At 36.9% G+C, this 72,089-nt stretch overlaps 1 protein-coding gene across 3 annotated transcripts; it reads right to left on the bottom strand.

Moving 5' to 3' along the window:
• Nucleotides 1-26,763: 26,763 nt before the first annotated feature.
• Nucleotides 26,764-47,974, bottom strand: LOC110916156 (agmatine deiminase). Of its 3 annotated transcripts, none has more exons than XM_035986029.1 (10): nucleotides 47,776-47,974; nucleotides 47,589-47,702; nucleotides 36,612-36,710; nucleotides 29,826-29,913; nucleotides 28,773-28,828; nucleotides 28,583-28,661; nucleotides 28,347-28,481; nucleotides 27,346-27,578; nucleotides 27,112-27,270; nucleotides 26,764-26,990 (listed from the first exon to the last, which is right to left on the bottom strand). In XM_035986029.1, exons 1-10 carry the CDS (start codon nucleotides 47,863-47,865, stop codon nucleotides 26,871-26,873), a joined length of 1,173 nt encoding a protein of 390 aa, XP_035841922.1. In that variant the 5' UTR covers nucleotides 47,866-47,974; the 3' UTR covers nucleotides 26,764-26,870. The 3 variants fall into 3 exon arrangements, with proteins under 3 accessions (XP_035841922.1, XP_022016601.1, XP_022016602.1); XM_022160909.2 differs by having other exon boundaries at nucleotides 36,612-36,701; nucleotides 47,776-47,973; XM_022160910.2 differs by lacking the exon at nucleotides 36,612-36,710 and having other exon boundaries at nucleotides 47,776-47,969.
• Between the last annotated feature and the right edge of the window lie 24,115 nt (nucleotides 47,975-72,089).

Genomic DNA, 72,089 nt, shown 5'->3' with positions numbered 1-72,089 from the left:
TATAGTAGTAGTTTAGCCACTTGGTTAGGTTTGTTAGTTTATTTTGTTTTAGTTTTCTTTTTTGCTTTGTTTTCTGCTTTCTTTTGTTTCGCCTTAGTACTTTTAGTGCGTTAGACTTGACTTAGGAATGGTGGCACAACAAACCATTTCGGAGCATGTATGTCCCTTTACAGATGCTATTAGGAACAACATCGTTAGACCAAGGGTCGAAGCAAATAACTTCACTATCCTGACTCAAGTCATCTCGATGATTCAACACTCAAGTCAATATCATGGACTTGTAGATGAAGATCCTAACAATCATATCAATATTTTTCTCAAACTCTACAATACCTTCAAAATCGAAGAGGCATCTGATGACGCAGTGAGACTCTATTTATTTCCCTTCTCACTGGTAGGAAAAGCCCATTCATGGCTTAGTTTTTTAGCACCTGGTTTTGTCACTACCTAGGCAAACATAGCTGAAAAATTCTGGCACAAATTCTGTTCTCCCTCTAAAACCAATCGTTTACGAAGTAGGATTTATGACTTCGAGTAAGAAGAAGATAAAAGGTTCTTAGACGCATGGGATTGATACAAGGAACTGCAAAGAAATTTCTCTCATCACGGTATGGAGCCTAGGATGGTTATGAATACCTTTTATGACGGTCTATGTACTCCATCTAAGCAAAACCTAGATACAGTTGCGGGAGGAGGTTTTTGTTATTTAATCCCTACTACTGCTCGCTCTCTTATTGAAAAGATCTCTACAAATGAATATCCATCTAGAAGAGATTCTAGATCTTTGAGAAAGGCTGATGTTCGAAGTGTTGATTCAAATGCAAAGTTGACAACCCAAGTTGAAGCACATACTGCACAAATTGAAAAGCTTATGACTAAACAAGAGATGTGTAGTACGTGTGGAGGTTCTCATGATACTGAAAATTGTCTTATAGCTATGCAATCAGAGGAGGTTCATTTCATGCTACTGAAAATTGTCCTATAGCTATGCAATCAGAGGTCGTTCATTTCGTAGGTGACCAGTTTAGGTATCCATTTGGTACTGATAAAGGAAAGCCTAGGTTAGCTGGAGAGATAACAGGGATTTTTTTCTAGACGGTTACTCGCAAATTGGTGGATTCCAGCAAGGGCTGGCAATTCTGCCACGAACACGATAACACAACTTGAACCTACACGAAGTTAACAGGTTTCGTGTTTATAACAGATCGACACGATAAGACCTGTTTAATTATATGTCGTGTTTGTGTTTACGTATTTCGTGTTCGTGTCTTATCGTGTTCGTGTCTTAACAGGTCGTGTCAGACATGATATGACCTATTAAGACTTAAGACCATTATACAATACATGTTAAGACCTATTAATAGCTAAATATTAGATGTGTAGTAACAGGTCGTGTTCGTGTCTTAACGGGTTGTATGATACATTACGTGTTTGAAAAGCTGACATGATAAGATTTCGTGTCGTGTTCGCGTTTACTAGTTTTGGGTTCGTGTCTTATCGTGTTCGGGATTTAACAGGTCGGGTTGACACGATATGCCAACCTTAATTCCAGCCAAGAGAGAAGGGACTGATGTATTGCAAAATACATACATTTATCGTGTAATTGTATAGTTTTCGTTTCGTTTTCGTTAGTTCTTATTTAGAATTAGCTACTTTTGATAGTTTAATAAAATACAGGTCTCGATTGCTGAAAGTTAGAAAAAACGCTTGAACTATGCTAAAAAGGAGTTGGCAACGAGAGTCGGGGCGTGACGCAGCTGAACGAGAACAGAAAACGAGGAAATCTGGAAAAAAGACCCTGTGGCGTCACGCCACCAAATCCTGTAATTCTCTTCACGTAGCGCCAAGATATTTAATAATGAAATTCAATTATATAGCGTCGCGCTATGCGACCAAAGTGGCATATCCCCTTCGCGTGACACGAAGGGGTTGATTTCGTCGACCAGTTTATGCTGATGCTGGATTCTTGCAATAATACCATATATAAACATTATTAGTCTTAAGTCCAAACCTAATTACGATTTTGCATTAATTTGGGCGAAAAGTTGGAGCTTTTTGGAGCGTTTTTGAGAGCTTGAAGTAGCCGGTTGAAAAGTTTGAAGCAAAGGAAAGCATCTGGGTCGTGTTTTACCATCCGGATTTCTTAATTCTCCGTTTCTTGTTTTTGATCATGTTTCTTGTTCATAAAAATACTCTTGTTTTGATTGTTTCAATGATTATGATTGGCTCAACTTATTTTCTGCCTAGACTGAGATGCTTGGATTGTTTGCAAAAGTAACCGATTTGGCTAATTGGTTCGATGTTCATGCATGCTTAGAGTTGTTTGATTATTACTTATTGCTTCGTATGAGTCTTGGTGAATGTCTTTCACGAAAGAGGTTCGTGCTAGATTATAACTGATTTTGTAATCGTTTTGGTTAATTAGCCGATATACCTTAGAAGCGATATTTGGTAGTTAAGTGAGTCTTAGTGTTCTACTAATCTTAATAGTTGTGAGGTGCAAGATTATTGTTAGGTCTAAGTCATTAAATTGCTAGGTAGGGTCTTCGTGAGAAGTCTGAACTAGTTTCCCTAGTGACCGTTGTCTAACAATCAAATTAAGATTCTAAATCTATCCTAGATTTATAGCATGTGGGGGAGTAGGTTGTATTAGGATACTTTTGTAAACCCCTTAGATAACCCGTGAGGGAGTCTAGATTAACCGGTGTCCATAACAGCCTTTAGAGCTCCATAAGTGTCTTCTCGAGAAGGGTCGAGGGTCTTGTAAGGTGTCTCGATAGGTTTAGAATATAAAGATCCCTGTTCCATAATAATTAATAGATGTAATAAATCATTACTATTACAAACCCGGAATCCAGTCTAGGTAGTTGTTTTCACCATCTGAGTAAAACCCGAGTTAGTTCGTGATTAGTTAATTTTGTTAATTAATTTAATTTGATATTTAGAACCCCCCCCCCCAATATAAAAACAGTTAGTGTCATGTCCGTGTTAGTGTCGGTCTAGATAAGTTAGTTAACGTAGTTAAACTGAGTCATGTGGGTTCGATATCCGGACTTACTTAGCTTTACTAGAGTCGATCGACTCACTTGCCGGTTAGTAGTTTAGTCGAGTTTAGAGAGTCTAGAGTATTACTTTGTGTCTAGATTAGGTTAATTTAGTTTGTTTTTATTAAACTACTTTTAGCACATCAGGGACCTAGTTTACAGGAAGTCCTCATGGAGTTTATCCAAGAGATCGGGGAAAGGATGAGCAAACTAGACCAAGAGCTAGCAGGACACAGAACTACAATTCAAAACATTGAGAAAGTCCTTACACAGCTAGCCACTAAAGAATAGGAGAAAGAGAAGGCCCAAGTGAAAGAAATTACATTGAGAAGTGGTAATGACCCGCACACCTGCTATAGATGTTACTCAAGAAGACGAGGTTAAACTTCCAATATCTACTAATAAAAAGTGTTGACAATAAGCCAAATGAGCGAATTGAGGAAAACGAAAGATACGGTGGAAGAGCATAAACCTGTTCTTCCATATCCTAAGCACCAATTCAAGGAGAAGCTCGAGAAGCAATACGATAAGTTCCTAGCAATGTTTACTGAGTTGCATATTAACCTTCCATTCATGGAAGCTTTGATGGCCTAAATATGCAAAAATTTTGAAGGACTTACTTTCCAACGAGAATAAGTTAGAAGATCTATCTACTGTGACATTGAACAAAGAATGTTAGTCTTGCAGAATAAGTTACCAAAAAAAGTAGTAGATCCTGGCAGTTTCACTATCCTATTTTAATAGGAGATCTTTTTGTCTACGATGCTTTGGTAGATTTAGGTGTACTGAGGCCATATTTAGTGTTTGCTAAACTTGGCCTAGGGGAACCTTCTCCTACTCGTATGAGTATCCAGCTAGTTAACCATTCTATCAAAGATCCAAGGGGAGATCGTGGAAAACATGCTTGTAAAAGTGGACAAGTTTGTTTTCCCAGTCGACTTCGTCATCTTAGATATCAACGAAGATGAACATGTACCCCTTATATTGGAACGACCATTTTGGGCTACCACCAGAGCTTTGGTCGATGTGGTTGATGGAAGACTAACTTTAAGGGTCAAAAATGAAAAAGTAGTATTCGAGCCGATGGAAGAAAAATCCACGATCGTCACTTAGTTGGTAACAAAGACTTTAAGTGTGGGGATCATGTTTTTCTATATAACTTGAGATTGAGGCTATTTCTTGGTAAGCTGAAATCAAGATGGACTAGACCGTTAGTAGTGGAAGAAGTATATCCTTATGGAGCGGTCGACTTATTGAATGCGTAAGGTGAAACACAAGGTTAATGGGAATAGACTGAAAAGGTATATAGAAGGCTAATTAACACAACCGAGGTGGAAGAGTTAGATCTCCATCTTGTGCTTGAAGAGTAATGAAGGTAAGTTTACATCTGGCTGAAGACGCTTAAACTTAGCGCTTCCGGGAGGCAACCCCAGGGTCCAAATTTCAACCTTCTTAGCCGAAAAGTGATCCGATCATCATACATATCGTACTCAAGCGGCCAGAGCCCACCTCGAAATATGGGCCAGCTAATGGTGAAAGACAAAAGAGGCAAGGACAAAGGGGCTAAAAATCAAGTTGGTGATATTGAAAATGTTCCCCCACACCCGTTAAGATCTTACCTTTGACATGGGGCCACACCTCAAAAAATGGTAGATGGGCTGGTGTTTAAGGTGTGGAACCACACCACCCCCACCCATGTTTGTTTGATTTAAATTAAAGGATGAAATTGTTACACATTTATAATAGATGATAATAAAAATTTCACACTTGGTTTAGCTAGATTGCACCCTATGATATCTATATTGATTCTTTAACCATAACTTGAGGCCAACAACAAGTTACTTATTTTAATCAACAATTGCCGCCAGTCTATGCATTTAAGGTTTTTATCATTTTCACTTGACCAAGTTTAAAATAAGACTTGGGACGTTATTTAACAGGCCATTCATATTTTGCATCATTATGTGCATTTAAGTCTTTTTTATAAGTATCACGTTACCCAGTTCGAAATAGATCGTGTACGGGGTTCCAGTTTCTTCGTGTACTTAAAAGAGAAAAAAAAACAAAAAAAGATAAGCATTAAGTGTAGAGTTTCAACCCACGTCCTTTAATTAAGGGGTGACGGTGACACTCTAACCATGTATCATCATTTAATTTTATCACCCAAATTATTATTCTATATAACAATTCAAATAGGATCTTAGCTACAGTAATTAGTTTACCCTTCATTTGTTACTTAACTACAAAACTACCACTTCTTTCCTTATATGATTTGAAACTTAATTGAATTGAATATGATACTTCTTTCTTTACTTTTACAGAGATGGGTAGTGAAGTTTCATGGCTATTTATCACTTTTAAATATTAAATAATTTTTTATATTTATAAAAAGTAATATTAGTTAGTTAAATAATTGGTATTTGTCTCTTTTAAAACTATATCTTCGATCCAACAATATAATCCATCGTGCTGGTATACATTTAATTTGTTTACATTTTACGACGGGTCGTGGTATAAGTTTGTGTTTGTCTTTACTTGTGTTTTACGTCATGTGATAACATAAATTAACATTGTTGCTTTACATTTTTTTGTCGATTTTAATCACCGTTTGCTTACAACCTTGCACGGTTTTACGAATCATGCCCCGCAACGCGGGGGGGGGGGGGGGGTAAACTTTAACAAAAGAAATATCTTGCGTCATTAAAAGCTCCTTAGATATATATATATCTATACATGTAAATGAAATAAATAATATCGTAGGTAATTAGCATGATCAACAAAAACAAAAAGTAATAGCATCAATAATGTGAAGTCTCACTTTTATGTAAATTTATCATGTTGACCAATTTAGTGAGACAAAGTGATGTCATTATAAGTATATTTTGTTTGTCCATTTGGAAGGATGTGATAAAAAGTGTCCTAAATTTCCCGGGGATTTTTAACAATGTGAAGAGACAAACAACCCTTTGCAAGCTGTAAAGATCTACAATCTTAATGCTTTTCTTTCCCTTTTAAATTAAATAACATATTCTTCTCTTTTTTGACTGCACAAGCCTAATAAATGTGTTCAACAATGTACGAAAATGAGAGTCAATAAATTGTAAAGATGATTAAAGTTAGAAAAATCTATCTATATAATATGGGTTGAATCTGGAAAACAATTAAAATTATATTATATAATAATGATCCAACCCCTTTTTAGTTAAATAACTTAAAATATAATGCATCCAACAATTTTGAGCTACTCTCAATTCCACTAACAAGCTTCTTTTGTTTTTACACGTTCAAAATTAATGGTACACGATGATGGTCGACTATGGAAACAATGGTTTTGATGGTTAGAGCATCCACACCAGTAGCGGACATAGAGTGTTAATAGGGGTAGCACGGGCTGTAAGATTAAATATATTACGTATTAATATTTAATCTATAGCCATCATAATCATTTGCATTATATAGATCAAAATATATTAGAACCTATTAAATAATTAGTTGGTAATTGTTGATGGACCATATTGCCCTTAGTAACTAATTAGGTTTCCTCCTGAGTGCTTATATAAGGAGAGTTATGTGGAGGTTTAGGGGTTACTCAGTTACACAATTACACCACCCCATTAGCCATAACATCATCACAAAACCTCCTCTCCTAACCGATACCCTTTTCGGTTTCTAAGTCCCCATCATCAGTTAGCACCCTAAGGAGGAACCAAATCACCTTGACAAAGATGTCGAACTCCATGTCGTCTTCTCTCACTGGATTCTCCTCTGCACTGTCTGCGGTGACAGGTATGCTTATATTGTTTTCCTTCATGCACAAACAGAACTGAACCAACATGTGGTATCAGAGCATATGTTGATTAGTCAGTTCTGTTTTCGTATCCATAATTCTGGGATTGAAACTTGGAAAACGGAATTTTTGAAACCTTATGAACTTAACAGCCGTTTCGAGTCATGAACATCGACTCGAGATCTTTGTTTTCGGGAAAAAGAATTAATTGTATGTTCACCGATTTTAACTGGGTTTATGTTTTACAACCGAAATCTGTTCAGAAGTCTTAAAAGTTTCAGGTTTCGGGTTCCAGAATTTTATTTTTTTATGATTAGGGTTCATCATGTTCATGTGAAAATTCGAAAATTCTGTTATATTTTGGAATATGATTCGGATTATTAAGTGTTTTTTCTTGTTTTGATCTGATTTTGTCTTCTAAAATTTCCGAAAACTGTTAAAAGATAAACAGATTATGATTTACGAAATACTTGACAAAATTAGATCATTTTAAAACAGGAAATAATATCACAAAATCCCTTTTCGAATTTTCGGTTATGATATCACAATTAACAGCTGTAACAGGAAGTTTCGAGATCATCAGGTTGCGACTCGAGACCGTGGTTGCGACTCGCAACCATAACGTCATTACTCGAGACCGTAGTTGCGACTCGCAACCATAACGTCATTACTCGAGACCGTAGTTGCGACTCGCAACCATAACGTCATTACTCGAGACCGTGGTTGCGACTCGCAACCATAACGTCATTACTCGAGACCGTAGTTGCGACTCGCAACCATAACGTCATTACTCGAGACCGTGGTTGCGACTCGAAACCTCATTATTTTAGGCTGTTCGATCCGCGCTAACGGGTGGTTTGCTATTAAATAAATGGTTTTGTAATTTACTTAGTTAACAAATCAGAATCAGATAATGTTTTTGCAAAACCAGAATAGCTTAACTTGAATGATCTTTTGATATATCATTTCTGGCCAAAGCTGACTTGATACATCTACTTATCATTCAAGTATTACGAAAGCTATGCTAAGTGTGCATCATAAGCATGAATGTTTTAATATCTGGCCAAAGCTGATTTAATTCTTTCATAGATGGCATACTTAGCAAGTGTATAACTAAAGTGATTGTTTCAATTTCTGGCCAAAGCTGATTTGTTACAACCACTTTGCACATATGCTTAAATGATTACACTTCTGGCCAAAGCTGTTTTGTCTTCGTTTAAGTAGAATTTTTAGTTAAGTCTATTATTTTGATGTTAGTAATAGACATTATCACAGCTTCATTATGTAAAATGGTCATTATTTTGCCTGCCTTAGTTTAACGTGCCCTTAGATCACATTAGGATTTCTTCCTTAGTATCATAACTTGCTCATCTTATTTCCACTAACAGCACCCAACTGCGGGATTCCACCTTTGACTGGTGATAACTTTGCTACTTGGAAGGATGCTCTCATGCTTACTCTCGGATTGCTTGATTTTGATTATGCTCTAAGAGAGAAAAAGCCAGCGGACCTTACCACTCAAAGTACTGCTGCTGAGCAGTTAACTCATGAAAAGTGGACTAGGTGTAACCGCATGTCTCTCATGTTTATGAAGCAATCCATAAGCAATGCAATCAGGGGAGCTATTCCTGATTCTGAAGATGCTAAAACCTACTTGGAACATGTGGAGGCGCAGTTCAAAGGGACGTCTAAGGCGCACGCTAGTACTCTTATTCTCAAGCTGGTGACAACTAAGTATGATGGGAGGAGCGGCATTCGCGAGCACATCATGATGATGAATGACATGGCCAATAAGCTGAAGGGGCTGGAAATGGAAATCAGTGATGGTTTCCTTGTTCATTTCATCATTACTTCGCTTCCTTCATCCTTTGAAGCATTTAAGATCAACTACAACACTCAGAAGGAAAAATGGACGATGAGTGAGCTGGTCGCCATGTGCGTACAGGAGGAAGAGCGCATGAGGATGGATCGCACTACTGATGTTGCCAACTTCACCACCTCCAACTCTAAGAAAAGGAAGAACAATTATCATAGGAAGGATGCTTCAAAAGTCCAAAGGCCTAATCCTAACTCTAATACAAGTGCACCTTCCAGCTCTAAGAACTCCTTAGGCAGTATCCGCTGCAAGTTCTGTAAAAAGACAGGACATATGCAGAAGGAATGCCCTGACTTTAAGGAGTGGCTGGCTAAGAAAGGTAACGATTATTTTATGATACTTGAGTCCTATAATTTAAGTGTTCCTGCTAATTCTTGGTGGTTTGATTCTGGTTCTATGGTTCATGTTACCAATTCTACTCAGGGATTCCTTTCAATCCGGAAGCTGGAAAGAAACCAAAGAACGCTTAAGGTTGGGGATGATCGAGAATTAGAAGTGAAGGCCATTGGAACATTACAATTAGTTATGAAAACTGGTTTATGTATTAAACTTTATGATACCTTATATGTTCCTGAGGTAACTCGGAACCTTGTATCAGGACCAAAGTTAGACATGGACGGTTTTATTGTTTCCCATGGTCATCACAAACTCTCTATCCATTATGATTCTGTTCTTTATGGTACTGGTGTTCTGGATGGAGGTCTCTATAGATGAGAACTAGATGATGGCTTTTCCAAATCTTTGTTGTCATATAACATTAATGAATCACTCAAAAAGATGGACGAGAAACGAGACTTAGAGACTTCATCCATGTTGTGGCATCAGCGTTTAGGCCACATTTCAAAAGAGCGATTAAATCGTCTCGTAAAGGATGAAGTCTTACCTCCTCTCGATTTCTCTGACTTTGGAACATGTGTCAAATGTCTTAAAGGTAAAATGACATTAGCGAATAAGAAAGGTGCCACTAGGAGCTCTAATTTATTAGAACTCATTCACACTGACATTAGTGGTCCCTACCAAATCGCTGGCATAACAGGACATACTTCATTTATCACTTTTATTGATGATTATTCTCGTTACATGTACTTGTATCTTATTAAGGAGAAATCTGAATCTCTAACAACTTTTAAAGATTATAAGGCTGAAGTTGAAAAGCAATTAGATCGTCAGATTAAAGTTGTGAGATCAGATAGAGGCGGTGAGTATTATGGAAGACATACTGATGTGGGTCAAACTCCTCGTCCATTTTATGAGTTTTGTAAGGGCCAGGGGATTGTGAACCAATACACCATGCCTGGTACACCTCAGCAGAACGGTGTCGCTGAAAGAAGAAACCGTACCCTTATGAACATGGTGCGCAGTATGTTAGCCAACACTAACTTACCATTATTCCTCTGGACTGAAGCGTTGAAAGCAGCTGTTCATATACTCAATAGAGTTCCTTCTAAGTCTGTCCCTAAAACTCCTTATGAACTTTGGACAGGAAGGAAACCGAGTCTTAAATATATGAAAGTATGGGGCTGCATTGCTGAAGCAAAACTTTACAATCCTTTCCTAAGGAAACTTGACCCTAAGACAGTTACCTGTTTCTTTATCGGGTATCCTGAGAACTCTAAGGGTTATCGTTTCTATTGTCCTTCCCATGTCACTCGTATTGTTGAAACCAAGCGTGCCGCGTTCCTGGAGGATTTCAAGGTCAGTGGGAGCAGTACCAACCCTTACGAAGAATTGCAAGAAGTACAAGACGCGGGGGGGGGGGGGGGGGGGGGAGAGACTCGTCGCTTACCATTACTCCGATTACTCCTCTTGTACCCAATGCAATTATTGTTCCTGAAGCTACTGCACCAACTCCAAATTCACCTCTACAATCAGAACCCATTATACCTCATGACGAAGGCACATCAAACGCAAACCAAGACAACGCTGAACCCGATAATCCACTCAGGAGGTCATCCAGGCAAAGAAGGCCTCCTAACTGGGATGATTATGTTACCTACCTGACTGAAATGGATCCCGGAAAGCTCAATGATCCTATCTCTTACAATGAAGCCATTAGCAGTGATCAGTCTTCTGAATGGAATAAAGCAATGATTGATGAGCTTGAATCCATGAAGAAAAATGACGTTTGGGATTTGGTAGAATTACCCAACGGAGTCAAACCCGTAGGATGCAAATGGGTGTTCAAAACAAAACTGGATCCGAATGGGAACGTTGAACGCTACAAAGCGAGATTGGTTGCAAAGGGCTACACTCAGAAAGAGGGAATTGATTATCAAGAGACGTTTTCACCTGTCTCTCGTAAAGATTCATTAAGAATCGTCATGGCCCTAGTAGCTCATTTCGACTTAGAGCTGCATCAGATGGACGTTAAAACCGCTTTCCTTAACGGAGACTTGGACGAAGATGTTTACATAAAGCAACCTGAAGGCTTTGAGCCTGAAGGTCAGGAGCATCTAGTCTGTAAGCTGAAGAAATCCATTTACGGGTTAAAACAAGCATCACGTCAGTGGTACCTCAAGTTTGATGAAGTCATGAAGAAGCAAGGTTTTATGAAGAATCAAGTGGATCAATGCACCTACCTCAAGATGAGTGGGAGTGACTTTACTATATTTGTCCTTTACGTAGATGATATTCTATTGGCAAGTAATAGTTTAGACATGTTGCATGAGTCGAAGCGTTTACTCTCGCATAACTTCGACATGAAGGATCTCGGAGATGCATCTTACGTCATTGGCATCGAAATTCACCGAGATAGAAACAAAGGGATCTTAGGATTGTCCCAAAGGGCCTACATAGATCGTGTCCTTACACGATACAACATGCAACACTGCAAACCCTCCGTCGCTCCAGTAGTTAAGGGAGATGTTTTCGGTTCATTCCAGTGTCCGACAACAGAGGTTGAGAAGGAGCAAATGAGCCAGATACCTTACGCGTCAGTAGTTGGGAGCTTGATGTATGCTCAAGTCTGTACTCGTCCAGATATCGCTTATATTGCTGGAATGCTAGGCCGTTATCAGACTAATCCTGGCTTAGATCATTGGAAAGCAGCTAAGAAGGTACTTCGATATCTGCAAGGGACGAAAGACTATAAGCTGACTTATAGAAGAAGTGATCATTTAGAAGTGGTGGGCTATTCTGATTCTGACTTTGCCAAATGCAAAGATGACAAGAAATCCACTTCGGGCTATATCTTTATGTTAGCAGGCGGCCCTATCTCTTGGAAGAGTCATAAACAACAGTTGACCACAACTTCCACAATGATGGCAGAATACATTGCTGTCTATAACGCAACCTGTCATGGAATGTTGATTAGAAACCTGGTCACTGGACTCAAAATCGTTAATTCCATTTCTAGACCATTGAAGCTTTACTGTGATAATTCAGCTGCCGTTAGTTTCTCGAACAGTAACAGTTCGACTGGAGCTGGTTTATATCTCGATACGAAATATCTATTTGTACGTGAACGAGTTGAGGAAAATAATCTTTGTATCGAGTATATTAGTACTAAGGATATGCTTGCGGATCCGATGACTAAAGGTCTCCCTCCTAAGGTTTATGAAGAACATGTTCGGAATATGGGATTATGTAAAGACCTTATTTGAGCATATTGTACTAGCTTATGTTTTATGATTAATGAAATTTCCTCAAGTTTGATTTTGTATGTCTGTTAGAATATGTTCAACCGGTATAATGGCATATAGACAAATAAAAGTTACAAATCAAACAAAGGGCTTACGCGTATTTTGATCATGACGACTAGGTTTTAAATTAAGGCTATAGTATGATTAATGGGGGTCCTGAGTCGCATAATGATTCAACGGCTGTATTTTTCTGCTATAGTACTTGTTTAAGGCTAAAATGAGTGTTAACTCCTGATCAGGCTTATCTAATACTCATAGTAAATGATTACTCGGCTAAGTGGGAGAATGTAAGATTAAATATATTACGTATTAATATTTAATCTATAGCCATCATAATCATTTGCATTATAGAGATCAAAATATATTAGAACCTATTAAATAATTAGTTGGTAATTGTTGATGGACCATATTGCCCTTAGTAACTAATTAGGTTTCCTCCTGAGTGCTTATATAAGGAGAGTTATGTGGAGGTTTAGGGGTTACTCAGTTACACAATTACACCACCCCATTAGCCATAACATCATCACAAAACCTCCTCTCCTAACCGATACCCTTTTCGGTTTCTAAGTCCCCATCATCAGTTAGCACCCTAAGGAGGAACCAAATCACCTTGACAAAGATGTCGAACTCCATGTCGTCTTCTCTCACTGGATTCTCCTCTGCACTGTCTGCGGTGACAGGTATGCTTATATTGTTTTCCTTCATGCACAAACAGAACTGAACCAACACGGGCTACCCCTCAACCCCGTTTCCGTAGTGTAAAAATACCCCTTAACTCCATTTTCGTAGTGTAAAAATACCCCTCAACTCCGTTTCTGTTATATAAAGGATACCCCTGGTCCTAAAAAAAATTAGGATACCCCTAACTTTTTAGGCTAATTCCGCCACTAATCCACACTAGTCGGTTTTTGAGTGAACATGAAGGAGAGATGGAGGATAAACGCATTTGTGGAAGTACGCTTTCAAACGGCCTATGTGAGAGGCAGTGGCGAAGCTTGAAATTTTTTACGGGGGACGAAAACGTATATACCCAAAAATTTCTATAGAACCGGGGGGTCGAAAACATATATACCAAAAATTTCTATACGAAAACTACATATATAACACTACTGGCCGAAAAGTTTGGGGGGTCGGGCGCCCTCCCGGCCCCTTCAAAGCATCGCCCCTGGTGAGAGGGGGAGGAGGTGAAAGGAAGAGTGTCTCGTCGTGATTTTGGAGTTGGTTTTAACTGTGATAGTGGCAAAGCCCAGACGAGGACAAAGATAACGTGAATCAAGTTTTGAAGCCATCTATTTTAGATACTCTTGTCTTATATTAAGATTTAAAAATAGTTTAAAGAGCACGAAAAATATTTTTTTTATGAATACTAAAGACCGAAAAAAAATCATGAACTAAGAGAACCGATACTTTGTAAAAACTAATGGTGATTAAACATAATAATTGTTAAAGTGTTAAAAGTTAAAAATATTTATTTGTTAAAACAATATTTTTTGGTAACAAAAAACTAAGAACTATTATCTATGGGGGAGATCAATGCTTATTTCATCAGTTTTGAAAGCTCGATCTAGGGATTTATTATATGCCAGTCTCCAATATGCCATTGCAAGTAAGTAAATTCCATAAATCTAAGAGGCGTAATCGAATCGAATAAATACGAACAAGGTTATATTCATGTTTGTTCATTAAGGAATGAGCCTGTTTACGAACGTTTACCGAACGAGATTTCTTGTTTGTGTTCGTTTATTAAAGAAATGAACATGTTTATGAACTGTTCACGTACACTTATCAAACGCAAATGAACTTAAACAAATGTTCATGAACATAAATGAACACAAACAACATTTATGTATACACACGAATATATATTCATTTTAGAATAAAATCAACATTTTGTTATTACAAAGATTACGAAGAATCCATATATAAACAATAATAAATAAGCACTTAACATAATTATTTTTAACACGATTGACATAATTACCAGAAACATGATTAACACAAAATTAATAAGTTTGTCAAATTTTAATACAAACTAAAATTGAAATGGTTAACTGAGGGATATTGGGGAAGACATGTAGTATAACTAGGGTTTCAAATTTTTAAAAACTAAAAACAATAATACAAACATACAACATGTAGAAACCTTTGAATGAATGAACATAAATGAGCGAACATAAATGAAAATATTATTGAACGTTCACGAATATACACGAACGAACGCAACCTTTGTTCATGTTCGTTCATTTATTAGCGAATGAACAAAAACGAACTTCCCGCATGATGATTCACGAACTGTTCGCTGGATGTTCGGTTTGTTTACAACCCTACCTGAATCTATTAGTTCTAATTTTTAGGAGGTTTGGACAAAAACATAGGGATGAACATTTGGTACTGGGTACAGTATCAAACTGGTACCGACACCGAATTCCCCGTACCAAATTATATTTTGTACTGATTCGGTACCCACTTTTGACGTTTTCGATATCGGTATTTTCGGTTCGGTACGATACCGGTATTTTACCTTAAAATACCAGTCTCATACCAAACCGAGCATTTTTTGTACCCGTAGCCAATTGTGACGATTTCCGGTACGAATACTTTCGATACCGATACCAATACCGAGCTCATCAATAGGAAAACATGAAGATTGCTTGGGTTAAATAGGACTTGATTTTAGCATTAAAAGAGGGTTTGGGAATCGGTAGTTTGAATGCTTTTAAAAAAAACCTTATTACCAAAATGGAGATTGGGGTTATTAAATAATCCTTGTGATCTGAGGGTTAAGATCATTAAATACATTCATGAGGAGGAGGTTAGTTTACATAGTGGGTCTCTAAGGGTGTAAGGGGTGCTCACCTCTTAGGTGAGTCCTCTCTCTTACACATAACCAACCAGAAAGTGCCACGTCAACTCCCCTCTAACACTCCCCTAATACCCCTTTTTGATGGCGGCACTCCCCTCTTAGGTGAGTTCGAATTTTTTTTTTTTTGTAAAATTATGGATGTTTATAAATTAAATAAAAGACATTTCATTAAATTTAAAAAAAATACATTCAAATAGAAAATAAAAAACACATTCAAAGTAGAAAATAAAAATTACATTAAAACTAGAAAATTAAAATTTTAGAAATCGCATGGCCACCCGTACTTGTTAGCGATTTCTCGCTTTCGGGCGAGGATGAACGGCAACATACTTGGCGGAACATCGTCGTGCGGCTTAAGGAATGTTTTCATATCTCGATCGTAATTGTAGTTTTTCATCGTCTCGCGTTGTTCCGATATGAGCTCGCGAGCCTCCGACTCTCTTTTTTTCCTCAATTCGATCGCCTCCAATTCTACCGTTTGCTTCGCTTCTTTCATGGCGGTGTACACTTTGAATTGTGTCAAGCGACATCGTCCGAGGGAAGCTCGGCCGAGTTGGCGGCACAATTCAAAGTGTACACCGCCATGAAAGAAGCGAAGCAAGCGGTAGAATTGAAGGCGATCGAATTGAGGAAAAAAAGAGAGTCGGAGGCTCGCGAGCTCATATCGGAACAACGCGAGACGATGAAAAACTACAATTACGATCGAGATATGAAAACATTCCTTAAGCCGCACGACGATGTTCCGCCAAGTATGTTGCCGTTCATCCTCGCCCGAAAGCGAGAAATCGCTAACAAGTACGGGTGGCCATGCGATTTCTAAAATTTTAATTTTCTAGTTTTAATGTAATTTTTATTTTCTACTTTGAATGTGTTTTTTATTTTCTATTTGAATGTATTTTTTTTTAAATTTAATGAAATGTCTTTTATTTAATTTATAAACATCCATAATTTTACAAAAAAAAAAAAAAAAAAAAAATCGAACTCACCTAAGAGGGGAGTGCCGCCATCAAAAAGGGGTATTAGGGGAGTGTTAGAGGGGAGTTGACGTGGCACTTTCTGGTTGGTTATGTGTAAGAGGGGGGACTCACCTAAGAGGTGAGCACCCCTTACACCCTAACGGGAGGAGGGGTGGTCACTAGTGATAGATTTCTATCACTCCCACTATCCAATCAAATCATGCCATGTCATCAACCAAAATTTTATCACTAGTGATAGAAATGTAGGGGGTGGTATCACTAGTGATAGAATTCTATCACTCCCAAATTTTTTTAATTTTCATTTTAAAATTAAATTTCACTATTTTTTTAATTTTTTTAATTTTCATATTAAAATTAAATTTCACTATTTTTTTTTAATTTTTTATTTTAAATTAGAAATTAACAATAAAACACTAAAATTAAAAAATTCATTAAATGTAAAACATACTACTTCAATTTGACATACTACAAACATACAATTTAAAAAAAAAAACCTACTCCTCGTTCGAATCATGAAACTCCAAACCTAGAGAACATACTAGTTCGATCAAATCGTATCTCAACCGAAAGTGAGTTTCTTCGTTACGCAATTGTAGATGGATATCTTGTGGAACTTGAACTTGTGTAGGAGGATCCGGCACCCAATCCGGGGATATTGCACGTCCGTCTTCTTTGATCAGCATATTGTGCAATATGATACATGCATACACTATGCTATGTATTGATTTCTTTGTCGTCGCACGATCTGGTCGGTGTAGTATATCCCATCTACCCTTTAAAACACCAAATGCCCTCTCAACATCTTTTCTTGCCGATTCTTGCAATTTTTTGAACACGATTTCTTTATGCTCGACAGGAAATGAGGGAGCTTTCACAAAAACAGACCAAGACGGGTAGATACCATCCACAAGATAAAAGCCTCGTCTGTAATGTCGACCGTTGACATAGAAAGGAGAGGAAGGTGCGGTACCATCCGTTACGCTTTGGAACAACGGCGACGTGTGTGATGTGTGTTGGTGTATATATAATTTAGATGTATAATTAAGTCCTTTTTACACTTTTAGCCAAGTTTTAAATTTATAAAAACACGATATTCACTAACACTAAACACACATATGGGCAAGTGCACCCATCGTGGACGTAGTATAGTGTTGGTAAGATACCGAGGTCGTCCAAGGCCACAAGAGCTTTTAATACCGGTTTATCCTCAACGTCTAATCAAATCAAAAAGTGAGAAAAATGTTTTTAAACTAAGAAAATAAAAACTAACTAAATGCTGAAAAACAAAATAAAAATAAAAACAGATAGACAAGATGAATCACTTGGATCCGACTCGTGTAGTAGTATAACCTTTGATTATTTTCGCACTTTTGCACTTGTTTAAGAGATTATCTTAGTTATTGTAGTAGGCCCCTCTTTTGAAGGCGACGTTACCCTCAACCCAGTAGTTTGAGTCAGCAAGGATACAATCCTAAAGGGTCGGATTATTGGAAGATAATGAATTAAGTTATTAATGCAAATTATGGTAGGCCCCGCTTTTGGCAGTGACGTTACCCTCGACTAAGTAGTCTGAGTCAGCAGGGATACAGTCCTAAATAGCCGGGTTATAGTATTAATAGTAGTTAACTTATGAGGGGGTCAAAGAGTTTGGATCCCCGCCATCCAATACCTATGGGCATTGAAGGAGATCCTACTAAATTTGACCCAGGTCCCTTGCAGGACCTCTAAACGCTGAACAAGGGCAAGACCTTTACCAAACCGTTCCCTTAACCCCCGACCAGGTAGCCAACATACCTCCATATAGACCGTGGAGATATGAATAGTGAAAATCTTTTATTTTATATAGACAGTAAAATAATGCCAAGACACCACGGACAAACGATAAGGAAAGATCACCTTTAACATAAGCAACTAGTTATTAAAGTCATTAATACAAAACCAAATAAAAAGTGCAAAAGATTAAAAATAAAAAGTATTATACTAAACACTTGTCTTCACCAAGTGATGTAAGAGACTTAGGCAAACATGGCCTTGATTGCCAAGAACTCTTACGATCAATCTTGGATCCCGAGACGACTCACACACTCTACGATGGACAATGGATGATGGTGGTGGATGATGGTGTTATGGTGGTGGTGGGTGGTGGATGAAGTGTCAGAGAGGTGGTGTGCCAAGGGATGAGATGGAATGAAACCAAGCACCCCTATTTATAGGCTGAACAGAAGGCTGGGCATGGCCCCGTGTCCGCTGGACACGCCCCCGTGCCCGTCTGACACTCTCTCACCTCATTAATTGTAATTCGCAATTACAATTAATGCGCCTGCTGTACTTTCACCACGCCCCCGTGCTCGCTGGACACGGCCCCGTGGTGGGCAATGGAAGCTTCTACCAGTTTGTCTTTTATGCTGCTTCTTGGGCACGGCCCCGTGCTGGCTGAGCACGGGGCGTGTTCAGGCTTCTGTTTTCTCTTCTTTGCTTTGGAGGATGCCGTTGAGGGTCCGGGTAGTCTTCTTTTATTCCTTTCCTTGTATTTATGCTAGAATTAGTTGTCTTTTTTGCTTCTTTTGTGAATTTGAGCTCATTTCATCCTGAAAATACAAAAGGAAGACAAAAACACTCTTTTTCCAACATTAGTACTTAAAAAGGGTTAGTTTTATGCCTTAATTGATGTGATTTATATGTTGCATTTTACACACATCATGTGCAATACATTGATGTCGTTGTTTGAACCTGGAACACCGAAATACGAATGCCAAATCCATAAATCATTCGACGCCACCGCTTCTAGTATGATGGTCGGTCTTTTGATGTCTCCCATAACATACGCCCCTCGCAACTCTCTTGGACAATTTTTCCACTCGATATGTGTACAATCGATGCTACCGAGCATCCCGGGAAAATGCCATCTAGCCTCGTGTGCGGCGTAAATACGTGAGATGTCGTGGCTCATTTCATCCTGAAAATACAAAAGGAAGACAAAAACACTCTTTTTCCAACACTAGTACTTAAAAAGGGTTAGTTTTATGCCTTAATTGATGTGATTTATATGTTGCATTTTACACACATCAAATACCCCCACACTTGAATTTTTGCTTGTCCTCAAGCAAAACTCTTTAAAATGTGGCTTACACTCCCAAATGGAATAGGTAGAAGAGAAAGTTTTTGGCTTGTCATAGAGTGTCGGGAATCAAAGATCTTTTTAGGTTTTATTTTTATTTATTCACAATTTTATTCGTTATGATTTATTGAGAACGTCTCATAGGATAAATTACTTATTTGGGCATAACATGCCTTTTTTAAAATTCTATTTATATACAAGTTCACATACCTCACGGGATAAATCACTCAACACTCGGCCGTAGGTGTATTTTTAGTGAATCACTCGAGAGCAGCATGGAACTCACATCTTCCATAGGCTTGCCAAGCAATCAATCCTCCTCCTTTTTAACTTTTTACCTTTGTAAATATCAAGAGGACTTTTTGGGTGAAGGGTTAGGCTTGGGCTAAAGGTGGGTGGTTGGGTTAGTGGTTAGTAAAAGGGCGAAAAGCGTAAAAAGCGTCGTTTTTCGAAAAAAAAAAATTTTTTTATTTTTTTTAGTGACTTTTTTATTTTGAAGTATTCCTCTAAACAAGCTTTTGTTTGTATAACTTTGTTTGTTTTTAACTTCATCATCACACACACACACACACACACACACATATATATATATATATATATATATATATATATATATATATATATATATATATATATATATATATTTAGTCATATAAAAGAACGAGCTTGCGAAAAACCGAGCTTTGTTACTAAAATAAGGGGTGAAAAATAAAAAGGTTTTTGGTGGGTGAAAAGGGATTTAGGGTAATGAAAGGTTTAGGCTCAAAGGGGTTAACTAGGGGGATTTTGGGTAGGTGGTAAAAAAAATTGAAAAATAATGGTGTAGAAAGAAAAATGGTTAGTCCTAATGCCTCCATCATTTACTTACTTGGGTTTAAGTTGGTAAGGACCGGGAATGAATCGTCGTGGCAAGTTCTAGAGTTGTAAAAACCAAGCGGCTATTCACACAAGAAACGAAAAATGAGCATTTAGTCTAAAGATGTAAATTTGTATGCTCAATAAAGGCTCAAAACTCACTTTTGTGGGAATGGGTTTTTAATGTGATCAAGTATATATAATTAAATTTTAACTAGACTTGTTATGGCGTTTCGTAATTTTCTTATGTTGGTTCTTGTATCACGACTCTTTCGGTTGTAAATTTTATAAAAATATAACCTTATTGATCTTGTGATTCCTAACTTAAACTTTAGACAAGTAAAAATGAAAGGATTTTTGAAAAAAATTTGGGTGTTTAGCAGTTCCAATAGAGTTTTGTGTAAGGCTTGTTGTTAGGACTTGCAAAATTTCAAAGTGTTAGCTTCCCCCCCACACTTAAATTACACATTGTCCTCAATGTGTCCCAAAAATAAATTTTTAGGTTGATTGGATGTGTGGTGTGGTGTTAAAAAGCAAAGATTTATGTTACTGGCAGTCTGGACACGGCCCCGTGTCCACTGGACACGACCCCGTGGCGAACTGCCAGTATTGAAAACTTACAGAAGATGAACACGGGGGCGTGTCGGCTGGACACGGCCCCGTGTCTGGCAAATAATTGTAGGTCAGTAACCAAACAGCAGGTCTGGGAGATGAACACGGGGGCGTGTTGGCTGGGCACGTCCCCGTGTGGACAGTCTGTGAGCCTGAAAAACAGGTTTCGTCTCCCGGTTTCTCCATTTTGGGCCTGTAAGTGCTAAAGTTTAGCATTCTAACCCTTGCATTGTACCTGTTTCATCACTTAATACCACACCAAGCAAACATAAAACATTCTACATTACCATAGTTAATTGTCTCCAAACATAAAATAGAAAAATAAAACGGAAATAAAAAGTAGTCAAGGAAAGTAAACTGTTCAACAAGTGGCACGCAGGCCATAAATTGTTCGGTAGAAAAGGGTACTTAAACCTGTGGGCTCACCATCAACCCGCCCCTTATCTCTTCAAACGTCCATGTCTTCACCGCTATCATCACCTCCATCCCCATGCCCTGCCATGTACTCCCGGATGCTACCGATATCATCTTGTATATCGTTGATGTTGCGCTCAATAGCTCCAACCCGGTGGTATGTGTTGTTGGCGAGGTTGTAGGTGTTCCTGGTACACATGAGGTTTTCCTGCAAAAGATCATGTAAGCTTTGAAAGTTAGGAAAACTGCCTCCTTGTGAGGAGGATTGACCCGGATCACCATGGGGTTGGTACTGGTAGTGGGGAGGTGGTGCGTGGAGAACTAGGGCCTCTTGTGGGTTCCATGCATAGCCTTGTGTCCTTTGGAAGCTCACCGTCCCGTCTTCCGCCTCATAAAGTAAGTTCATGGCTCGGCAAATGTGGTAGTCAACTCGTCCCGACCATGGACTCCTTTCAAAGGACCTTGGAATTCTCGTGAAATGCTTGAAAAGACGGTACACCCATCCCCCGAAGAAGATAGGCGTTAGAGCGTGAGAAAGGCGATTGAGGTGCATGTTTCGTAACAAGAGATATGGAACATCGAGAGGCTTCTGGTTGTGGATGCAGTGAAGGACAACCAAATCTTTCAACCCTACAACGCCACTACTGTCGTGACGCTGGTTTAGCGAGTAGGTGAGGAGCCTGTGAATGTAGCGGTAAAGCGGGTCCCTCAGTTTGGTACTCTTGGTGCTACTAGGGTTGTAGATTCCTTCACCGATCTGAGCCCATGCGGCTTGACGTTCATTTACATCCAAGTCTCGTAATCCCCCGGTATTATCCTCATTCCCCGATTCCTCTTCCCCGTACAGTCCTATTATAGCTCCAAACTGTGCCATGGAGATCGAATACCTTGTCCCGCCACACCGAAATGCAACCCCTTCATTGTCAAACGGGTCGCACCTCGAGGTGAAATTGAAAGTACTGTAGAACTCCATGGTGCATTGATGCACCGACCGAAGCCTAGTGTTCAATGCAACTGCTAGTGGTCCTGTCACGATGTTGTTGAATCGGTCTAGCTGGTTCACCATGGTTAACAGGTCCGTGCATGCTCGCCTAGGATACTCCTCGGGTCTTTTTTGGAACGTTCTTGAAACCATTCCTAGCTTGGTTTGCCCCTCGCATCGTAACGTTCTTGAAACCATTCCTAGCTTGCTTCGATATCTCCAACAATCTTTAAAAATAATTCTTTGGGTAAACGAAACCGATCTCTAAACGTTTCGGCATTGTAGAGGGGATTTTCCACAAAATAATCGTTCATCAAAACTTCGTTGGCACGTATACGATCACGGTCGACCATCTTCTTCTTTGGGCGGGACGACTCGGCATCAAGCTCATTATACACCGACACAAAATATTTTAGCGTCTCATTGTCGGAAGACGACTCGGTATCGCTATTGCTAGAAATCAGAAACGTCGAATCCGTAGGAAAATCAATTTGAGAAAGATGTAGATTGTGTGAAATGGGTTTATGTTTTTGATGTGTGTAAAATGGTTTAAAATGGTGATATATATAAAAGTTTAAAGGTTTTTTTTAATCTTCAACGGTCAAATTCTTTAATATTCAACGGTCGAAAATTGCACCCCAACGTTCAAATTCTTTAATCCTCAACGCGTGATAACTTCAACGCGTGATCTTTGGTATCGGCGGCGGTGTTCCACGCATTTTTTTTGCTCATCACGGTGCTATAATGCACCACCCCTCCTCCCCTAATAGGTAGGGGAAAGGGAGTTTGGGATCATTCCATTATGAATTTGAATGATAAGGGGGGCATTCCTTTACCGGTCATGAGAAAGAAAAAATGGGTAATGTCATGAATACTTCATTTTGGTTTGATTGTTGGTTAGGAAATGATCCTTTTTATATTAGATTTCCGTGACTTTATTGTTTAGAGATGGAAAAAATGCCTTAAAATGATAGAAGAGTCAACAATTCGATGAATTGTATCAAATTCTAATTGGATAGATGAGGCAGATAGATGGTTGTAGTATTTGAATAGTGATATTGAGTTTACGGTGGAAGAGACTCGAAGACATTGACTTGTGCCTTCTATCTAAAAGTAGTCATCCTACTAGATGGAACCGTTTTGTCCCAAGGAAAGTAAATATTTTGGCGTGGCGGATTCTAGAAAATCGTATTCCAACTAGGGTAAATTTTGGTTGACAAAGGTGTGGATATTCGTTCTCATTTATGTGGGGAATCGATGAAACATGTTTTTATGGATATACTCTAGCTATGAACACTTGGCGATGGAAGGAACATATTTTTATGTTCTCATATATGATCTTTAACTAGCTACCCCGTACTTGGTCCGAGGAGGACAAACATAGTAAAAATAATCTAAGTAAAAAACTGCAGTGAGAAAAACGCATAAAAACAACAATAAAAAAACTAGAATGATAGAAAATTTTCTAAGTTGAAAATGTGTAAAGATATGAAATTTGAAAGTTTGTGTAACATAAGGGTGAAGTGGTCTTATTTCAAATTGTTTTTAATGTAATGAGTACATGAATTATTATATATATTATTGAAAAAGTTGTTAGTTATAGTAAAAATTATATTGATATGTAGGTGACTAACAAACACATTCATATTCAATCATGTGAAACGTGATGTCATCTTATAAATTCGTACATATTTTACAAGGAAAATCTAAATTAATATTGTTGTAATTTTGATGAGTTCTATATTTTTTTAATTAATTTCATTTTTTGAGTTAACATCCTTATTTTGTAATTAATATTAAATTAAAATGAATAATAAATAGAGTTAACTTTTATGAAATCATATGGGTTTAGTATTTGTGTCGTGTTATTTACTAAAAGTATAATTAATTGAAAAGTTAGACTTGAAACGGTCCATAAGATTCTACTACGATTAATAAAAACAAAATTACGGTAAAATGTGGGTTCAACTGCATTAACACACCATGAGAGTCGACTACAATACAATTGATTTCTCAAACAATTTTTGAAGTATCAAAAGGGTTGGAAATGTAATCGCTCATTATCTTCTCTTAAAAGGCAATTGCTAAAAAAATCAGTATGCTCAAATCACATTAAAAAACGGGCTCCGCAACGCGGGGAATCAATTCTAGTTTTTTTTAATTCGTTTATAACGATGATATATTAAAATTTGGTTGAGTATATACGATATTTATGAAGTTTGTAAGGTTTATATGAAATTCACCCTTATAAACATGTGAAAAATAAATTATGTATTTAATAAACAGTAAATGAAAAATGAGACGAGCTCAAACTTGATTTCTTAAGCTAAATGAGTAGAAATCGAACTTAGCTTAGGTAATTGTTAATTCTATCACTTAGGTCATCCGTAGTCATAAAGCCTCATGTGGGGCGTTATGCGACACGTGTCGTGCCACGTCACACGAGGGCTTTATGGGGCGTTATATCACTAGAGCTCGTAGTCATAAAGCCCATACTCATCATTACCTAATTTTTAATTTTCAATTTTATTAATTAATTATAAAAACCTTGCTTGTTTGTGATTGGTCCAATATTTGAAAACCTCCCCTATACCGCCGCTATATATCTCGCGTCACCCCCCCCCCCCAAATTGCATTCATACCGCCCCTCGTGACGGTGTTACCCGGCGTTATCAAGTGCTATGTGGGGGCATAGCCCCCCACTACGTTTGATCTTAGACCAAGTTGTAGTTGGATAGTCAGTCCTAATGATGTGGTATCAAATGCAACAGGACATGTGTCTTGTCGAGTATAGCTTGAGGCATCACCAGTTAACTCAAAATTCGTTGCTATGGGCACATCTCATGTCCAATCTCAAGTAACTTCAAATTGTTGGGAATTCATACATATTTTTCATTACCTTAAAATTAAATATATAGTTTTTGGATAAATCTTAGCACTATAAAATGTGCAACTCTAGGAGTAATGTGCTGTTAAAATTCATTATATAAGTATTTTGTTTCTTCTTTCACATTACGATCTTCATTGTACATTTGTTTATGTTTGATATAATTTTATTAGAGAGACGAGACGAGACAAGACAAATGACCCACAAAATTTGTTGCCAATGTTCTTCGTTTATTGTCCTAGCAGGTAATATTTGTTACGATCCATTTTCGCCACATCTCCCATCTCAAATAGGTCACACTCTAAATCCTTTTCTAATGATATGTTCTTTCATGTTTCCCTTTTACTTGATATTAGGGGTGTAAACAAGCCAAAATAAAAAAATAACAAATGATCGTGAACGTGAGTCGGCTTTTGCATGCAAAACCAATTATATATTTATTCAATAATAATTATTATATAAACCTATGATAAAACTATCTAAATAATATAATATATATTAAAATATATGTACAAATAATTATAAATGTATATGAATTTGTTAATAAATAATAAACGAGTCAAGCTAGAGCCGAGCTCGAGCTTGAAAAATTACTTACGAGCCAAGCCGAGCTCAAGCTCGAAAAACTACTCATAAGCGAAACCGAGCTCAAGCTTTAAAATTAGAGCTCAAAACGAGCCAAGGTTGAGGCTAGTCAAGCATGGTATCGGGCTATTTTACACCCGTACTTGATATTAAGTTTTCCATTTTCTCTTGAAGACAAAAAATGACTAGTAAGTTGTCCAATTTCTCAACACAAAAAATAACACCCTACTATGGTGAGATGTAATATAGACTAAATTATTACACGTCACTTAAACAAAACTTGGATATTAAACTATCTCCAATGCATATTTAACACCCTTGTTCTTAGAAGTCCTTACATGTCCTTACCATTGGAGCAATGGTGCCATTTGAATCCTTGAACAATGAAGTCCTTAATTATGGATGCATGTTTTGGTGATAAGGTGGACCCATACTAAAAAAATAAAAAACTTTTATTTAAGGATTGTGTGTAGTGAGTAGGTGATGAGGTGGAAATTTAGAAGAGTAAGGATATTTGTAGGGTTGGAGATGAAATGAAGGTTTTTAAGGATTTGTAAGGATATGATGTGGCAGATGATGTGGCAGCTAAGGATGCTTAAGGACACCCGTAGCGTTGGAGATAGTCTTAGTGTGTGCTATTCCATGCGCCAACAATGTTGGGTGTAGATATTGACTCTTTGTCAAAGCTTCACTATACTAAGGGGATTCAATACGATGATAAGTTTAGTCTCATTGTCAAATCGGACGAGTGACTTAGCCCCCTAGTCTCATGTGCCAACATTGTTGGGTGTGTGTTATTTCATTCGTTTTGTCAAATGCCTTGTCACGTCGATGGAATATAACAATCTCTTTTTACACCGTGATTTGATATATACGATATATGTGACTTAGCCCCTAGCTTCATCACATCATGTATTCTCGCTAAGAAAGTTTTGGTAGTCTTAACTCTTAAGCAAACACTCAAGCTTGGTTCGGTCCGGTTCTGAACCGTTGCACAGCCCAAAATGCATGTCAAAGTTAGAGCACAACTGCACATGCAGTCAATGCACGATTGAGGTTTGATACTTGTGTGTATGTTGAAATAAAGATGAATGGATATATGATGGGTAAAGACTAAAGAAGTTAAAAGAGCTTTGTTCATCAACTTAATATTAGTTTGAGATTCTTAACTTGCATTTTATCATAATAATTGCCGATTATTCTAAAGTCTGCAGCATAAACATCCAAAGCTAAACACCATTGCCATTTTGAAGTGGCATAAACATAGGATCGGCAGGCTGCTGCTGTGTTATACAATGAATGTTACCTCCTCCAAGTACGATCTCCCTCGCACCTTCAATTGTTACCACCTTAATAAAAACCAAAACACAAAACTTGACGTTAAAGAACTGCACAACACGGGTCAAACTTTTCTTCATGTGGACCATAAAGACATAATATAACAATAACAGAGTGAAAAGTTATGCTTACATTACGGTCAGGGAAAGCCCGAGACAAGACCCGCACTGCTTCTTCATCCCTCTTCGGGTCTCCAAACTGTGGTGCAATAATACCTCCATTGCAAATGTAAAAGTTAACATAGGTAGCAGCAAGCCTTGTATTAGGAAGTCTTGGTTTAGCATCACCCCCCTGTGATCCATAAGTAAGATATCGTGTTATCAGTCAAAGAATTACATAAAAAAACGCTTAAGAATCTATGCTTACCGGAACAAATCCAGCAGCTTCTTCATCTGTCATATACAGAGGTCCTGGCACATGAAGTTTAATAACTTCAAATTTTCGGCCATTAGCATCGGTAGAATTTGAGAGAACAGTAAGAGCTTCTACAGCTCGCCCATGCTGAGGGTCTGATTCATCATCTATCCACGACAACAAGACCACACCAGGCTTCACAAAACAGCACATATTGTCGATATGTCCATTAGTATCATCGTCACCTGTACATGAGTTCAGGTAAAGATCCCGATAAAATAAAGGGATATTGGATTTAAATAACCTCAACTTTCGCCAATTGGCCGATAGCACTCCCAACTTTCGATTTGTACCACAACGCTCCCAAGTTTCAACTTATTTTCCTCTGTCATTCCCAAAGTAACTAAACCCTAACCCAGTTAGCTGACATCATATGCCATCAAGGCCGGCTCTGGGCCCGGCAAACCCGTGCCAACGACCGAGGCCCAAAATTTCAAAGGGCCCAAAAAGTCTTTATAAGCTTATATATATTTATTAAATTATATATTTAGTATATTTATCCGTTTATTATGCAAATAAGTATTGGTGGTGTAGTGATAAAAACCATATCAAAATAATGTAAAGGTCTCAACTTCGAGTCTTTGCTCCATCATTATGTTTTTATTTTTGTAATTCATTTACCCTTAACCATAATTTTGGGCCCAATTCTTTTCGTCGCCCGAGGTCTAAATTTTTTCAAGAGTTTTCAGAGACCGCTATGTATGCCATGTCAGCAAAAACACCATGTCATCAAAAAGTGCCATGTCAGATGCCACATCAACAAAAAAACTAACTAGGTTAGGGTTTAGTTAGTTTGGAAATGTCAGAAGAAAATAAGTAGGGAGTGGCGTGGCACAATTCGTGAGTTGGGAATGTTATCGCCCAAATGGTGACTCTTGAAGTTATTTAAATCCAATATACTGACTTGGGAAGTTAAGTATGCATGTCAACTTAATTGTTTTGGAAATAATTACTATATAGTCCGTATGGCAACCAAATAATCTTCGTGACTCCAAGATATGCTTTGAGCACATCTTCTATTTGTTCTTTGGTCAGATTTGGATTCCTGTTTTTGTTCAACAAGCATTCTTCAGTAGTAAGGCAGGTCCCTGTGAGAAGATTAACGCTCAGGATATATCGGTTGTTACAATTTTACCTAAGAGATTATATTTGGCACTATAGTAGTAACAATATGAAATAAAAATGTTACCTTCACCATCTACGTGTATGCTTCCACCCTCGAGAATTATAGATTTTGGAAAACGAGGAACCCTCTCCATTGAAAGAATCTAACCGAAAATCATAAGAGACAGTTGTAAGCAACATCTCTGAGGATGGATACTTTGATGTTATTTCTAAAAACGTAAAGGAAATCATTTGATGTTGCAAAGTTATGTAACCTTTCGTGCAACTAGAAGATCAAGACTCCAGTCTATGTAGCAACCATCATCAATACCTACAAGCACAAAACATTAAAATGTTTTATGTAATCAAGGATTCAAAGTCCACAAAAAATTAAATATCCGAGGTAGTCAAAGTTGCAAGGCAAACTCAAGGCCGAGACAAAAAATTGCGTATTTCCCTTAAAAAGATGTTTAATTGCGTATTCACCCAACTTAAAATTAAAATTGCATATATCCCCTTCCTTAACTATTAAAATTGCATATATCCCCTTCCTTAACTAATATAATTGCATATTTACCCATTTTGATTTATATTATGAAAAACAAGTTATATAATGACCTTTTTACCCTTATTTTTACTAAAACTTAAAAAATACAAATTTATTCATTTTTACTAGTCTTTGTGGATTTTTCACAATTCTTTTAAAAAAATACATATTTATTCATTTTTACTATTTTTACTAAAACTTAAACACTGTAATAAACCGCTAAACTAGTAAAAATCTACAAAAACTAGTAAAAATAAGTAAATATGTATTTTGTAAAGTTTTAGTAAAAATAAGGGTAAAAAGTCATTTTAACTTATTTTAATGAAATAAATCAAAATGGGTAAATTTGCAATTTTATTAGTTAAGGAAGGACATATATGCAATTTTGATAGTTAAGGAAGGAGATATATGCAATTTAGTTTTAAGTTGGGTAAATACGCAATTAAGCAGTTTTTTAAGGAGAAATACGCAATTAAGCAGTTTTTTAAGGGGAAATATAATAGACAAAAAAATTAAGGCGCAGTGATAGTAAAATAAAAATTATATATAATAAACACAAAAAAAAATAAATTAAAAAAAAACAAATGAATCTCGTCTCGCAAGCGTCTGGTCAAAGGCACACGCTTCAGTTGCAAGTTTGAAAGTTTCTTGAGGCGCAGACACCTTGCCTACGCGCTCGGTGCACTTTAGAATATCTAACAACTGCAACACATTGATGCAAATCCATTGTGCATAACTATTATAACATTCACAAAGAATTGTATTGTCTGTGAAAGCTTACCACCCCAACTGTTGAAATTCCAATCAATACCCGCGACGTTCTGCTCTATTGTCCCTGGACCTGATTTCCCCTCCTCACGTACAACAAACTATATAGTAAAAGAAAAAAAAATCAATCAAACAAGAAGCGATACACGGACTTCATGTTGGAAATTTAATAATTAATACTATATTATGAGTTAATATAATTAATTATTAATATTTAAGCCAAGATGAATGAGAGATCTTGTGCATTAAGTTTGTGTGTTGGAACCATAAACATGTGGGAAATTGAGCTTGTCCCACATAGGTGGAGAGATAAATTTTTTGTGAATTTATAATTAGAATTCTCCACACGAATGTATTCTTGCATGACAACTCACACCCAGTGGTAGCCAGGAGGGTGCGAAGCACCCGACCCGCGCCCGCGCCCGGGCACGGGACCGGGACCGGGACGAGGGCGATGGGCGTAATGTGGCGCTTTGATAGTTAAGTATCAGAATTAATTTTTATTGAATTTTGTATTCAATATAGACTGTTTAAATTCATAACTGAAAAAATGATTAAGTCTTATTGAATTGTGTATTCAATAGAAACTAATCAATTCGAATTCTGGTTGGTTGTTATATACAAAGCTTGGTGCTTTGTTTTAGACACACGAAAATACAGAAATTCGTATGGTTCATAGCACACACAGAGAATTTCCAAACTTCGAATCCCTAAGAACTCTTGTTTCAGGTATCTTTTCAGGTGCTAGGCTAATCCCGACAGTACAATCTGCTTAGGCTGTTGTACCCTGGGAAACAGACGGGTTCACCTGGGTGGCCCGAAATCTGTTTTAAGGGAAGCGTGATCTTCACGTGCCTCAGTCACCTTTGATTTTGTTTTCCTGATTTTCCTTGTAACTGTTCTTACTTTAATTTAAATTTCTTGTATTGTAATTTCTTTCAGTTTAGTTATGTTCTTCTTTATGTATTGTATTCATAATGTTTATTAATAAAATTGTCATTTTATTTATTTTGTGAACGGTCTCCTACAAGCTTAAAACAGATTTTAAAACCCGTTCACTATTTTGGTTTTTAAAAAAATTTTATAAACAGTTTGTTTGTTCATTAGCAAACTTTTGTAGTTTGTATTGGTTTTCTGTAAACCAATCTGTTTCTGCTATAAACTGATTGAATTTTCATTCTTGTTTCAGAAATGGCTACTGTTGCAGCAACCACATCAACCACCGTTGGATCCACATCCACTACCATGGGACCATTGGTTGGTACCCAAGCGGCTCAAGCAGTTGCTAATCATGCTGAAAAACCAGAGAAGTTTACTGGTTTGAACTTTAAGAGATGGCAACAAAAAATGTTGTTCTATCTGACCACTCTAAACCTTGCGAGGTTTTTGACAGAGTCTCCTCCTGTTCTCGCAGAAGGGACATCTGATGTCCAATCTGTGAGTGCTATTGATGCTTGGAAACACTCTGAGTACCTATGCCGCAACTATGTGTTGAATGGCTTATCAGACGCCTTGTATAATGTGTATCTCAAGGTTCCAACTGCCAAAGAGTTATGGGAGTCATTGGAACGGAAATACAAGACTGAGGATGTGGGTACTAAAAAGTATGTTGTGGCTAGGTTTTTGGACTATAAAATGATTGATTCAAAAACTGTGATGAGTCAAGTCCAAGAACTGCAGATTATTCTTAGTGATATTCTGTCGGAAGGGATGAATCTGAGTGAAACATTCCAAGTGGCAGCAATTGTTGAAAAATTGCCTCCTAGTTGGGTGGACTTCAAGAATTACCTTAAGCATAAGCGAAAGGAAATGCCCATCGAAGACCTTGTGGTTCGTCTTCGTATTGAAGAAGACAACAGAATAGCCCACAAAGGAGGTCAAGTTGAAGCTTCTGCAAAAGCAAACCTTGTGGAACATGGTCAATCCTCAAGGGGTCACAAGGGTAACAAAGGCCACAAGTTCAATGGAAAAGGGAAGAACAAAGGTGTTGACCTTGGGCCAAAGAAAGGTGGTGTGAAGAAGAAGGCTGGTCCTTTTAAAGGGAAGTGTTACAACTGTGGACAAACTGGTCACCGTGCTGACCAATGTAAAGAGCCTAAACGTGACACGGCTCTTATGGTTGATGATGATGGTATGCCATTAGTGGCCATGATTTCAGACCTCACTGCCATGGCGGAGGAGGTAAATTTGGTGGGTAACGAGCCAAAAGGGTGGTGGGTTGATACTGGGGCAACCCGCCATGTGTGCCCAGATAAGACCCTCTTTAATACATTTAAAGAGGTGGTGGGAGAAAAGTTGTACATGGGTAATGCTGCTACAGCTGACATCAAGGGTGAAGGTGATGTGATCTTGAAGTGGACTTCTGGGAAAGAGCTCACTTTGAAGAATGTGCTTTATGTTCCAGACTTGCGCAAGAGTCTTGTGTCGGGTTGGATGCTTAACAAGCATGGTTTTCGTTTGGTTTTTGAAAGTGATAATTTTGTTTTAACTAAGCGTGGTATGTTTGTTGGAAAGGGCTATGCCCAGAATGGCATGTTTAAACTTAATGTAATGGCTGTTAAGAAAAACATGAATAAAAGTGCTACTACTTCTGCTTACTTGGTTGAGTCTCCTAATGTTTGGCATGGACGTCTTGGTCATGTAAATTTTAATTCGATGCGTCGTTTAATTAAATTAGATTACATACCAACTTTTGCCATTGACTCTAAAACAAAATGTAAAACTTGTGTTGAAGCCAAACAAACAAGATCATCCTTCAAATCAGTTGAAAGAATAACTGAACCCCTTGATCTGATTCACACTGATGTGTGTGACTTAAAATCAATTCCTACCAGAGGTGGTAATAAGTATTTTATTACCTTTATTGATGATAATACAAGATATTGTTATGTTTACTTACTTAAGAGTAAGGATGAAGCAATTGACAAATTTATCTTGTATAATGCTGAAGTTGAGAATCAACTCAACAAGAAAATAAAACGTGTGAGAAGTGATAGAGGAGGTGAATATGTTTCACCATTTGGGGAATTATGTGCAAAAAGTGGCATAATACATGAGTGTACCCCTCCTTATACACCCCAATCAAATGGCATCGCGGAGCGAAAGAATCGTACACTAAAAGAAATGATGAATGCCATGTTGATAAGTTCTGGGATGAGCCAGGACATGTGGGGGGAGGCCATTTTGTCGGCTAATTTTTTGTTAAATAAAATACCTTTCAAGAATAAGGACATAACACCTCATGAGTTGTGGTGGGGACATAAATCATCCTATAAATACTTGAAAGTGTGGGGGTGCCTGGCTAAGGTGATTGTTACACCCCCCAAGGCACTTAGAATAGGGCCAAAAACTGTTGATTGTATTTTCATTGGATATGCCAACAATGGTACCTCACATCGTTTTCTTGTATATGAATCCAAGAATCCTGATGTGCACAAGAACTCTATCATAGAGACAAGGCCAGGAAATGTGACATACTTTGAAGAAGAGTTTCCAATGTTAGTACAAACTCGTGCGAGTTCTTCAACAACCAATCATGCAAGTTCATCAACAATGGTTGATGAGACTGTTCGAGAGGAAACTCAAGAACAATTAGAGGTTGAAGAGGGTGAGCCAAGAAGAAGTAAAAGGCAAAGGACTGAGAAATCCTTTGGGCCTGACTTTCTTACATTCATGGTTGAGAGTGAGCCTCAAACCTATCGAGAAGCAGTTACCTCTTCAGATGGACCTCAATGGAAAGAAGCCATCAAGAGTGAAATTGATTCTATCTTGCAGAATCATACTTGGGAGCTAGTAGATCTTCCACCAGGGTGCAAGCCACTTGGATATCGATGGATATTCAAGAAAAAGATGAAAGCTGATGGCTCTGTCGACAAGTATAAGGCAAGGCTTGTGATCAAAGGGTTTAGACAAAAGGAAGGTCTTGACTATTTTGACACATACTCGCCTGTGACCAGAATAACCTCAATTAGATTTGTGCTTGCAATTGCAGCTTTGAGAAATTTGGAAATACATCAAATGGATGTAAAAACTGCATTTCTCAATGGGGAATTAGAGGAAGAGATTTACATGGAGCAACCAGAGGGTTTTTCTGCTCCCGGCCAAGAGGGCAAAGTGTGTAAACTCGTCAAGTCATTATATGGCTTGAAGCAAGCTCCAAAACAATGGCATCAAAAGTTTGACCAAGTTATGCTTAACAGTGGTTTCAAAATAAATGAATGCGACAAATGTGTCTATGTGAAAGACACTTCCAAAGGTTATGTGATCTTATGCCTTTATGTAGATGATATGCTTATCATTGGGAGTGATGATAAGATGATCAGATCTACTAAAGACATGTTGAAAGCGAGATTTGACATGAAAGATATGGGTCTAGCTGATGTGATTCTTGGAGTAAAGATCATTAGAACCCAAACTGGTTTGGTGCTAAGTCAATCTCATTATGTGGATAAGATCCTTGAGAAGTTCAATCCTGGAGACACGAGTGTAGCTCAAACTCCAATTGATACCTCTCAACATTTATCAAAAAATAGAGGCGAGAGTGTTGCTCAATTGGAATACTCAAGGATCATTGGCAGTCTTATGTATCTCATGTCATGTACTCGACCAGACTTAGCATATGCTGTGAGTAGGCTAAGTAGATATACTAGTAATCCTAGTTCAGAGCACTGGAAGGGTATGACAAGATTATTACGGTACTTGAGATACACGAGAAATTATGGACTGCATTATGGCCAAAATCCAGCTGTTGTGGAAGGATTCAGTGATGCCAACTGGATATCCGATACGAAAGATTCTAGATCTACAAGTGGTTATGTGTTTACCCTTGGAGGAGCGGCTATATCCTGGAAGTCGTCCAAACAAACTCTTATAGCTAGATCCACGATGGAATCTGAATTTATCGCGTTAGATAAAGCTGGAGAAGAGGCAGAATGGTTGCGTCAATTTTTGGAATATGTTCCAAGATGGCCTAAGCCTTTGACTGCTATTTGCATACATTGTGATTGCCAATCAGCTATTGGTAGAGCTCAAAGTGCAATGTATAATGGCAGATCAAGGCACATGCGACGTCGGCATAACACGATACGACAACTACTCTCAACTGGAGTTATCACGATTGACTATGTGAGGTCAAAGGATAACATTGCGGATCCGCTTACAAAAGGCTTAAGCAGAGAGGTAGTACATAAGTCGTCGATGGGAATGGGTCTAAAGCCCTTGGAGTAAATTTGTACAACGGAAAACCTATCCTAGAAGATTGGAGATCCCATGATCTAGGCTCAATAGGACCACCTAACTGTACGAACTGCGATCACTGTGGGGGAGAACCTCAACATACAAAGGGAGTTACAAACTTCCTAGTCCATTCCTAATTAAAATCAGTGATATAAAGAGAGGTTAAGCATACGGCTTTTAATGATTTGTAAATCACCTATGTTAGAGAGAAGTGGGGTCGCTTCAAATGGAATTGGGGGCACAATTCCTAGAGCTCTCGCAGAACCAGGATGGTGTTCCATGACCATAACGGACACAACTATGAGGGGTTAGCCAGACCAGGAAGAGTAATGTGTGATGTGTAATAACGTCTACGTAAAAAGGGGTTGGTTCAAGGACATCACGTCTACTAACCGCTAGGAGACTAAGTATATGTCACAAAGGAGGGTTCAAAGGGAAACCTACCTATCCTGCATTACTTAACCGCTGAAATTTTATCATGACACTTGAGTGTATGGGACGATCTCTATTCATGTGGGGGATTGTTGGAAATTTAATAATTAATACTATATTATGAGTTAATATAATTAATTATTAATATTTAAGCCAAGATGAATGAGAGATCTTGTGCATTAAGTTTGTGTGTTGGAACCATAAACATGTGGGAAATTGAGCTTGTCCCACATAGGTGGAGAGATAAATTTTTTGTGAATTTATAATTAGAATTCTCCACACGAATGTATTCTTGCATGACAACTCACACCCAGTGGTAGCCAGGAGGGTGCGAAGCACCCGACCCGCGCCCGCGCCCGGGCACGGGCTCGGGCACGGGACCGGGACGAGGGCGATGGGCGCAATGTGGCGCTTTGATGGCGCACTTTGCACTTCGCACGCTCGCATCGCCGCGAGCCGCTTGGAGCCGCCTTTAGTATTTTTTAGATGTGTCTTGGCTTGTGGTCAACTAGAGACTATTCAAGTTCGTAACTGAAAATAGTTAAGTATCAGAATTAATTTTTATTGAATTTTGTATTCAATATAGACTGTTTAAATTCATAACTGAAAAAATGATTAAGTCTTATTGAATTGTGTATTCAATAGAAACTAATCAATTCGAATTCTGGTTGGTTGTTATATACAAAGCTTGGTGCTTTGTTTTAGACACACGAAAATACAGAAATTCGTATGGTTCATAGCACACACAGAGAATTTCCAAACTTCGAATCCCTAAGAACTCTTGTTTCAGGTATCTTTTCAGGTGCTAGGCTAATCCCGGCAGTACAATCTGCTTAGGCTGTTGTACCCTGGGAAACAGACGGGTTCACCTGGGTGGCCCGAAATCTGTTTTAAGGGAAGCGTGATCTTCACGTGCCTCAGTCACCTTTGATTTTGTTTTCCTGATTTTCCTTGTAACTGTTCTTACTTTAATTTAAATTTCTTGTATTGTAATTTCTTTCAGTTTAGTTATGTTCTTCTTTATGTATTGTATTCATAATGTTTATTAATAAAATTGTCATTTTATTTATTTTGTGAACGGTCTCCTACACTTCATAACCAAAAACAGCTGAAATAGATAGATAAACTTCACCGTTGGGCCAGTGTCACGAAACCAACAATCATTCATACTCATCTCCACAACCCTTACATCAGGAGGCAACTGCTTGCGTGCATTAACCCACTGCAAAAACATACACAAACCTAAACTTCGAAATCTAGATTAAAAATTAGTAATTAATTTACATATATCAGGATGAAACACTTAATGAACAACATAATTGAAAAGAATGTTATAAATGACGATAATGAACAGACATAAGACCACCCGTAGTGGCAGTGGTATTGAATTTGCGCGGTTTTTTTTTAAATAAAGGCCCCAAAACGCCAAACATTCCGCCCCCTTGGGCGTAGTTTTACTTTTTTTTGGGCAGAGGCGTCCTTAACTCAACGCCAAAGATGAAAATTGTATTGGCCGTGGCAACGGTCATGATAACGCCTATATTTTTTTTTTCAATTTAACTTTTATATAAATACCATTACCCTTGTCCATTTTAAACAAACCACAACAAAAAAAAAAGAAAAACTCACTTACAACTTCAAACATCTAACTTTTTTATACAAACTTCACCCATTTTATAAAAAATGGATTCTCCCACCTCCTCGTCATCCTTTGCAAATTATTACTACCAAAAGTTTTTAGCGGATGATGGTGACTCGACCAATGAAGAGGTCGAGCAAGAGGCGGTTACGAGTGTGTGTGAACTAGCGGCTCGTTATATGAAACATTGTAACGAGCCAACGTCAAATTTTACCAAGAGAATATATTCAACGAGACCGACAAGCGGCAAACGACCGGTTGATTAAAGATTACTTCGATGAGTGCCTACTTACCCAAACCCCGAAGTTTTTAGGCGTCGTTTCCGGATGAGTAAACGTGTATTTGTACGCATCGTTGAAGACTTGGAAAACACGTATGATTATTTTAAACAAAAAGCAGATGCGAAAGGAACACTTGGATTCACTGGTATTCAAAAGTGTACTTCAGCTCTACGAGTCCTTGGGTACGGAAACAAGATGGACATCAACGACGAATATTTAAAAATGGCCGAGAAAACAACGTGAGATACCTTGGAGCATTTTTGTAAAGGTACATTACCATTTTTTTATTTGATAATTACATGCATTCATATTTTTTTAACTTAGCTTAAAGTTAATTAAAGGTGTTATAGAGTTTTACGGTCCCTGTTATCTGAGAAAGCGCACTTGGTACGACATTCAAAAAATTTACGAGGTCCATTCTAATCTCCATGGTTTACCAGGCATGATCGGGAGCTTGGATTGTCATCATTGGCAGTGGTATAATTGTCCGACCGCATGGCAAAGTCAACACACCGAGGTGACCAAGACGGACCAACTGTTATTCTTCAAGCGGTTGCCTCACAGGACGTTTGGGTATGGTCAGCTTACTTTGGTGTCGCAGGGTCATGCAATGACTTAAACGTTTTCGAGCAGTCTCCATTGATAGAGTACTGTCTTTCTGGTCGAGCTGCAAAAGCATCTTTTTATGCAAACGGGAACTACTACCCGCATGGATACTATTTGTACGATGAAATTTATCCTAGGTATTCAATTGTTGTGAAGACGTTCAGGGACCCGTACGATGAAAAAAGAGCTTACTTTAAAAAGGTTCAAGAGTCTCCGCGAAAGGATATTGTGAGATGCTTTGGGGTTCTTCAACAACGGTGGCATTATTTGAGAAATCCTTGTCGTGCATGGAGCAAAGAAAAAATGAGAGATGCTATGTACGCTTATATAATCATGCATAATTTGATTTTGGAAGACGAAGGAAAAGCAATATGCTAGACTATGTACCGGAAGACGTTCAGGAGTATCCCCAAGCAACAATGGAAGAAAGAGTGAAGAATGCACATGAATTGCGGTCCACACATAATGCGTTAGCTATCGATTTGATTGAACACGCGTGGTGCATATTCCAAACGAGGGAGAGCAAGAATCGGATGACGAAGATGACGGAAATGGCGAAAGCAAAGACGAGAATTAATAAAATATTATTAGTTTTGAAAATACTATGTGTATTTGTTTTGTTATTTATGTAATTTTTGTTTAATTAATAGAATATTATTTATTTTAAAAATTAAAAAAATAATAATTGGGTAATAATATTGGGACCACATCGCCATAGTAGTTTAGTTAGAAGTTGAAACTTAACATAAAATGACGAATTTTGAAATAAATGTCTACATGTTAAAAGGTTTGGTCCCGAAATGATTTTTAATTTTAATGACATAGACTTAAGAAAACCCTATTTCATTTCACTATAAAAAAGGGACATGGACTTAAGAAAACCGGGTCTTTAAGAGCATTCACAGTATTTCACCCAAATTTTGTGAGGAATCTTTTTATATTATAAATAGTAATTGTATATGGTTGAAAGTGGTTATTGGAAGTGGTTGTGAGTAAAGGAGAGACAAAATGTTATTGTTTATCTTGTAAATTTGAGGGACACTGTTCATCCTTTATAATTTTTTAATATATTGTGAAAGTGGTTGTGAGTGAAGGAGAGAGAAAAGATAATGATAAAAGTATAACAAATATTATTTAATTGAAGAGTAAAATGCACGGATAGTCCTTGTGGTTTGGTGAAATTTTACCTTTAGTCCCTAACTTTTCAAAATTACACTCTTAGTCCTTGTGGTTTGACAAGTTGTTACTCTAATAGTTCGCAAAGCGGATAAAGTTTACTCGGATAGTCCTTGTGGTTTGATAAGTTGTTACTCAGATAGTCTCTGTGGGCTGTGGTTTGAAAAGTTGTTACTCGGATAGTCTTTGTCATTTCACACTCACTTAACCAGAAAAACTAACCTCCATCCGCTTTGGGGACTATCCGAGTAACAACTTGTCAAACCACAGTGACTAAGAGTGTAAAAAGTTGGGAACTAAATGTGAAATTTCACCAAACCACAAAGACTATCCATGCATTTTACTCTTAATTAAAAGAGGAGAAAAAATACAAGTTAGTTTTTAGTGAAATGGATTTGAATGCTCTAATATTTTTATTTAAGTAATTGTTTGTTGATGTAACGCCTCGCGTTTTTTGAACTTTCTATTTATAGCTTGTTGACTTGTACTGTCCTATTTTAGACAATTGTACTCTCAGTCAACTTAATCGAATTTCGAGACTTGAATCATAATGAAAAATTGCATCGTTTTGATCATATGCTTGTTTTAATACTAAGTTATGCTATTGCACGTTGAAACACGGTGAAACTATGTTAAGCACGTAAAAACAGTGAAATTCCATCTTAATCTCAGCTCTTAAATTCATCGTTGCCAAGAAATTACCCTAAACCGTACGAAAATTGTGAATTCGTACGTTAATTCGGTTGAAATATCAAAATTTGGGTTAAAATGATTTTATACTATTTTATTAGCATTTTAAATAAATAAATTAATACTTAAAATTAAATAAATAAATAAATAAATATTAAAAACTGAATTTTTATTGATTTTTAAGCATTTTGTTAGTTAATCTAACCCCGTTAGTGAAAACCCGGTTAAATGAGCCTAACCAGGTTAATTTTATTAAGGGGCAGCACTAACTGAGTTAGAAAACTAAGTTAGTGGCTAACCCAGTTAGTTGACTGTTAATTAAAAAAAAAGGGGACATTTATGCGCTGGAACGGATTCGAACTCGAGACCTTCTGTATAACAAGAAAACACTTAACCACTCGGCCGGGCATGGCACATCCGCTTATCTATGGAAACATATAATCTTTATGCGCTAATTACGTTGAACTGAATTCAAATCATTCAACCGCCAAAACATCCCACGCGTTTTCCTTCCATTTTCCGGTCAACTTTCCTTCTTTTTTTCTTCAATTCCGGCCCTGATTTACCCGGTTACCATCTTTATCCACACTTTCCATTTGTTCCGACCACCCGACTCCCCTATATAAACCCGACAACCCCATTCGGAAACCGCACACCCATCCCTCCTTGTTCGAACATCACCCACCTTCACCTCGGTTCCTCGTTATCGACCCACCGGAATTCTCAGACGCCGCCGGAGAAGACCACCCTCACCGGAACAACCTGCAATTAGCCGGAACACCGCCGGAGCTAGCCGGAGAAGACGACCGGTAAAGATCTCCGACATCCTTCCGGTTCGGTTCTTTTTTTTATTTTTTTTTATTTATTATTATTATTCTGTAGGTATTAGTTATATTATTATCATTATTATATTTATTATTATTAATATTATTATTATCATTATTAATATTAATAATATTATTATTAATATTATTAATATTATTAGATATTATTATTTCCAGATTTATAATTTTATTTTTAATCAGAATATATAATCAGAATTAATATTATTATTAATTTATAAATCAAAATTTATATTGTTATATCAGAATTTATATTCTATATTTTTAATCAGAAATTGTTATTATTTAAATCTGAATTATAATTCTTTAATTATTCGGAATTATTCTTTCATTTTCAAAAATCAGAAATTTTATTTTATAATCAGAATTATTATTTTATAATCAGAATTATCATTTTAAATATATATATATATATATATCATAATTACTAGTTATATAATCCAACATTTTAGTAGTAATATTTATAATATTTTGGTAAAATCAGTAATATTATTTGTCATATATTTTTTTAAATATAACAATATAAAACATATGATTATTATTTAAGATTGTTGATATTATTTCATGCCTTGTTATTTAAATAAACCCTAAATTCCCAATATTTAACAAATACTCAAAATTAATAGGGTAAACCTCTTGTGCAACGACACTTGGAACAATCCTCATATTCTCTTTACAAGAAATACGCAACGCACTCCAAGGTGAGTATACATGACCCATTTTCTATTTTCCACTTTTGGGTGCAATATGTATTCTATATCAAACATCACAATCACATCAAACATTTTACGCACACTCTATCCTTACCCTATGTGATACATTTTAATCATGTTAGACATATTATGCTAATGTAAACATTCATGACTATGTGTTCATTAACTTCGTACAAGCCTCCCCTAACAATGGTAGCGCTATAGGTTGAGAAACGCCCCTCCTGTTCTATGAGCAGGTATTGTTAGGTCAAACTATGTTAAAACCACCCTGTAGACTTTGGGTTGGACACTTTAATTGCGTTAAACTTTGGTTTGGGCACATAGAGTAACATCGTTTCGAGTATATACTGTTAACATGATATTGTATTTCACATTGGGATATGAGCAACATTTTAAACACGTATATGCTATGTATGAAAACTTGTATACTCGCCAACATGCTTTTGTTGACATAACATTTGAATTATTGTTGAACAATATGTTGTCTTGTTTGGAACTTTGTATTTCACTTTAGAGTTTATGAAATGAATTAAATAAGTTATTGTCACATTTAGTGTTATGTTGTTTTGAGCAATTTGTTCGTCTCATCCCGATGTTTCCGCCATCGGTTGGGGTGTGACAGTTGATGGTATACATTACTAATTCAACTCTTAAATATCAATGTTTAATTTTTTAATGCTTGTCGTGAATAGTAACACGTCTTAATTTGAATTGAAATTAGGTTTTTCGTTGTCGCGTTGCGGCGAACTTACTTTGTTATTTAATCTATGTTTGCATTTCTTTTGAAATCACTACGGGCACGTTGCGCACAGAATCTCTGACAAAAATAAAAAGAAAATGTAGAGAAAAACTAAAAGATAACCGAAAAAGAATCAATCAAAAAAGTTGTATAGTAATGATGTTGTTCGTATGAAACTTATGGTAGAGATGAGCAAATAATAATGGGTATCGTTACCGAATTTCCCAAACCAAAAGATCTTAAGTACTAATTCGGTACCCACTTTTGAAGTTCCTGGTATCGGTTCGCTACCGGTTTTTATCTTCATATACCGGTACTGTAACTGGTATTTTCGGTACCAGTACCGATTCGGTATCAGTTGGCACCGAACTCATCCCTACTCCTGAAACTTAAAAAAAAAAAGAAATCATTAAAAGTTATCAACAAAAAAAAGTTATACGATACCTTCGTTGTTCGTACGGTATCAATTCCAATCATCACGGTATTAGTACGATATCCATACGACACTTGTTCGCTATATCTTACAAAATACAACCCCGTTTTTAACATTGATTCTCTATTGCGAGTAAAACACCGTTTTCAACAAAATAATCGGTTTGTTTCGTCACATTACTGTACTCGCTATAGCTTACGATACAAAAAAATTGAATACAATCCATTTTCAACATTGATAATCTATTGCAAATAAAACCCCGTTTTCAACAAAAAATTTACGTGTAAAGTAAAAATAAGTATGTCGCAATGGTATATTTGGAATTTTATAAAACATTACACTGTATTATTAAAATAACGACAACAGTAAACGACGTCAATTTGTAAACATAATAAACAAAATGTGAACATGTGAGTAGTTTGATAACATGTACGTTTATGCTTCAGTTCCTTGTACGTTACTATTCACAACTTGGATTTAAAATTTAAAAAAATATATATATAAAGATGTAGATAGAAATAAGCACGCCGTAATAGAATACTTAGCATTTTATAAACGATCTTATCTTAAAAGAACATACATTTTAACTAAAGTTTTAGAGAAAATATTCTTATCGTAGTAAAAGAAGAAATGTTTTACATCATCATGTATTTTCACAGCGTATCTTCATTTCTCAATTGCATTAAAGGTGGAATCAGAAAGTAATATATTAATATATGGATATATAAATGGTGGGATTAGAAATTACTCATATTTTCATACTATAAATAAGCAACATTTTGTTGCTTTATATTGTTGTACTATATGTATGAGGAGTCTTTCAAAATAAATTGAACTTTCATTTTTCATCCAAAGGTTTTTATCTTTTCATTTTAACCTCTTTGATTCTTTTACTTTTAACCCAAAGACTTTCATGTTTTGCAATTACACACTTTTTTATTTCCAACTTTGGTCCCCTATACTTTTCATCTTTCGCAAGTTTTTCGTTTATATTTTGTTCAAAATTTTGTGAGTCAACACGTCGCAACGTGTGTTTCCTTCTTTCTTTCTTTGATTTGAGCCTTCGGTTTCCTTCTTTGTCGTTTCCGGCAGAAGTTGCAAAACCGGCACCGGAATTAGCCGCCGGACGTCGCTATTTGATCGATATGTGGTCGCATAGTACCTTATAGCGGCACAGTGGCGGACTTATAGTAGTAATAGGGGTAGCACGGGCTACCCCTCAACCCCGTCTCCGTAGTGTAAAAATACCCCATAACTCCATTTTCGTAGTGTAAAAATACCCCTCAACTCCGTTTCTGTTACATAAAGGATACCCCTGATCCTAAAAAAAGTTTAGGATACCCCTGACTATTTGGGGTAGTTCCGCCACTGTAGCGGCATATGGCCGCGTCGCTACGCTATTCGCGATTGCGTCCGCTATGAATGCTATTGATAACTATGGTGTATGTTTCAACATAAATTTTTTTAGGAAATGAGTGAGGTCAAATATAATATGTTTTCGTGCTTATTTTATGAATGTTTTGTAATTTTGTTTCGAATCGAGTGGAGTCAAATTGTGATTTCTTTTTTTCCTATATTTCAAAAGTTCTAATTAATCTCTTTAGATTATACATGTCAGCTTTTCTATTATACCCGTTACGTCTTCTATGATACATCGAAATGTACGTTTTCATATAGTTAACACATCATATAACATTTGGACTAATTAATTCGATGTCTGTGTTGTACCCGCGCCACAGCGCGCGGGTGTTATCTCTAGCTTTGTTTATTAAAACCCAAAAATAACAAAATAATAAAAGGGGAAGAAAAGTGTTTATTGACAGTGGACAAAACAAAAAAGAAAAAGTCACTGTACTTTACAACATGTAATTTAATGATGTTAAAAAGAACACAATTACTCGTTATTACTTACTAGATTATTAGACCCGTGTACTACACGGGTTTACTGATATAAATTTATAAATTAATTAAATTTATATTCTCTTGAAAAATTTACATTAGTGTTTTTTTTATCATAAATGACACAACAATTGGTCATGTGTAAAAACTAATTCTTTTAGAAACAAACCAACTTTACATAAAAATTGTTCTATACTTTTATTTATCGTCATGTCAAAACATAAGGCGAGAGGAAACTGCCTTCTTTTCAATTTAAATGGAATCCTTCTATTTGGCGGTATTAAACGAAATCTAGGGATAAACGTTCAAGTGGCAGTCTTACTTTCGGATAATATGAGTGCCTCAATAACCTGATCACCCAGTGATAGGACCTGTAGTCGAGTTCCATTACATAAACCATTCTTTCGATCAATATTTCTTTGATAACGTCACTGGAACATTGAACTTTGGTAATTATAAATGATTTGCAAACCTAAAAATATAACTCCATTTAGGACATCCAGTGAGTATAGACATTTTTCAAAATTATTATGAAGAGATTCTTTCCTTAAACCCGTTTATTACACGAGTCTAATAACATTAAAAGTGTTTTCAAAGCACGGAAGTAAACCGGTTTTTAAATATCGGATTAACCTATTCTTTACCATTTTTATTATTATAATATAAAATTTTAATTTATTTAATAGATGTTTTAAACATATAGTAAAAAAATCATTTTAAAGAATAAGAAGATGTTGCCACATTAACATTTTTTGAAATTGTTTATTATAAGTAGAGTTGTTACTAATAACTAACTATATATTTTAGATAAGTCAAACGTAAATAATCATTACTATAATAATAATAATAATAATAATAATAATAATAATAATAATAATAATAATAATAATAGTAAATTGAATGAAAGAATGCCATGTGGCATTAAGTAGGCTCTTGTTTTAGTATAAGAATGACATTTGGCATTAATCATACTTTTTTATTAGTACTAGATTACTTTTGCTAGCGTTTTGTATGCAGTAATAAGAGTTGGAATGGAATAGACCATTATGAGGGAATAAATAAAAGAGTATTTGGTTGGTCGATAGAATGTAATTGTCCATTTTAAAATGCATCCGTTACTTCAAAATCATTCCATCCGCCCCCCTGTTTTTTTTTCCATTCCATTCCCTCTTCATTCTTCATGAACAACACCACAACCCACCATCGTTGCCTCCACCCACCACCACCACCACCACCACCACCATCATCCGTCGTCGTCACCCACCTCCGTTGCCACCAACCACCGCTGCTGCCGCCACCTGCCGCTACCACCCACCTCCGTCGCCACCACCCACCATCGCTGCTGCCACCTCCGATCACCGCCGCCGTCGCCACCCACCTTCGCCACCGCTATCAACCGCCACCACCCACTGCCGCAATCAACCGCCACCACCCACCGCCGCTACCACCTCCGATCACCGCCACCGCCTTCGCCACCGCCGCCACCCACCTCCGGCGTCACCACCCGCCGCCGTCTCCACCCACCATCACCACCAACCACCGCTGCCGCTACAACTGCCACCTATCACCACCCTCCATCACCGCCCATCACTAACCACCGCCGCCCGATTTTATTCTTTCGTCTTTTCTTGCATACCAAACAACAAATAGTAATGGTTCATTTCATTCTCACATGTTAACCAAACAAGACATGGAAAGATAATGATCAATTCCATTAGCTCGTCCATTTCATTACCCCACACCAAACAGACCCTTAATACTATAATTACTCGTTACTCAATTACTCATTACTCATTACTCATTACTCGTTACTATAATTTGCAACATTTATAAGCATAGGGGTATCGTAATTTATGCTTTGAGAGTTTTTCAAAAAAAAAAGTTGATTTTATTACTTTTAACATAAAACTATTTGATTCTTTACTTTTAGCCTAATACTATTTGATTTTTTTACTTTTAACCTCAAAACTTTTCATCTTTACTTTTAACCCAAAACTATTTGATTTTTTTACTTTTAACTACAAAACTTTTAATCTTTGCAATTTAACCTCGTAACTTTTTTACTTTCATCTTTGATCCTCTATACTCTTCATTTTTCACAAAATTTTCGTTTTACGTTCCATTCTAAATTTTGTGAGTTAACACGACGCAACATGTGTGTGTGTGTTACCCCTTTGACATGTTCATCGTAATGGGTCCTAGATCGACTTTGTAGTTCTTTTATATGTTTTACGTTCCGTTTTAGTTTCTTCGCATTAAGACGCCGCAACTTTAGTGTTAGTGGTTGCTGGCAGTAGTGTGACATTGGTGTTCACCCTCGCCGCAACGTGAATGTGCTTAATACTAGTTAAGCATAATAAGAAACAGAGGTTGGTGTGTATCAGAAGAGAATTAGGGTTTCTTCTATACAATGTAGATGGAAGGATTTTGGACTTAAATAACATTTGTTTTCTTTCATTTCAATGGCTATTTACTAAAATTCAATGCGCATGTCTCTTATGTGACTAAGAATTAACTACAAGTTAGATGGAGTTAGTCTATAGGGACATCACCAATAGGGACCACCTTAATAACCTGTAGGGAGGGACCTATAGGAACAAAAGATGTGGATACCATATGTCGTTTCTATAGGTTAAAAAGACCTATAGGGACGATACGTCCCTAAAAGTTAAAAAAAAAATTGGTTTCCACAGGTGTTTTTCCTTGTTGTGTATGATGGATCAAAAGCGCAATAAAATATAAACTTTGGTATGTAAATTAAAAGACATTTAGATTTTGTAAAATATAGCAATAACGACTAAACCAACAGGGACCAAAAGCGCAATTTACTCGTTTTAAAATGAAGAGGATAAAAAGTTTGGATTGGAAAAAGACTAAAATGCCCCTCATGTGAGGGGCACGTGACCAAGTTTTAACGGTGGAAGTGGACGTCATCATTTGAGGCGGGAAGCAAAATGGTGATATGTAAGAAAGATTAGGGAGAAAAATGACACTTTTTAAACTCTTGGGACAGAACCATTAAAGTGACGAAACCACAGGAGAAAAACGAAGTTAACTCCGAAATCAATAAGTCACACATAAGTAACCTAACCTGAGATGGACTGGCGCACACAGTGACAGGCTCGAACTTGGAGATAGCAGAAGCAACTTTCGCAAACGCACTTTGGCCATAAACTCCGTGGTGTCGCCAGTTATCCGGACGCTCCTGCAAGTCGAACATGAAAACCCTAATTAGGTCAGGCAACAATCAAAGTATAATACAGAGATGGAGGACTTACAGGCCAACCGAGCCACGTTTGAGAGTGCGGTTCCCATTCGGCTGGCATCCGGAATCCATGCAGATCCGGTGATCCTTCTGTTATGTCCATCGGATCGATTTGGCTCCGGTTAATCACTTAACTGGAGAACTGAAGATGAAGACGATGGATATGTTCCTGAATTCTGATAAAAAGGATTCATTTTGGTTACTCTTAAATAAAGGATACTGGCTTGGCTGTTAAACGGGATTGTTTCTAGAAGCCAACCAAAAAAAACAAATTTGCCGTCCAAAAATAGGATTCTCTTTGGATAAAATATGTTTTTTTCTCACTCACTACTATAAAAAGGACTCCCATCGTTTAAAACATGTTTTTTTTTCTCATTGGTTGGTATTAAAAACGATTCTCTTTGGATATTTTTTTTTTCTCATTGGCTGCTAGTAAAAAGGATTCTCTTTGGATAAAATATAGTTTTATTACTCGTGGGCTGGTATTAAAAAGGAGTCTCTTTATATAAAATATGATTTTTTACTAATAATTTCAGATGGTATCATCTTATTCTAACATGGTTGATATGGGCCGTATAAGGTTCTACGGCCCGTATAGAATAAAGTAAACCGACAAAGGCTGTGCCAGTTCACTTTATTCTATACGGGCCGTATAACCTCATACGGCCCATATCAACCATGTTAGAATAAGATTATACTGTGGTCGTATATATGTTATACGACGATGTTATACGGGTCGTATATACCTATACGGCCCGTCGTTTATTTTATTGTTTTATTACTATTTGACGCGACGTATTATTCCTCGATTCACATACGAGTAGACGTAAGATTCTCGGATTCGATGTTATATTCCTCGATTCTCGGATTCGATGTTATATTCCTCGATTCTCGTGCGAGTTATGTGATTAGACGTTAGATTCCTCGATCGATATTCATGCGAGTTCTTTGATTCGACGTTAGATTCCTCGATTCGCGTGTTAATCATTTGAAACGATGTAATATTCCGTAAAATTCTCTATATAAACGACACTAATTTCATTCATTTTCATTCAACTTCTATTCGTTTCTTCTATTTTTCTCTGTATTCAAATTATTTACACTATAATGTCGGGTTGGGGTGACTTTTTTTAATGTGTTTGATAACGAGGCGAATCAGGGGAGTTATGATAACAATCAAGATAACAATCCGGGCGTGTTTGATCTGAATGCTCCGTTCGATCCCTGTCTTGCGTCTGATGCAGGTCCGGATACTTGGGGTTTGGATGGCTTTCAGCCTAATTATGCTGGTTATTATTCATCGCAACACCAGGTTAATTTTGAAGCCCCTCCTCTTAGTGTTGGACCGCCGACTGATAGTTCTCACTCTCCTCCCATAAGTGGTGGACCGCCCGAGGGTCCAAATGCTGACCAGGAACCTAGTGATTTTCAAAACAAGCAAGTATAACATTTAATTATATGTTTATTTGTTGTAAGTTAACTATTTTAGTGTTTTTACGTTTGATGTTGTTTTTATTAAAATCTTAGATTAGGATTGTTCAACGGGTCGTGTTCGCGGGTTGGTGGGTTAAACCCGACCTGAACCTGAAAATTTTACACAAACCCGAACCCGACCCGAACCCGAAAATCGTATCATACATAAGACCCGAACACGACCCGAAGTTTCATGGGTTGACCCGAAGACGACCCGTTCAACCCGAATTTTTTTATTTTTTTTTTCTGAAATTAATATATGAAAGTTAAAATTTACTTAAAAAACACAAATATATATATATATATATATAATATCATATTTAAATTATAAAATCTATGTTAATTTCTCTTTTTAAGTTATAATCATGGCATAAAAATACACACCTCATTTAATTTATGACGTAAAATATATTGTAAAAATATATATATATAGTATAAATGTGTAACGGGTTCGCAGGTTCAACCTGAAACTGACCCGAACCCGTTTATACTAAAACTAAGCCGATGGGTTAATCGTTTGAGTCAATCATTAATTGACAGATATAAGTGTTTTCGTTAGAAATTCGCTAGCATGGATGAATTGGTAGAGTGGCGTAGAGACGTCGGACGTGAAAATGGCTACGCCCTCGTCACCAAACGCACCATCTACGATAAACCCCCAAGCGGTCAGCCGTTAAAAATTTGGCTTACGTGCGATTGTGCCGGCGAGTACAAATCAACTGCCACGGTCAGACGCAGCAGGACCAGGAAAACCGGTTGCAAGTTCCAACTGATCGGTACATACAGAAAGAGGTTAGGTTATTTGGATAGGGGTTGAGGAAGCTAAGCATAACCACGAACCATTTATGTATCCAGGGGGTCATCCGTCCCTAATGAGGCTGACTCCATCGGAAGAGAGGACAGTGGAGCAAATGACGCATCAGAACATAAAACCATGAGACATTCTTGCTGCCATTAAAGAACAGAACCCCCATAATGTCTCAACAAGAAACACCATATAGAACGCTCGGGCCAAATTGGGTCGAATGGAACACGTCGGCGAGACTCCAATGCAAATACTTTTCGACCGGTTGGAGAAGGTTGGGTTTGTTTTTTACCATAGAACATCTCAAAACGGTGAACGGGTCGAGGATGTTTTCTTCATCCACCCGGAGTCGAACATGTTATGGCTCGCCTTCCCGCATGTGTTGCTTATAGACTCCACCTACAAGACGAATCGGTACAAAATGCCGCTAGTCCAGATCATCGGTGTTACATCCACGTTGATGTCGTTTTGCATTGCTCATGCGTTTGTAAGCAACGAGAAACAGAAAAACTTCACATGGGTTCTACAGAGGTTGAAACACTCATTAAACAGTGTTATGGAACCCCGTGTAATAGTAACGGATAGAGATCGTGCCCTAATGAACGCATGTGCAACCGTGTTTCCCAGGGCTAGACATTATTGTGTAGGTGGCACATACACCAAAACATCTTCAAACATTGTAGGCAAAGCTTTAAAACAGAGGAAAGCTGGGACAGGTTTCTTTACAAGTGGCGCCATCTAATTAACTCAACGACCGATCTTGACTACAACTACTGGTACGAGCGAATACGATCAAAGTTGCCAGGCAAAAAAACCGACGGTAAGTTTTATTTTATTTTTGTTTAATAATCGTATTTATTTGACTTGTCTTAACTGCACTTGACTTTGATTATAGAGATTATGGACTATTTGGATTCAATCTGGTTACAACCATATAGAGACCGGTTTGTTTCATTCTGGAGCGACCAATATCTGAACTTCGGTCAACGTACAACGAACAGGGAAGAGGGTCAACATGCCCTTTTGAAGCAGTACCTAGGCGACTCTAATTACACCCTGGAGAAAGTGGTACCACTTATTGATAAGCTCATAAGAAACCAGGTTACAGAAATCAAAGTTAGCATTGAAACAAGCAGGAGCCGAACATTGGGTCAACATAACAAACCAATATTTAATCTCCTAGGAAAGAAGGTTTCACATGCCTGCCTAGATTTGATATCCGTCAAAGTAAATGATATAGAAAAATTAAAGTTATCTAACGGTACATGCGCGTGCCGTTTGTATACAAGTTGTGGGTTGCCGTGCGCGTGTCGGTTGGAACCGTATACAACGAATGGTAATACATTATTCGACCAACCACATTTTATAATCATAACATTTCATCACACAAAATCTTATTGACGTTTTATGTTGTTTGTTGATATGTTTCTTAGGTCAAATGATCCCGTTGGAGTCGATAGACCCTTTTTGGAGAAAGTTAAATTTGGACTCCGTACTGAAACCGAGCGAGGCGGACTGTTTCGACTTAGACGACGAACTTGCGCTTCTCAAACAACATTTAAGTGCCCAGCCGAGAGAAGTCAAGAAAAACCTGCTTCAAAAGATGAAGGAGTTGGTACAACTCAATAAGACGAAGCTCAAACAACTAGTTGTGCAAAAAAACACACGGGGTCGTCCAACTTTAAAAGCTCAGCAACAAAGGAAGGATGATTCGTTTACGGAGCCTTCAAGACACAGTTTTTTTACAACGCAGGACGAGTATAGTGATTCACCCGTTGGGTTTGGCACACAAGAGTCAATCATCGAACCTATCAGGCACAGCTCGTTTTTCGAGTCACAAAGTTATTGTGCTGAAACACCTATGTTCTTCGTCGAGATTGCGAAATGCGCTAAGAATTCGAAAACGAAAAAGAAGGTCGCAAAATCAAAGGAAGAGCAACCAGACTTACCTTTGCTTCCTTTCGGACTAGTTAATATGTTCATGCACTTCCAAAAGTTCATTCCACCTTGCTTCTATCCACACCTCAGTCACATACAAAATGTGCAGGGTGATGGTAATTGTGGGTTTCGATCTATAGCGGTCGGCTTATCGCTTAAAGAGTGGGAGTGGCCGTTCATACGGGAGCAGCTTCATGATGAGTGCAACCGGTTCCACGAATTATGGAAAAAGATAAATGGACCTGAGTATCAACATGTTCTGGAGTCATTAGTTTGGTCCGGTATAGACGGAGCACCTGAACATAAGTGGCTACAAATGCCTTTCACGGGGCTTCTGATAGCAAACCGGTGGAATGTCGTTTGTCTCTTATTAATCGTATGTTCATAACAGCCCATGTTCATAACAGCCCAAGAAAGTATTCCGCATCGAACAGTCGCGCTTGTACATGTACACAAGAACCATTTTATTCACGTCAGATTAGAAGGGGAATATCCAATGCCAACCCCATCAGGATACTGGCGACAACCGACACGGAATACGCCAACAGAAAGTTGGTATCACTATTACAAGGAACGTATTGACCAATATAATAGGATCGTTGATGAATACAGGACCAGGGATTACGTGGATTTGGGTGCACTATGAATATAAAATGTTATTTGCATGTTTTAACAATTTGTAATGATGAACATACACATTATATACATGTTTTGGCAACTTGTTGAAATTAAACTTGAAAAAACGTTTAAACGAATCAATTTGCATGTTTTGAAAATTTGTAATGATGAACATACACGTTATATAAATGTTTTGGCAACTTGTTGAAATTGAACTTGAAAAAACGTTTAAACGAATCAACGTTAACACATACCGACCGTATCTTCGTCACTTCCACATATAGTAATATAAGAAAAATGAAAAATACTTAATTGTATATGGGCCGTATAAACGTATACGCCTCGTATACTGTGATCGTATATGAAGTATACGACTGGATTAAAAAACATTAAATTATTGTATACGGGTCGTATACATTTATACGGCCCGTATACAAAGGAAAAAAGATCGTATAAGCTTTATACGACTTCATTTCCACCATACGGCCTCAACATTCCACCAAAAATTCTCTCGGTTTTCTCTCCGATCGTTCTTGGATAGCGTTCTTCGGCGTTTTTGGCGTTTTCTTCTCGTTCTTCCTATACGGTATGTTTTCGTATAGTAAACTTTCAAATTCTGAAACATGTTAGATTATGGTCTTGTATAGTAAAGGATCGAATAGCGTAGATAGGCGTAACGATTACGATTGTATAATTGAATTTGAAAAAAAAAATTGAAACTGAAAATTGTAACTGATTATTCAAGTGTATACGGTCGTATACAATTTATACGATCGTATACACTTGAATATTCAAACGTTATACGATCGTATACACTATATACGCTCGTATAGCAGTTGAATATTCAAACTGTATACGATCGTATACACTATATACGTGCGTATAGGAAACGTATATCTGAGGTGTATGTAGCGTATACGTGCGTATAATACTTGCGCGTACGGTCGTATACTTCATGTTTACGGATCGTGTACGAAATGTATGACACGTGAGTATACGAAACCTATACTTGATGTGTACAGAGCGTATATGATATGTACAATACGTTCGTATACAAGAACAGTAGTCGTATAATACGTTAACGCTAATCGTATAGTGATTGCTAAGTTGTAATTGTTATTTTTACAGACAATATGGCTGAGTCATCAGCAGCTGGTGCGGCCCGCTGAGGTCGAGGTCAGGGTCAGGGTCGGAGCCGTGGACGTGGACGCGAACGGGGACATGGACGTGGACAGGAGGAGGAGATTGTGCCCGATTTTACTGAGACGGGACAGTTTATTAGAGATATCCCCCGAGGTACGACTGCCTATAGGGTTTTGGGCAGATTACGAGAGATGGTGCTGGATGCGCCTCGGACCATTGATATTCAGTTTTTTACCGATATTGGAGCGATCGGTCGGGTCCGGGAGCTCATGCCAGCTAACTCCCCGTGGGACCGCTTATTTGATGCCATCGCAGAGCGGGCCCACAGGGAGATTAGTTTAGAGTTTTTATCTACTTTTACATTTACGGACACCCGGGGTGGGGGTTTTCAGCATTTTTTGACGACAGACGTCGTAGCTTTTACTATTTGCGACAAGCCTCAGAGGATGACACTTCCTCAGTTCGCCATTGCCTTGGGTTTGTACTCACGGGAGTACTCAGTGTCCGAGGCATTTTTTGATGCGCACATCAGCAAGTCCAGTGACGTGTTGTGGCCTTAGGGGCGCACTATTGGGTTCGGAGAGTTCGCGAAACTGAATCAGCGATCCCCGAAGGCACGGGCGACTGATCTTTACGACCCGTTACACCGATACCTACATCGATGTATAGCCGTGACGATCGTCGGTCGTCATGATAACAGGGAATGGGTCACACAAAATGACCTATTCTACTTGCACGACTTACTTACCGACGGGGGGGGGGGGGGGGCAACTTGCCGTACAGGTTGGCCGCATATCTCGTCGAGTACGGTTTTAAGCGTACCTCTACCCACATCAGCTGTGGGGCCTTCGTCACCCGTTTGGCGAAGAATTTCTTTCGCCTCTTGTCCCCGCAGGTGGCAAGTGGTATGACCCTGACACTCCAGCTTGACAGGGTTGGGAGGGACACAACCCAATCGATGGGTTTGGCTCGCGAGGTCGAGGGAGGGCGGCTGGTTTGGGCGTATGGTGTGGGTGAGGGACCCATTGGACAGGGAGGCCATGGGGAGGGAGGCGACGGAGGCGAGGGAGAGGGAGGCGAGGGCGAGGGAGAGGGAGGCGACGGAGAGGGAAGCGGGGTACGTGAGGGGGTCGATCATACTGTCGATCGATCACAGGTAGCTGCGGAGGATTTACAGGGTGATCGCCCGTACGTTCGACGGAGCGTGAGACAGCGTGTGATGCCTCCACCGAGGGTCGAGGAGAGAGTCGTTCAGGTGGAGAAGAGACTCGGTCAGGTCGAGTCGGATGTAGCTGCAGTCAGAGGGGATTTAGCTGCAGTGAGAGTGGATGTACAGTGGATGGTCGAGGCGATTGTGGCTATGCATTCTGGCGCGTCCCTACCTCCACGAGCTGGCGCTGCACCACCACCACCACCACCGCCGTAGCTGCTTATTGTATTTTTTATTTTTTTTTTTTGTTATTTTACATTTGAAACATTGTAAAAATTTATCTTTTTGTTTGTTTTAGATGTAAAACATTCTAAATATTAATCTTCTGTTTAGATATTAATTTGTTTGTCTAATAATTGTTGTCGTAGTTTATCATAATCATATCACATATTTATCGTTTTACAAAGTTGAAACTTATTAAACATTATAAATACGTTTAACTACAAACTCGTAACATAATCCGATATATACAATACTATTTTAAAATTTACAAAACTTATTAAACGGTTTCCCGATTACAACAAAAAATTAACTTTTCTATACATACATATTTATCGTTTTACAAAGTGGAAACTTATAAAAAATAATAAATACGTTTAACTACAAACTCGTAACATAATCCGATATATACAACACTATTTTAAAATTTACAAAACTTATTAAACGGTTTTCCGATTGCAACAAAAAATTAACTTTTCTATACATATTTATCGTTTTACAAAGTGGAAACTTATTAAACATAATAAATACGTTTAACTACAAACTCGTAACATAATCCGATATATACAACACTATTTTAAAATTTACAAAATTTATTAAACGGTTTCCCGGTTGCAACAAAAAATAAATTTTTCTATACGGCCTATACGGGTCGTATAACATTATACGGCCCGTATACAGATTTCAAAACTAAAAACCTTTATCAAACCTTCGAAACAAAATTATGCAAATATGTATACGGCCCGTATATAACTATAAGTCCCGTATACATATAAAAACAAAAAAAAAACATTCCACCGCATTAAATTATGCCCATAAATATTCTATACGGCCCGTATCAGTCTATACGGCCCGTATACAAATAGGGATGTGAAAATAAGATTATAGATGTGTAGAAATAGAACAACCCTTTTTGTTTCTCATGACTGCTATTAAAAGGATTCTCCTTGGATAACATATGTTTTTTTTTTCTCACTGGCTGCCAATATTTTGGTAACCGGATCGTACACTGAATTGAATCGGCCATCTAACCGATTTACTAGTTGAACCAGTTGAATCGGATGATGTCATAAATAATATAAATACATAATTTATATAGAAAATATTTAATAGTTTTAAAACATTTCAATTTTATATAATAATTATAGCTATACATAAATTGTTTACATAATTTTATTATTCTTATGTGAATGGTTTTAAACGAGTGCTACGAAATAAGATTGTTCAGAATCACAAGGATTAAATGTGATAAAGCTGAATTTTTGAAGGATGTTTATTAAAACTATAATCTAATCAATAGGTTCTTACTATTTACACCTACCTCTTTGCTACTAGCACCAATGACGTGATAGTAGTACGTACATATTTGTGTTTTTTCTTTTATAATTTCTGTTATATAACATTTTATTAAAAAAACGAATATGGTTTTGCGATTTGCTTATTTTTATCTATGTTTTGATATAAATTTTATAAAAAACGTAGTTGTATCAAATTTTATAAGTCGTTATAAAATTGGGTTATTGGATTTTATCACCCGCAACTATCGGCCTTTGGCCGTTGCCACCCGCAACTAACACTTGACACCCGGCACCCCCAACTTGACTTTTTGTTTGCACTGGCACCACTCAGTTAAATATTCTCTAACTTGGTTAGTCATTTGTCCGACGTGGCACCATTTGGCTGATGTGTAAATGCTGATGTGGATGATGAGGTGTTATGTATCCTTCTCGTTTATAACAGACATCCCAAAGTGAACCCTAATCTCCATTCATCCCACATAATCACTGCAAAAGCTTCGATTCATCCCACAATTCATCGATTCATCCCACAATTTCATCGATTCATCCCACAGAAACCCTAATCGAGATGAGTTCATCTTCTAATTCATCGTGGAGTGTGAACCGAACCCATTAATTGTTAAAGGTTGATTTGGATGGATACTTGTATTGTCATCATGAAGTTGTTGCTGTTCTTCGCATCGCTGGTCCTAAAAGTGTTCGACATGGTGATCAATTTTATGGTTGCCCTCAATGGCCTGTAAGTTGTTTACTTATGGATTGAACTTAAATTCTTGTTGAAACTGAGGTTGGTATATTGTTTTGTAGTTATCCGATTGCAAGTTCTTCATGTGGAAACAAGATTTCGACAAATTTTTCGATGCACATTCAAACTGTCGTTCAAGTCCAGTCAGTTATCAAGAATTGAAAAACGAGAACTTGGAATTGCAGAACAAGTTGCTACTCGAAGAGAACACGATGCTGAAAAGACAAATTCTTGGCAAAAAGTCCATGTGGAAGCAACCATTTTGTTTACTATGTGTTTTGTCATTGCATTATGGATGTACATTTTGAACAAGTGATTTAATTAGGTTGTACAATATTGAACTTATTAGTGACAGTTTTTTAGTCTGTTTTGACCCATTTTTCATGACAGTTGTTTAGTCTGTTTTGACCCATTTGTCATGATTTGGTAATTACCAAACCAACAGTGGTTTGTTTTGACCCATGTTAGTGATTTGGTAATCACCGAATATAAGTGCAGCAAACAACTGTCTGTTTTGACCCAAAGTGCAGCCAAACATAAGTGACCAAACATCTGTCTTGACCCATATTAGTGATTAGGTAATCACCAAACATAAGTGCAGCAAACAGTTGTCACTTTTGACCCATTTGTCATGTTTTTGTGATAGCCAAACCAAAGTGCAGCTAAACTTAAGTGACCAATATCTGTTTTGACCCATATTAGTCATTTGGTAATCACCAAACATATATGTGCAGCAAACAATTGTCTGTTTTGACCAAACATACATGAACAAACATAAGTGAATGACCAATATATGTTTTGACCCATATTAGTGATATGGCAATGAAAAAACAGCTCCAAACTGATCAAATGACCACAACTGTGCTGACCCATTTCTTAAACACCTGTCATATACACAAACCTGACATATATATACCACAACTGTCAAATTACCAAATTACCCCTTCAAGCTTTAACGCTCATATAACCCACTGCATATATATACCACACTTGTAAAATGACCAAATTACCCCTGCATGCTTTAAAGCTCATATAACCCACTGCATATATATACCACACCTGTAAAATGAACAAATTACCCCTGCATGCTTTAAAGCTCATATAACCCACTGCATATATATACCACACCTGTAAAATGACAAAATTACCCATGCATGCTTTAAAGCTCATATAACCCACTGCATATATATACCACACCTGTAAAATGACCAAATTACCCCTGCATCATTAATATTAACTAACCAAAACATTACATACCACACTAAGTCATTACATTACATAGATTCATTACTTAACATTAAGCCTACATGATTCTTGTCCAAAAGAGGCATTACAAAACACTAAATTATCCAAACATAAGTCAAACATTCACCAACTAAGCACATCCTTCTCTGTTGCCCTCCCCTCTTGGTCTTCCTCTTTTAGCTGACAGTTTGCCCCCTCTTTGACTGGTGGGTTAGCTATTGAGTTGACTTGTCTGCTGAGTTGACTGTTGTTGAGTTGACTGTTGTGTTGACTGCTGTGTTGACTTTCTCTTCCTTATGTTCCCCTTCTGTCTCTTTGATCCAGGTTCAGTTGTGAGCAATAAAATCACATTAGTTAGCATAATTAGAGATCTACAACAAATGAAATAAAACACTAAATGCCCACATGTATTCATGTTCCCTTTTTCAGCACATTTTCTCTTGTTATGACCTCTTGCTCCACAAATATCACATGTCATTATAACCCCATGCTTAGTTAGTTTTCCTGGCTTTTTAGGATCCTCATGAGGGTCTCTCTTTCTGTTCTTCTTAGGCCTACCAGGAGCAACTTTTATTGGAGGTGGATCCATTGGATAATCAACCATTGGCCAATACTTTTCACTAGGCAATGGAGGGATTGTGAAGTCACAAATCTTCATGTATGTATCTTTGTGGTAACACTGGTCCACATAATCTTCTGCATTCTTATGTAAAAACCCAGCCACAGCACATACATGCTTACATGGATACAGGGGCGGACCTACGTTACGAGGAACGGGGTCCCCGGACCCCAATCTTTTTTTAAAAAGTAGTAGAAACGGTATATAAAATTGTCTATGGACCCCATAAAACAATTTGGTTGGACCTCATAACAATGAAAGTGAGTCTAGTGCAGTGGTAAAACCCCTTGTTAACACATAAAGGTCATGGGTTCCAATCCTGTTTCTTCGTTTTTTTGTGTTTTTTTTTGGACCCCATTGTCCAAAAATCATGGGTCCGCCACTGCATGGATATCCCCTAAGTTCCCACTTTCTACATGTGCAGGTTCTCTTATCCAAGTCATACATCATTAAAGTCTCTTACTTGGAAAACTTGATAAGATGAGGGGTACACTTCACACCATTAAGCTGCACCTTTGGAAAACTCTAGTTTTCCTGTATATTAGGGCAGATGACAACATCTTTGGCAACCATTTCTGTTTTTTTGTCACTAACCTACTCATGATCTGAATTCTGATATCCTCTAACATGTAAATAATATGCTTTGACCTTGCATTGATGATGTAACCATTGAATGTTTCTGCCATGTTGTTCACTATTACATCACATTTAGTGTGATTGTTCAAGTAACATCTGTTGAAACAAGTTTTATCCTGTTTCAATAATGCTTCTACTGCATCAGGGTTGATTGATCTCATCTCATCAAGTGCTTGAATGTACTCAGGTTCACAATAAGCCCTTGTAGTTTTCCAATACAGTTCCTTCAACTCCTCATCCTTGAATGTCTTGTGCCAGTTAGCATAGATGTGCCTTGCACAGTTTCTATGCTCTGCCCTTGGCCATATTAGTGTAACAGCATTCAATAGACCCTGCATGATCATAAGTGTTAATACTATGCAGAATATAACAAAGGTATTTCTAGTAAGCATCATAGAAAAATGGTACCTTCTGCTGATCTGATATGAATGTCCATGCTTCCCCACCATCATTTATTCCCAAACACTTCCTGAGCTCTTCCATGAACCATTCCCAACAATCATTGTTCTCCCCTTCAACAACTGCCCATGCCAAAGGATACATCTAATCATTAGCATCCCTTCCAATAGCAGTTAATAACATTCCCCCAGGAATGTCTTTAGAAAACAACCATCTAAACATAACACCTTCCTACATCCGGCTAAAAATCCTTTTTTTGACACCATCAAAACATACAAATAATCTAAAGAATGGTTCACATGTGGCTGTTGGATCTAGATTGATAAAACCTGGTGGTGCAGTTACAAGAACAAACGTTGATGTTGGATTTGTTTTCTTCAAAATATCCATGTATGCACCAATTTTACTATAATGATCCCTCATTGATCCATGCAACTTCTTATGAGCACAAGATTTAGCCTTGTAAGCCAACCACTTAGTAATTATGACCTTATACTTCTATTTTACAGCCAATACAATCTCCTTAGCAGACTAATTGGGCTTGAATCTAAACAATGGTAGGAACTCATTAGCTATAAACCCTGCTGTTAATTGTCTTTTCTTTATCATGTTCCTTTGGCAGGAATGTTTATTCTTCACTCTTTTAACCATATAACACTCATTACCCTTATGTAGTGAGCACAATAAGAAAAATGGACACCCTTCTATACACTTGACAACTATACGACCACAGTTGCCCGTCTCACTCTTAGCAAGGTACAAATTCCTACCATTAGTCACTCAATACCTTCTCATTGCCTCTTTGAAGGCATCCCTTGATGCAAACCTTGTTCCTACCTTCCAAATGAAGTTCTTCCAGTTAGTGTGTTCAGTTACAGATAGACCAGCTTCCTTATACTTCTTACCCCTGATATCATCGTCCTCACTTTCACCGGGTGTAAGAATGTCACCATCTGATTCCTCGTAGCTACTGTACCCCTCTATATGTGCACCCACTGCATCATTAGTTTCATGCAACTTTCCCTTTGTTTCTTTCTCCTTTAAGCATTCGTCAAACAACTTTTTTTTGTTTATACTCATTGTCATCACTATCATCACCATATTCACTGTCATCACTATCATCACTATCATCACCATATTCATTATCTATATCCACTGAAACCCTATCAGTTGACCTACCAGGCTTTGTAGATTGGGCTTTTTGCTCATTGGGCCGGGGAGATGGGTTAGTGGGCCTGGAACAGGAGTGAGCTTCATCTGCCAGTATTGGCCCTGGTTGGATCAGGACTTCCATAAATGGTTCATTCCATGTCATAACCTTACCGGCCAAGTGCAATACATCTTTATCACTCTCAAAGTGATGAAGTCCCCCATCATCAGCATCCAACCCATACATATGAAATTTTCTAGAACCGTAAAAACCGGAATCCATTGCAAAATCTACAAGTTCAAAGTAAGAAATGTGGTCTACATCTACTCTAACAAGCTTTGAATCACCTCCTACATATTGTGCTTGACCAAATCCTACCTCAATGTGACCGCCAATCCATAGCATAATATTTATTGTTCAAGACATCTAAAAAAATGACTAATTTCAAGAACTCAGATAACTCTTACCTTACATTCGGCATATTAGGGCTCCATTGTCATGATGTGATGATCGCGATGATGAGTGAAGGTGATGACTGTGATTATGATGTAAGGTAGGGTATATAAATGAGACATAACACCTCATCATCCACATCAGCATGTACTGATCAGCCAAACGGTGCCACATCGGACAAATGACTAACCAAGTTAGAGAATATTTAACTGAGTGGTGCCAGTGCAAACAAAAAGTCAAGTTGGGGGTGCCGGGTGTCAAAGTGTTAGTTCCGGGTGGCAACGGCCAAAGGCCGATAGTTGCGGGTGATAAAATTCAATAACCCTATAAATTTTTTATTCCCATTTGTATAAAATTTATATCAAAACGTAGATAAAAATAAACACATTGCAAAACCATATTCGTATTATAATAAAATGTTATATATCAGAAGTTATAAAAGAATGTAGGATCGTTGAATCGATCTAAATGAGTCGATCAGAAGAGTTCTTGACCAAATCAGAGGTGGAATTCATTGATTTAGTCTTCATTCAGCTTGATACACAATTAGAAGTAGATTAACTGTCTCTTGTATTGATTTGATAGCTTTACACGGTCTAGGGACACTTCGGCAGAGCTTCGCTACTGGAATCACAACGTTACAAATGACAACCAAGACTCGGCTATTTATAGGAGATCTAGTCCTCACGAACCAGCAAAACCCAGTTCGTGCGAAGTGGTCAGTTCGTGCGAACTGGCTCTGCCAGTTCGTGCGAACTATATTGTTTACTCTAAAATCCTATTTTGTTGACTGCTAAGCTTCGGTTTATCCTATCTAGATACAAGACTCGATACAAGACGAAGTCGACAGACATATGCACCAACAAACTCCCCCTTGGATGTTGACGAGTCTTCAGTACGAGTCTTCAATATGTCGAGTCTTCAGTCTTTATCAGTATTCTTGCTCTTTCCAAAATGTCTTTCACTGTAAGCATCCTTCAATCTTCTCTTCTCTCTCTCTCAGAATCTCATTCTGGCTCTATCCTCTCTCTAATTCTCTTGATCAGATCTCTTGATTTCTTAAGCTTATCAGCATCAGTAGCTATACTCCCCCTTAGATGTTGATCCAAAATCTGTATCTGGCTCTTACGTCTTCAGACTCCCCCTTTCGATAAGCTGGGATCGCAGTCTGGAATAACCCTCGTTCTAGGATCGTAACCTGGCTCAAACTCTGATCAGGCTTAGACACGGGGATCTGCACAAATCTCTACCCAACAATAAATTTCACAATTTTTAAGATTTAACAATTTTAGAAACCACTGGTAGATTATATTATAACAAAGAAAAACATAAATATGTGCTTATTAATGTCACATCACTTGTGTAAATAGCAAAAAGTTGGGTTTAAATAGAATAAGCGTAACCAATATGCTGAAAAATCTGGAGAGAGAAAGAGCCGCTTGTTACAATAATCTCTCTCAACTCTCTCGCTACTAAATTTCTTCTTCTTTCATCAAGATACTTGTAAATACATGACCGAGTCCGGACCACATTGAAGGTCGGACGTATATACACCCACTGGAGGACTAAGTGCTTAAAAGGCCATGACCAATAACAAAAAGGTCAGTCCCTCCGTCCATGGAAAGGACGCACATCATAAAGTGCGTCCAGCAGAATGACGTCATCTAAAAACCAACAGGTATAAATACCGTTTCCAAGTATACCTCAAGTACGATTTTCTGAACATTCGTCCTCATTCTCTCTCTACTTTCTCGCTCTAAATAAATACTTATCCTCACACTGGAGGGTGGTCGCAGAGTTGCCCTCCCACCTCCGTGGCGAGTTTGTTGCTTGTGTAGGTTCAGTTTTTCAAGCTGTTTAAGGTCAAATGTGGTGTTTAAGGCGTGGAAACCACCCATCCACAACATGTTTGATTTAAATTGAAGGATCAAATCGTTACATATTTATTACATATTTATAATACATGATAATAGAAGTTTCACACTCGGTTTAGCTAGATTGCACCCTATGATATCTATATTGATTCTTTAACCATAACATGAGGCCAACAACAAGTTACTTATTTTAATAAACAATGGCACGCGACTATGTATTTAAGGTTTTTATCATTTTCACTTGACCAGGTTTAAAATAAGACTGGGACGTTACTTAACCATTAATATTTTGCATCATTGTGCATTTAAGTCTTTTTTATATATTTCACGTGACCCAGTTTTAAATAGATCATGTGTGGGGTTTTAGTTTTTTTTTTCCTTTTTTTTAACGGCTAACAGAATCAATCTTGAGCACACTCACTGGACAAACGGAGTACTCCGAGAGTAACTCGAGTCCACCACCAATTCCGGGGAAAACCCAGTAACCCACCCGCCCGTAGGCACGGCGGTTAAATTACCAGTAAAACCTGTTTGGCTCAAGAATCCAACCCAGGTTTCCCTAGGTCTCCTATCATTGTCCACCAGTGACTCACTATGCACCAAGTGAAAATTGAACTTACATCTCTAAAGAAAAATACAAGCCTTCTATTACTTGATCTAAAGATCATCGGCTGCGAGGTTTTAAAAGAGAAAAAAAAAACACAAAAAGATCAGCATTAAGTGTAGGGTTTCAACCCACGTTCTTTAATTAAGGGGTGACGATGACACTCTAATCATGTATCATCATTTAATTTTATCCCCCAAACTAGGTTAGAACACCGTGTATTACACGGGTTGAATAAATGTAATTTTATATATTAAATAATAAAAAGTTATATCTTTATGAACTTCATATATTGTACGGGTTAAATAAATGTAATTTTATATATCAAACAATAAAAAAAATAGTTATATGTTTAAAAACCATATGTATTACACAGATTAAATAAATACTAAAAACGTCGCATTTTTAAAAAAACCCATGTATAATCGGGTTGAATAAATCTACCAATAATAAAAATATTACATCCTTAAAAACTTTGTATGTTACACGTGTTGAATAGATCTAAAAAAGAGTTATATCATTAAAAACCATGTGTATTACACATATTAAATAAATGTAATTTTGTATATTAAATACTAAAAACGTCGTATCTTTAAAAAAAAACTCGTGTATAGTCGGGTTGAAAAATCTACCAAATAATAAAAAAATTGTATCCTAAAAAACCCTGTGTATTACACGTGTTGAATAAATCTAATTTTACAAAGCAAATGATAAAAAGTTATATCTTTAAAAACTTCGTGTATTACATGTGTTATATAAATGTTATAGTATATAATAAAAAAAGTTATATTTTTAAAAACCTCGCGTTTTACACGAGTTGAATAAATATAATTTTGTATACCAATTAATAAAAAAGTTTTATTTTTAATAAATTAGAATAACATTTAATATTAATTTATTATTTATATATTTAATATAAGATAAGTAGGAAAGAGATGTATTTATTTTATAAATATATTAAATTAACAATTTAGATTTGAGGATAATATTTTATTAAAGCATGATAAGATTTAATATTAATTTATTATTTATGTATTTAGTTAACTAGGTTAGAACCCCGTGTATTACACGGGTTGAATAAATGTAATTTTATATACTAAATTAAAACAATTATTTTTTAAAAATCTCGTTTATTACACGGGTTGAACAAATGTAATTTTAGATATTAAATAATAAAAAAATTATATGTCTAAGAACCTCATGTATTGTACCAGTGGCGGACTTACAATGTTAGTAGGGGTAGCACGGGCTACCCCTCAACTCCGTCTCCGTAGTGCAAAAATACCCCTTAACTCCGTTTTCGTAAAAATACCCCGTAACTTCGTCTCCGTTATACAAAGAATACCCCTAGTCTAAAAAATAAAAAATTGGGATACCCCTAAATTTTTGGGATAGTTCCGCCGCTGTATTGTACTGAATAAATGTAATTTTATATATCAAATAATAAAAACTCGTGTATTGTACGGATTGAATAAATCTAATTATATATATACTAAATAATAAAAAAAGTTATATCTTAGAAAAACTGTGTATTACACGGGTTAAATAAATGCAATTTTGTAACATTGTATATTACACGGGTTGGATAAATGTAATTTTGTAAACTAAATAATAAAAAAAAATTATATCTTTATAAACCCCGTGTATTGTACGGGTTGAATAAATCTAATTATATATACTAAATCATCATCATCACCATCATACTCAGTAAATCCCACAAATAGCAAAGCTAAGGTAGGGTCTGAGGAGAGTAAGATGTAGAGGTTGCTTTTAGTAAGACCCCCGACTCGATAGTAGTTTTGCATCAAGCTTTGACATAAGGCACATAACACTTAGCAATTGGGACAAAGACCGATTAGTGCATGTTCCCTTTTGTCTTTCTGCTATCAATGCCACCACATGATGATGATGCATGATTAACCGTGCGCCGCTTTTAATGTTATTTTCACAAATTTAGTGAAATATCGTTAAAATTAGTGCAATTTCACTTTTGCCCTCCGAGCGTCCACACATATATACATTATTAAAAGTTAGATTAGATTATATATGAAATTAAGTGTATAACAAAAAGTCTTTATAAATTTCACGTAGAGTTAATTGGAATCCTTTATTAAAAGTAGGTTAGATTATATATGGGCTTATACGTGTGAGTAATTGTGATTATTGAATGGTTGAATTTTAGGGTTTTGAAATGTGAATTTGATTATGATAGATTATATTTTAGTTTTAAAACTTCTAGAATGATTGAATCAAATAAAAGGATTATGATTTCCTAGAAACAAAAATAGCTGAATTTTTTTTTCTGATCATTTTGAACATGAGCAAATAAAACGATAGCATCTTAATAAAAATAAATAACTAATTACAAATGTGAAACCCAATAATTTTACTTTTGTCCCATTTGAACGGAAAAGATAAGTACAAACTAAATTTAAAAAAAAATGCAATACGAAAATAAGAGATAGAATAATCGATAATTTTTTTCATAAAATATGAGATAAGGGTAAACTAAATAAAAAAGTGTCAATTTGGTAAATAATAATATTAAGTATGAAAAAATAGGAAATTACAAAAGTAAACATCTTCAATGAATGACACGTGTCCAAAATAAGGTTTCTTAGGTTACATTATATATGGGCTTATACGTGTGAGTAATTGTGATTATTGAATGGTTCAGTCATTTTAGTTTTAAAACTTCTAGAACGATTGAATCAAATAAAAGGATTATGATTTCCTAGAAACAAAAATAACTGAGTTTTTTTTTTCCTGATCATTTTGAACATGAGCAAATAGAACGATAGCATCTTAATAAAAAAAATAACTAACTACAAATGTGAAACCCAATAATTTTACTTCGGTTCCATTTAAACGGAAAAGATAATTACAAACTAAATTAAAAAAAAATGCAATATGAAAATAAGAGATAGAATAATCGATAATTTTTTTCATAAAATATGAGATAAGGGTAAATTAAATAAAAAAGGTAGGAAATTACAAATGTAGACATCTTCAATGAATGACACGTGTACAAAATCAGGTTTCTTTTATTATATAGTATAGATATAAAATAAGTATAATTTTGAGGATACCTTCTATGAATGACACGTGTCTAAAACTTAGTTTCTTTGATTATAGTAGATAAATTATATATAGAGGTCATTAACAAAAAAAATATTGCGTCATTAAAAGCTCTTTAGATATATATGTATACCATGTAAATGAAATAAATAATATCGTAAATAATTAGCATGATCAACAAAAACAAAATGTAATAGCATCAATAATAATGTCCATGGCTTTATAAATTAGTGGTATTTTAAGGGTGATATAAAACTTTAGGACCAATAGGTTTTGGGTTTGATTCTCATAAGTTGGGTTTTCCTATATTTATTGGGTGTCCTCCTGAATTGGTGTATAGGCATTATGTCTAGTGGAGATGGATATGATCGGCTGATTCCGCTGATGGCATGATGATACTCCAGTGGTCCGTTAGTGATTCAAATTTGTCGTTTAAAAAGAATAACATCAATGTCCGTAAGTAATCCAAATTTACCGTTCAATAAAAATAGCAACAATAACGTGAAGTCTCACTCTTATGTAAATTTATAATGTTGACCAATTTAGCAAGACAAAGTGATGTCATTATAGTATATATTGTTTGTCCAATTTGGAAGGATGTGATAAAAAGGGTCCTAAATTTCCCGGGGATTTTTAACAATGTGAAGGGACAAACAACCTTTGTAAGCTGTAAAGATCTACAATCTTAATGCTTTTCTTTTCCTTTTAAATTAAATTAGGTTTAAAAAAGTTCGTCGTGTTGCGGCGAATTTCTTTTGTTATTTAATCTATGTTTACATGTGTTTTGAAATCACTACGAGCGTGTTGCGAACGGAACTGCTGACAATAATAAAAAGAAAATGTAGAAAAAAAAAATACTAAAAGATAACCGAAAGAAAATCAACCAAAAAAGTTGTATGGTAACGATGTTGTTCGTATGAAACCCGTGGTCAGAGATGAGCAAATTGTTCTGGGTACCCGTACCAAATTTTCCGAGCCGAAAGATCTTAAGTACCAAGTCGGTACCGACTTTTGTCGTTCCTGGAACCGGTTCACTACCGTTTTTTACCATCATATACCGGTACCGTAACCGGTATTTTCGGTATCAGTACCGATTCTGTATCGGTTGGCACCGAGCTCGTCCCTACCCCTGAAACTAAAAAAAGAAAAACTTAAAAGTTGAAGAAAATCAAAAAAAAAGTTGCACGATACGGTTGTTTGTACGGTAACCGTGATCAGGGATGAGCAAATGGTACCGGGTAGCAGCACTGAATTTCCCGAACCAAAAGATTTCCAACATCAATTCGGCAACAACTTTTGGTGTTTTCAGTATTAGTGCCGGTTTTTACCTTCATGTACTGATAACAAACATGACCGTACCAATATTTTCGATACAAGTATTGGTTCGATACCGGTTGACACCAGACTTATCCCAATCCCTGATATTAAAAAAAGGATTAAAGTTAAAAATGAAAGAAATAACTATTATTATAATATTAAAATACAGTAGAAACTCTATAAAATAATACACTTGTGACCACTAAAAGTTATTAATTAAAATAGTTATTAATTAATCGATAAATTAATAATTATTAATTTATATATTAATTAATATTTTATTAATTTATAGTAGAATACTTAGTTTACAAACACCTTTCAAGCTTCCACTTAATTATTGTATACAATGCATGTATATCAAATGAACGGCCCAATTTGAAAGAAACCTTCAATCTTCCACCTTATTATGCTTCTTGTGTTCAATGTATCACTTTATGGACATTAAAAATATTTTCTATATAAATACAAGATCAAAATAGGTTAACACAAACAAATCATACAGACAACATGGCTTCCCATCTTAAAGGTGTGAAAAAAACAACAATGAGGACGAGATTCGAAGAGCATTATGCAAGTACAACAAGGATAATTCAAGTCTCACTCAAAAGCAATTGCAAGAATGGGTTCATAGTAACTATGGTTTGCAGGTGAGTCAAGCGACAATATCGAATACAGTTAAGCGGTCTTTAGAGTATCTCTCACTTGCTCCCGAAAGAGGCGATGTTAATCGACACAAACCGGCAAAATTTCCTGACATAGAAAAATCTCTCTATTAAAACGACAATCACATTGAACAATTTCTTGTTGAGCTATGAGAAAACAACACCATAAGTTCTTACCATGCTAAGGAAAATTAGAGATGAGATTCAAGGGGAAATTGATTTCAACAAAAAACAAAAGACAATTGAGTCATTTTTCAAGAAACCTTCATAAATCATTCATGTAATATGCTATATATAAGGAATTATTAATTTATATTTTATATGGGGTCTAAAGAAATTATCAAAAATGTATTATCTTATAATTTTAGCGAATTATTAATTTAGCACCCTATCCCCGAGTCGGGACCGACAAAAAATATTATCTTAGAGAGTTTATTAAATAATCGAGTATTAATTTATCGAGTTTCTACTGTATTAAAATCACTATTCATTTCAATTCGTTTATTAATATATAGTAATCTATACTAATATATAGTAATAGTAATAACATATTCTTCTCTTTTTTTACTGCACAAGGCTAAGACCGAACGTAATGGGGCGTTTTTTGCCCCGAAAACGCCCGAAGACGCCGCCACCTCTGCCCCCGTGGGCGTGTTCTTGCTCCAAACCACTTCCGGCGTGATAAATTCCACGCCCAACCCTTCATTTTGTGTCCAATCAGATTCATTTTCCATTTTGTTAAACCAATCAGATTTTTTTGATGTTTTTTTATTTAATTTTATTACAAATATCATGCCCCACAATGCCATGTCCCCACTACACCCATTTTAGAAAACGCCCCATAATGTCCGTGTGTACTTCTTGTCTCCTGCACGATTGTTCGTTGTGCAGCACGATAGATTACATCCTGTTGAGCGCCTATTGGTCCACTGCTCTGTCAATCGTACCTTCTGTACTGTCCGACGTTGTCCTGCGCTTCTCGTCCTCGCACGCGACCTGGGGTAAACCTGTGCAGTCGACGCAAGATCAAGGAAGCAAAATCTTTTGTAAAAGGAACTAAGTGTTGGAAATGGCTCTGTCTTGGTCCTGGCCTCGTGCACGACTTGGGGGTAAACCCTTGTAGTCGGCGCAAGGTCAGGGAAGTCAATAATCTTGTACACAGAACTGTTAGATTTGGTCTATTTTAGATATGGCCTCGCGCGCGACCTGAAGTTAACTCGTGTGGTTGGCACAAGATATGGGGCCGGCCCTGAGAATTTGTGTACCATGTTCGAGCTTGAAAAAATGTGCCCTTAGGCCTTAACGAAATTGGGTATTGGACTCACTAAAAGTCTAAACCTAATGCCAAATGGGTTAATAACTAATATAAACCATAAGAATAGTTTTGTAAGGGGGCCTATCTTGATGTTTGTATGAGTGTACTCTATTAAAAAAATATTTTACATATACACATCGGGTTTTTTCATAAAAAAAATGTGCCTCTCGAAATATCGGGCCCTGACCGGTGGTCCTCCCCGCCCATCCCAGGGCCGGCCGTGTATGGGACCATACCCCTTCAAGATGGAACCGTCTTGTCTCAAAGAAAGTAAATATTTTGGCGTGGCGGATTCTATAAAATCGTATTCCAACTAGGGTAAATGTGGTTGACAAAGGTGTGGGTATTCGTTCTCATTTATGTCCTTTTGATTTACATGTAGAATCGATGAAACATGTTTTTTTATGGATGTACTCTAGCTATTAACACTTGGCGTTGCGAGGAACATGTTTTTATGTTCTATAAATGATCTTTAACTAACTACCCTGTATGTGGTCCTGGGACAGATGTGGTAAAAATAATCTGTATAAAAAATAGCAGCAAGAAAAATGCATAAAAACAACAATAGAAAACTACAATAATAGAAAAGTTTCTATGTTATAAATGGGTAAAGATATGAAATTTGAAAGTTTGTGTAATATAAGGGTGAAGTGGTCACATTTCAAATTGTTTTTAATATAAGGAGTATATGACCTTTTTAAATTTGTTTATAATTGTGATATTTTAAAATTTGGTCGGGTATCAAGTTTGTAAGAGTATATATGAAATTAACCCTTATAAATATGTGGAAAAAAAATATGTATCTAAATAAACAATAAATAAAAAACGAGACATTCAAACTTGATTTCTTAAGCTAAACGAGTAGAATTCGAGCTTAGCTTAGGTAATTGTTAATTCTATCACTTAGACCAATTGTAGTTGGATAGTCGGACCAAGTTCTATCACTTAACTCAAAGTTCGTTGCTATGGACACATCTCTTGTCCAATCTCAAGTTGTCTCATTACATGGCTTCAACTTGAATGGTAATTCTTACATATTTTTCATTACAATAAAATTAAATAGTTTTTAGATAAATCTTAGCACTATAAAATGTGAAGCTCTAGGAATAATGTGGTGTTGGTACATTTGGTTATGTGAAACTCTAGGAGTAATGTGGTGTTAAAATTCTTTATACAAGTATTTTTTTCTTCTTCTTTCGGATTACGATCTTCTTTATACATTTGGTTATGTTTAGTATAATTTTATTAGAGAGACGAGACGAGAAAAGACAAATGACCAACAAAATTTGTTGCATGCATGTTCTTCATTTATGGTCCTAGCAGGTAGTCGAGGGTTATTTGTCACGATCCATTTTCTCTTTATCTCACATCTCGAATAGGCCGACTCAACCTTTCTAATGGCCTCAGATAAACTCAACAACATTAGGATTGACGGGTTAAGTTATTCTACAAAGGCTCCTAAAAATAAGAAGTGTACAAAGACACAATTGATCGTTGATGACACAATGTCAAGCAAAATATAACAC

This window comes from Helianthus annuus, chromosome 16, assembly GCF_002127325.2.
Source record: "Helianthus annuus cultivar XRQ/B chromosome 16, HanXRQr2.0-SUNRISE, whole genome shotgun sequence".
Classification (NCBI taxonomy): domain Eukaryota; kingdom Viridiplantae; phylum Streptophyta; class Magnoliopsida; order Asterales; family Asteraceae; genus Helianthus; species Helianthus annuus.
The sequence above is the reverse complement of the archived record's forward strand: the minus strand, read 5'-3'. Positions and strand labels throughout refer to the sequence as shown.

Excerpts from the sequence above, each read along its gene's own strand:
- LOC110916156 (XM_035986029.1), bottom strand. The coding sequence starts at position 47,865 with ATGGACATAACAGAAGGATCACCGGATCTGCATGGATTCCGGATGCCA. Across the intron at positions 47,703-47,775 it reads AAACGTGGCTCGGTTGGCCT|GAGCGTCCGGATAACTGGCG; the intron begins GTAAGTCCTCCA and ends TTCGACTTGCAG. Across the intron at positions 27,579-28,346 it reads GTTGCCATACGGACTATATA|GTGACGATGATACTAATGGA; the intron begins GTAATTATTTCC and ends ACTCATGTACAG.